Here is a 72089-nt window from a genome sequence, read left to right as displayed (position 1 = left end):
GGGAATGTTCTTCTTTCTTGTGGCTGGTATTAAAATAGGGCAAGTCGTCATAGACATGTACCTGGGTATTTGGTCATTCTTTTGCTTCTTACCATTTGTTCAACAACATTTATTACATTTGTATGTGCTCTGTCCCTGAAATACTATGATGAATAAAATGCAAATATAGACAAAATAATAATTATTTCTGCCCTCACAGAGAAAAGGGTAGCATGACTGGATGTGTAATAAAAAAGTGTAAATATGGCTGCAATAGTGTGAAAGTTTATTTTATGTGTCAACTTGGCTGAGCCATAGGGCCCAGATATTTTGGTCAAAAATTGCTCCAAATGTTTTTCATGAGAGTAACATTTCAGTTGGTGGACCTCAAGTAAAGTAGATTGCCCTCCGTAATATAAGGGGGCCTCATCCACTTAGCTGATGGCTTGAATAGAACAAAAAGCCTTACCTCCACTGAGCAAGAAGAAATTCTACTAACAGGCAGTCTTCAGACTTAAATTGCACATCAGCTCTTTTTTGTATTTATTTTTATTTTTATTTTTATTATTTTTTTGAGACAGAGTTTCGCTCTTGTTACCCAGGCTGGAGTGCAATGGCGCTATCTTGGCTCACTGCAACATGCACCTCCTGAGTTCAGGCAATTCTCCTGCCTCAGCCTCCTGAGTAGCTGGGATTACAGGCACGCACCACCATGCCCAGCTAATTTTTTATATTTTTAGTAGAGACGGGGTTTCACCATGTTGACCAGGATGGTCTCGATCTCTTGACCTCGTGATCCACCTGCCTCAGCCTCCCAAAGTGCTGGGATTACAGGCATAAGCCACTGTCCCGAGCCCACATCAGCTCTTTTTTAAGTCTCCAGCCCACTCTGCAGAGTTTGGACTTGCTTGCCTTCATAACCACAAGAGACAATTCCTTAAAATAAATCGATTTATGTTTACAAATAAAATATTTTTACTAATTTATTATTTTTTATATTATATTCTAACACAAGCATATATGTATCTATATATAACTATATGTGTGTGTATGTATATATATAGATACATATATATACTATATGTGTGTGTGTATATATATATATAGTATATGTATATACCATAGTATATATACTATATATGTATCTATATATATACACACACACACATATATAGTTATATATAGATACATATATGCTTGTGTTAAAATATACATATATATATATATATATATATATATATATATATACACACACATACATACACACACACATATATATAACTATCCTATTGATTTTGTTTTTCTGGGGAAGCCTGACTAATACAAATTTGGATGTTTGTTTGTGGAGCAAGAAGAATGTTGGCTATTACAGTATTTCATTTGTGAGTTCACAAGGTCTTGCTTTGGTAGAGTAGTGTTGGAGGTTGAGGGAAGTGGATTGAAGAGCCAATTAAGAACCAAAATACTTAGAGCTTGGTATTGCACTGAGCATTAGAGGCATGAGAGAAGGACAAAACAGACTCCTGGATTTCTGACTTGCACATCTAGATGCATGGTAGTGCTGATCACCGACTGGTACCACCCTGGAGGAGGACTAGTTTAGAAAGAAGAGGTAAGTTTGAACACATTGAGCAATACATTTTTGATAGATCCAAAAGTGCTACATTAATGTCTTCATGTAAAGATCTAGATAGTAGATGAAGACTCAGACAAGACATAAATTTGACAGTTATCTTCATATAAGTGGTAATTGAAGAAGTGGACATAGATGAAAATACATAATAGAGAGAAGAAGATAGCTATGGCTAAGCCTTGGAAAGCTGCAACATTAAACGATAGGATGCAAGACTAGAAATATATTAAAATTTTAAATAAATCTTAAGGTTTTACAGTTGTACATTATGATACAACATACTGGAATAATGTGTTTGAAAGTCTTTGTCAAGTGTCATAGGAGCAAGGCATGATCTCATTTCCGATTTGATTATTCTTCCTTCATTCTTCAGGGGAAAAAATGGTCATTTGCATTATTTTCTTATTTTTTCATTAATCAAGAAATCAGGACATAATGTTGTGTGTCACATCAGTACTTGGATTCGGGTCCTAATTTCTTATTTAAAAATCAGCTTTGAATAGCATTTCCTGAGCATAATGCATGAGCAAGTTAGAGGCTTTCCCAAATTTATCAAGAACCTACCCAAAGCTAATTTTATAGGATGTTCTGAAAGTTATTTTTGTGGTTTCTTTTTTTTTTTTTTGAGACGGAGTTTCACTCTTGTTACCCAGGCTGGAGTGCAATGGCGCGATCTCGGCTCACCGCAACCTCCGCCTCCTGGGCTCAGGCAATTCTCCTGCCTCAGCCTCCTGAGTAGCTGGGATTACAGGCACGTGCCACCACACCCAGCTAGTTTTTTGTATTTTTAGTAGAGACGGGGTTTCACCATGTTGACCAGGATGGTCTCGATCTGTAAGTGCTTCAGGAACAAAATCACAAAGCATTCACTATGCCACTGAAAGTATTAATTTATAAAGTTGATAGAGTTTTCCAGATATACAAGTTCTGTAAATACATGCATATCTTGAATTTTATCAGACATATTGACTAATATTGGGCTTGAATATTATTGGATTTATGATTTTGTGTTGATACAGAAAATTACACACAAAAAATTTCTATTTGATCTGAACACAATGCTGACTTATTGACTTATTTGTTCAAAAAACTATTTATAATCTAAAATGTTTTGGGTACCCTATGAGACAGTAGTATGCAAATATAATTAAGACACAGTACCTGTGCCATTAATAAGCTCACAATCAGATAGATAGATAGATAGATAGATATGTTTTAACAAATGTGTTGTAATACTCAATAAAGATAGTTTATTCTCAGAATAAAGAAGAGGAGATAATCCATCTTGAAATGAGATAAAGCCAAGAGTGAGAGAATTTTTAAAGGATTAGAAAATATTAACCAAACCAAGGGGGAGTGACGGGAACTGCATTTCAGGCAGAATCGCATTGCCAAAAGCACGAAGGCAGAAAATATTTTGGTTCTCATCAAGATTACAGTTGCATAAAATGAAGGCAAAAAATGGAAAGATATAGATGGTAAAGTTCACATTATGGAGTGAATTAAATGGCAAGCAGGGGAATTGGTGATTATCTGACGGCAGCAAACAGCTACAGAATAGATATCAGTAGAAAAGTTATAATAATTAGATTTCCACAATAGAAAATATTGATATTTAAGAAATGAATCTTAGTTAACACAACTGCTGGCATGTGGTATTCATATTCCAATCCTTTCTATTGCTAGTTTTGTGGGTTTGTTTTGTTTTGTTTTGTTTTGTTTTGTTTCGTTTTGTTTTGAGACATAGTTTCCTTCTGTAGCCCAGGCTGGAGTGCAATGGTGCAATCTCGGCAAACTGCAACCTCCTCCTCCTCCTGGGCTTAAGTGATTTTCATGCCTCAGCCTCCGAAATAGTTGAGATTACAGTCATGCAACACCATGCCTGGCTAATTTTTGCATTTTCAGTAGAACGGGGTTTTGCCATGTTGGCCTGGCTGGTGTCAAACTCCTGGCCTCAAGTGATTCACCTGCCTTGGCCTCCCACAGTGTTGAAATTACAGGTGTGAGCCACTGTGCCGGGCCTGTTGTTTTCAAATTCATGATTCTTAAGGGAACATGATGCATTATTTTACTGTTCACCAAAAATCTTACTCTGTGGCTCATGGGAACAATTATATGGCTTCCTTTGGGTAAAAGAAAAAGAAAAATAAAACAAATAATGTATTTCCAGACACAAAACATAAATTTTAAGAATTAATGTGTGGCATTCCTAATCTCTTTCTCCTTTATCATAAGCACCAATGTGATGGTAAGTTACTGAGGTGTTTGGATTGTTAGTCACTAAACAATCTAGGAGATCCTGACTGATATAGAAGGTTCGTCATTGTAGTGATGCTTCCTCTCAAACTGGGAACTTTTCAGTAGCCTGCTTGATCTTACTAGTGAGATAGCAATACAGTCTATGTAATGTTGCTTCTCCCAAATAAGCTAAATGATACAGAGAGTAGCGATTAAAGACAAATGAGATTCTACCATCAGTTACATTGTTATTTATGATGATGAGAAATTGATTTGTGTTCTGTATTTCTACAGAACATTTGGATACAAAGGAATATACTTATTCATTTACAGTCAGTTCTCTTTTTTCCCTGTAGGTATACTTTATAAAGTCCCCACATACACTGAATTAGTGACTACTGAACTGCTGTTCTAAGGGGCACTACAGAATTAGATGGCTGGAAGACAATGGCCACAACACTTCATCAACGAAAACACCATTTGAGTTGTATGGGTAATTCCCTTGTGTTAAACACATCAGTCTCATCAGCATTGAAAACCCGCTCTTCCACAGAACACTTTTTCTATATAACACTATTTTCTAAATTCCTTTTTAGCCTCCTGACCTGTAGAACCTACATTATCTGTAATTTTAGCATTTTTCATGCCATAGCACCTTTTGAAACATGAGAGCCAGTCCAAACTAGCAGAGAAAGGTTTAGTAATTTCCTGATACTGGGTAACATGATCATAAATTTATTTAGCTTTCAGTGTCATAATGCTATCCACTGTTTTTTTTTTTTAATCAATTGAATTAAAATTTTAAGACTTTTAAAATCTTTATCATAGCTTCATCGCATACTGTAGCAGTTACTTTAGCATTTCTGGAGCATTCTCATGTACAGATTGATAAATTTCTTCTTTCTTTTTAAGGATGTATTATATTGTTCATTCATTAACAATGAACTCACGACCAACCATACTATAACTCATGCCTGAACAAAACTTACCTAAAACAAATTCTCCCCACATGGCACAGTATTGCCTTCTTGCTTTTGGCGACATTACACAGCACTTCAGTACTATGCTTGGGGGCTATTTAAACAGCAAAAATCACCTAAAAATTACAAAAACACAAAAAACGTGGCATTAAGTGGACCTCAGAATGAACCCTTGTTTGCCATATGAGCAAAACTTGAAACAAAAAGGCAGATTCACCTTGTTCAACCTCAGCTGGGAACATGCCCCTCAAGGGACTCAAACTTTTGACTACTCTGCACATGTCTGCAAATGACCCCAAAGCCCACAGTATTAATTCTGGGACTACAAATACATTTTAATGAGTAGACAAAATTACAAATACAGAATCTGTGTATAGTGGGATTTCTGTTTCTTTATTAAATATATTGACTTCTTTTGAACAAGACTAAGTCAATACTATGGACATACTGTGGAAAATAGGGCCACAACCTAATGAAGGTCTGGCCACCTAAATTCTAGAGTTCACATTTAATACAAAGGGTAAAAATGATGATGTCAAATTAGGTTTATTAAATTATGCTAATGTTTTTTAGCTACCGAGTAATTAGAAACAACTACATGTGTATCTGTTAGTATTTAATAAAATAAATGCATTAACTATAGCATACTTTCCAAGCAGAAGCAGTATTACAAACTCTCATTACATATAGAAAAAGCATCCAGTCCACAAACAAATATTCATCAACATTTGGCAACAACCAAATATATATTGGATAAATTACATAACTGATATAATTACATGTATAGTGTGAGAAACTAAGTTTGTAGCTGTACATTTGATCCTAGCATCTGACTGAGAAATGTAGAAAGTTAAGCAAATAAGTATGTTTTTAATATTCCTTACAGAAAGTATTGTGGGGAGTTATTTCAGGTCTAAAAGACAGCAAGGGTAAAATTAAAGCAAAAGTATGGTACTGAAATGGAATTAAGATGAATGGATCACACCAAACAGGTATTTACTTACTTATTTGTCATTACAGGCATGTAATAATCGACAGTAAAATTGTAGCTCCATGCTGTGTGAGTTCTTACACAAAATGTCAAATTTCTTAAGCTTTGAAGAATTTAGTGTCAATCAATCTGAAGAAAAGACACTGTTGATTTTGATCGACGACTAGCTGATTTTAACAGAATATGATATCTAAGTTGTCACATCACAGATCAGATGAATGATTAATTTTACCTTCCCAAATACAAAAAGATAAAAGTCAATGAAATATGTTTTCTGCACCATTATAAAAAACACTGGCATATTAGGATGACATCAGTTTTGAAATGAAGGACTTTCTTCACTTTCTCCTGGTAGCAGGACTGAACCTGCATTTTACAAAATCAACTCTTCAGCATCAGGAGTTTTGACAGCTCTGAAGTGGGGGAAAGCATTTCTATTCTCAATAGAAAGTATAACCACAGGTATTGATGCAGTTATAGCTTGAAAGCATATTCTTATGCATTGAAAATGACTCAGTGGGGAAAGGGTGTGGGTTAAATTTTGATAATGCCACAGCAAAGAACAGAACAAGAAACTTAAATTATATGCACTTCAGGAAAGTAAGATTCTACATTTACTTTGCAACTCTTGACAGGTAGAGCCATATTTGATCCTTGGGTGACATGTACAACCCCCACAACGTTGGCTAGATTATAGTTTACTTGTTGGAAATTGCACCTCTAGCCATGGTGAGCAACATTCAAGAGCCATGGGAGAGGTTGTATGAGACAAAAATAAGACATCCTCCTCTAAGTCATTTTTCAAGAAATTATCCCGACATTTTTATTCTCTTTGCCTCTACACTCTCCTGTGCTATAAGCTCCATGCTGTATATGATTTTCATTACATGCTTGTCAAAGCCAAAGATTCAAAAAAAGGAGAAAACAACAACAAAAAGTACCCTTCCCACAATGTTTCACAGCAGGCAGAAAAAAGGGTGAGACACTGGATTTTTGTCCCAGAGGATTTAGAGATAAATTCTTGTCCTTTGACATGGAATTTGGTAAATACAAACTAACTAGTATAGTGGTTACTACTGGCTGTTTACATGAAAATATCTTTGAATTGTTATCATTCTATTTAAACTCCCTTTCTAAAGTCATATAACCACCAGGGGAACCATATTTGTGAGTTTTGAGAACACACCCGCAGTCACGGTTTCTCCCAGGATGTCCTAGGAGAAGGCAGGTAAGGGACTTCATTCTCCTTCCATCAATGAGAGTCAGCAATGAAGAGCTGGAGAGAGGACTTGCCCTTCTTTAGACCAAGATGAAGTTTAGGATTTAGCAGATCTCTGGGAAAATCCAGATAGCAGAATACAGTGAAATCCCTGGAGAAAAGAACAGCCTGCTTGCTTTTTATGATCCAGCGGGACCCATCTGCAGGAGAACTTCAGGATTAAGCTACACCTCAGTCCTCTGGTTGGGAAGGGCTTCGATTTGCACACAAGAAAATTAGGTCACATCAGGATTCTTTCTCATTCCTCAGTAGAAGGGTAATTCTCTCCAGTTTGTTATCAACTAAATCACAAGCACAGATATTTCTATGCCTTTATTCCAAAATTTACCTGCTATTTTATAGACTCATATGGTTGCTGATAAAAAACTAAAAAGTAAAATAATATATTATTTGAAAAGACTGGGGGAAAATCAAGTTTAATTTGAAGTACCAAAAATGAAATACACATGGAGAAGCAATTAGAGCGCAACATGTATACCACAGCACATATTATATAATTTTTGAGTGTAAAAACTCAAGCAAGGAGTTGGAAATTAGAAGGATCACTGCCAAGATGAGCTCCTGTAATCTTGAAGAGCAAGTAGAAAACAAAATTTTACAACATTAATAAAAAATAATTTTACAGCACTAATAAAAAGGAATGCAGCTGAGCACAGTGGCTCACACCTGTAATCTCAGCACTTTGGGAGGCCCAGAGAGGAGGATTACTTGAGGCCAGGAGTTTGAGACTAGCCTGGGAAAACATAGTAAGATCCTAATCTCTTAAAAAAAAACAAAACAAACAAACAAAAAAAAACAAGCCAGGCATGGTGACAAGCACCTGCAGTCCTCATTCCCTGTAGTCCTCATTTGTCAGCAGGCTGAGGTTAAAGAAACACTTGAGCCCAGTAGTATGAAGTTTTAGAGTGATCTGTGATCATGATTGTGCCACTGCACTCCCACCTGGACAGTAGAGTAAGACCCTGCCTCAGAAAATAAATAAAAAGGAACATAAGTCTTGATGGAAAAGCTAAAAGGTAAGAAAGGCATATCTAGGGACTTATAATAGGAGTGCCAAAAGGAGAAAAAAAAGAAACAAGTGGAAAAATAATAACTGGCAATAAAAGCAAAAAAGAAAAATAAAAAGAAAAGTCCTGAGCTGAAGTTTGAAACTGAGTGTGGAAAAGACTCACAAACTTTCATGCAAAATTAATAAAAATTTCTAAATTCCACATTAAAAGATAAAACCTTTCCCCTAAGATGAGGGGAAAGAGATTATATATTACAATACGTGAATCAGATTAGCACTACAATTTTCATCTGAAGTACTGGGAAGCTATGAAATAACAACTAAGGATTATTGAGCAGAGATACTATAATTCCATGATCTTATATCTGATCAGATCAAAAACTAATAGAATTAATAAAATAATTTGGTATAATGGCTAGATACAAGATCAATAACACATGTTAATAGGCTTTCCTAGAATAGATTTAGCTACTTAAAATGGCAAATGGTCCATTTACAATCACATTAAAACTATAAATAATATTGGAGCAAACTATACAATAGAAGGGTAGAGTCCATTTAGAGAGAACATTAAATGCATAAGGGCATGAAATAGATCCTAAGGAAATGGAAAAACATGTTGTATTCCTGCATGGCAAAACTCAATATCATGAAAATATCATCTCTTGTATGTGTGTGTGTTTTATAATTCATTAATTCAATGAATATTAATTTTTATTACTTTGTACATTAGAATTCAATGATAGAAGTGAGATACAGAAAACAAAATAAACAAACACATTATATGCTAAACAGAGTAAAATGCTATGAAGAAAAATAAAGCAGTGAAAACAAACTGAAATTGTTGTAGAGATAGAAGTTTCTCATAGGGTAGTCAGAAGAGGCTTCAGTGAGAACATGACATTTGAATGCAGACCTAAAGTAGATAAGAGAGCAAGCCATGTGGCATCTGATTAAAGACCCTCCCAGGCAGAGGAGGAAAGTACAGTGTCTCTGAGTTGAGAGCATGTAAGACACTAAGATAGCTGAAGTGGAGTAAGCAAAGGGTAGAGTAGTGAGGGAGAACCAGCATCTATCACTGTATTTTTTTCACTCTGAGTAGGACAGAAAGTCACCAGAGGGCCTTAAGCAGAGAGAAAGATGGTCTGAGTTTTTACAGGAAAACTCCTGTTGCCCAATTGACCATGCAAAGGAGAGCCAAGGCAGAACAGGAAGAACAGCTCTGAGGCTACTGCAATTGTCCAGGTGAGAAATAAAGGTGGTATAGACCAGGTGGTAGCCACGGATTTTGTGAGATGTGATCATATCTTATATATGTATGAAAGCTAAAGCCTTGATACTGGCTGTTTGGTGTGAAGGAAAGAGTGAAATTAAGGATGAGATCAAGTTTCTGGCTCGTGTACACATAGGATATTACCATTAACTGAGGAGCAGAGGGCTGCGGCAGAAACTCAGTGTTGGACCTGTTAAATGTGGGCTGTGTATTTGAAATATCGAAAGGAAAATATAGGTGGTGATACTTGAGTCTGGAGCTTGGGGAGAAGATCCAATGCTATTACTATATAATTCAATTATTGTTAAAATGACAGATATTTTGGAACCTTCATAAAATTGATTTTAATTAATTTAAAAGTTCATTTGAAAGAAAAATGCCTGTGAAAAAAATGTAAGAATATTATTATAAGAAAAACTGTATAATGATATTTGCCTTACCAGATAGCAAAACTTAGTATAAGCTCAATATAATAAAAATTGTAGGTTTTATGAAAGGAATAAAATTGTAACTGTATTAAAGAACTTACAAAAATAAAAACGTATGTATGTAGGAAAATATACAAATATAACAATGTTACAAAAATTGTATGTTATACAAATATAACATTGCCTTTCTAGTAAAAAAATGAGTTATTTAGTAAGTATTGCTAGCATGACAAAGACTGTTCTTCCTACCCATATACAGAAATATGATTATATTGTAATTGTTATATTCAACATAGAAATGTAAACATTAAAATTTGTGTTAATCAAGTTTAGTAAAGTTTTTCATTCCAAATTTGAGAAAAAATGTTTATTTTAAAGTTTAGAAAAATTAAGAACTTTCCCAAATTAACGTAGCAATTCGACCTGTATTAGACCACTATTAAGTGGTCAACTAGAATGTGAATTGGCCATGTTCCAAGGCCTTTTATCCCCACGCTAAATGACGTGTCTGGTCTTTCCTGAAATAACTGTGTTTATAAGGTACCATTTGATGATTTTGCAGCAGATGCAAGATGAGGCTCTATTCAAATTTTTGATTCCCAGTCTTTTTATTAAGACCATGCTGCCTTTACAGTTGGATGCAGTGACATTCTGTGATCTAGACCGCCACAGGAAGCTCCATGTTATAAGAAAGTAATCTTCAAGCTCAGGCTTAAATTGGAGGTTCTCCGCAGACAAAGTGGGAGTCCCAGGTCCCTTGACTTCACTGATATTTCTGTGATTTTTCACAACTGACCATCTCAAGTCCTGAAACTTACCGAAATGTTTGTCTCCACACTAGTCTACCTCTTTCCATATCAACCCCTATAATACTCATTCAATCATTTTCTTTTTCCCTATATGAAGATCACCTACTCAAACTGCTTTACTAGAGCAATTAGGTCTCCTATGGATATCTGGAAGCTCCCTTTCATCATTTTTATGAAGAGTGCTAGGAAAGCTACAAGAGAGTGAGAAGCAACAAGAATCAGTGTGATAATGGGGGATCACTGCACCTAAAAATCTCACTTATGATCTTCATGGCAAACATTCTGTGTAATAAAAAAGTGTAATTTCTATGTCTAGAGACTGATTTTCCTCCTTTAGGCAAAAATATTTTATGCAATTCCCCAGAGATCACTTCCAACATTCTATAGCCTATGCTTGAAAAAAATAAGACATAATGCTTCCCAAAGCAGATATCATCATTAACAAAATAAGCTATTCTGAGGACAGTCTTTGTCAGTTAAAATTTAATAAATTTCCGGCCGGGCGCGGTGGCTCACACCTGTAATCCCAGCACTTTGGGAGGCCGAGGCGGGTGGATCACGAAGTCAAGAGATCGAGACCATCCTGGTCAACATGGTGAAACCCTGTCTCTACTAAAAATACAAAAAATTAGCCAGGCATGGTGGTGCATGCCTGTAATCCCAGCTACTCAGGAGGCTGAGGCAGGAGAATTGCCTGAACCCGGGAGGCGGAGGTTGCGGTGAGCCAAGATCGCACCATTGCACTCCAGCCTGGGTATCAAGGGCGAAACTCCGTCTCTAAATAAATAAATAAATAAATAAATAAATTTCCAAGTAGATGAGTGGCTTATCTTTTTCCTCAGTAGACTAGAAATCTGGATTTTGCCTATGATTGTTTTGTACTTTTTAATGCATGTCATGAAAATGAGTGTGGACATTAAAGAAGCCTGTATGTATGTAGGTATGTATGTAGGTATGTATTTAGACATGGAATCTTGCTCTGTCACCCAGGTTGGAATGATGTAGCACCATCTCAGTGAAATCTCTGCCTCCTAGACTCAAGCGATCCTCCCATCTGAGCCTCCCAAGCAGCTGGGACTGCAGGCATGAACCACCACACTTTTTTTTTTTTTTTTTTTTTTTTTTTTTAATTAGCAACATTACTTACCAGGTTGCTCAGGCTGGTCTCAAACTCCTGGGCTTGAGTGATCTGCCTACCTCAGCCATCTGAAAGTGCTGGGCTTACAGACTGAGCCACCATGCCCATCCTCTAAGAACCCTAAGTTTAATGCAAGCATAGAGTTATAAGACTGGAAATAAAATTGTATTATGGTCTGAAACATTCATACTCTGCAACTGAGCAGAGTATGAACACATTCCATACTCAGGTTGATTCAACTTCCACATCTACTTTAGTGCCTGGTTGTAATTGATAGGTGGATTGTGACTTCTCCAATGCACACATACTTACCTCTCTTAACCATAAGAATTTTATAAACTCCCAACACAATATAAGTCCCTCTACTGTCATTAAGTCACAAAACCACAATGTAAATAGAGGGAAAAAACAGACACTCCTAAATATGATCTTTAAAACACTAGCTCCAGAAATACAAAATAGAAAAATGTATCCCCTCACAACAAACCACACATAAACTCAAAGCTGAATAAAAGTGCAGTAGTAAAAAATGACAGAAACTATAAAGGTGCGGACCATAAAATATCCTTGTTTCATGTTTCACATTTCTTTGAGATAACTTGCAAGATTCACTGGTAATATGCCTGTAAAAACCGGAAGTGAGTTATTTGAATTTATTTTACTGGATACAGCTTAAAAATCACTGCTAAAGGAATTCAGACATTTCCCACAAGGAATTCTGGAGAGTAATGACATAGGAGAACCACAATTGCAAGCTCTAGTTATGTAGAGAAACAGGAGCCACATCTCATAAAGACTTTGACAAATCTCTCCGCTGAAATTAGACTCTTCCACCCATATTATTTTGTATGTTTGCTAAACATAGTGAAGCCACCTCGGTGTATGCCCCACTGGAATCGCCTTTACTGGCTGATACTCCCAACCCCCGTTGAGTGCACACACAATCTTTTCTGAAGCCTTGCTGGACTGACAGGGCCAACTCCTCTCCACAAGTCTGAAGAGCTACATCCCTGGAACTACTACCCCTGACTACAAGGCAGAATTCCTGCACAATGCAGTTCACACTCCAGAATACTCCCAGGATAAGGCTAAGGACAAAATTTACCTAAGGTCAAATTCTGGTCAGCTCTTTCCTCTTCTGCATTTTTCCCCCTCACTCACGCCCAGATTTTTCTTGAAAGAGCATTATTTCAGGCTGGGTGCTGTGGCTCTCATAATCTCAGCATTTTGGGAGGCCAAGGCAGGTGGATCATGAGGTCAGGAGTCCGAGATCGGCCTGACCAAGTTGGTGTAACCCCATCTCAACTTTAAAAAATACAAAAATTAGTGGGACATGGTGGCACGCACCTGTAATCCCAGCTACTCGAGAGGCTGAGGCACGAGAATTGTTGAACCTGGGAGGTGGAGGTTGCAGTGAGCCAAGATTGAGCCATTGTACTCCAGCCTGGACAAAAAGAGTGAAACTCCATCTCAAAAAAAAAAAAAAAAAAAAAAAAAGCATTATTTCAATAAATTTATGAATCTAAATTCCTATTTTAGGCTCAGCTTCTAGAAAACATAACCTAAGATACACAATATGTTTTTTCTTCATAATTAAACTACTAATATACATGTTTATTTTGCCATGGGTTTAAACTCTGAAATAAAGGGATAAAACTCCTATCCATCTTGTGAAAATAAATTTCTTATTTGTTCGTCTAATACCTACTTCTCAACCACCCAATCATCCCATCTTTCCTCTTCTATGTAGTTTTAAATCCAAAGGCAGCCCAGATTAAGAACATTCACTTATGTGGTCTCTGGTTACTTAAAAATAAGCATGCTTATTTTTCACTGCCTATCTTATGTCTTTGTCATTGTTTTCTTTCCTGACCATTTCCACCTCCCCTAATAGCCATCCTATATTAAAAATGAATAAAATAATTTACAATTGGATAAACAGTATGTTGAGTGTGTATGTACATATTCATGTATAAGCATAAATACTTCTATCCACTTAGAAAACAAGTATATCTCAATCTTGACCTTGTTAATTATATGTTGAAAAAGAAAATCAGGAACTGCATCTTCTTTTCAAAATCTATGGTTTTGCAACAACTGGAAAACATTGTACATGAACTTAAACATGAGCTATGATATGGTTTGGATCTGTGTCCCTGTTCAAACCTCAGGTCAAATTGTAATCTTCAGTGTTGGAGGTGGAGCCTGCTGGGAGGTAACTGGATCCTTGGGGTGGATTTCTCCATTGGTGCTGTTTTCGTGACAGTGAGTTCTCACGAGATCTGGTTGTTTAAAAGTGTGTGGCACCTCTCCCTCTCTCTTGCTGCTCCAGCTGTGTGACATGCTAGCTCCCTCTTCATATTCCACCATGATTTTAAGTTTCCAGAGGCTTCCCTGTAAGCCAAGCAGATGCCAGAATTATGCTTTTTGAACAGCCTGTGGAACTTTGAGCCAATTTGTTTATAAATTACCCAGTCTTAGGTATTTCTTTATAACAGTGAGAGAACAGATGAATACAAGTTCCAACCTTCTAGAGATCTGTGTAATAGAACAACTTTATCTAGAAGTAAAATAATAGAAAGGCCATGGTGATACTATTTTTTATTGTCTCAGTAATATTACTTGATTTAATGGACTGACTTTACAAGTTATTTTCGTAATTTGAATTAATCATTACATGCTGTTTTATCTTACAATATGACTAGCTTGTAAAGAGTGGCTGTCTCCTTTATTGATTGTATTTTTGAGTGCTACTCTTACTTCTGGCACTAAAGCAAATTATTGACATTCAGTAAATGTATCTTCAATGTAAATTTATTGCATCGCAGTTCAGTTTGTCTAACTCTAAACCACATTCAGTTGTTATGTAGACAAAGATAGTTCCTCACATTCTATCCACCAAAGTAAAAAAAGAAAAAATCCATATGAAAAAAATTTGTTTCTAACCAAATCTATGAGGAAATTCTTTCTCCATGCAAAATTTCCTTAAAAAGGAGGTCAAAGAAGAGAAAATAAAAGGAAAGTTTTTAACAGCGATAGCATATTCAGTTTAACAGTTCTTAGAACTTAAAAAATAGCTTTTTCTATTGAAGGTAGATATTTTAAAACGTTATCTAAAATAGTGTGTTTACTAGTATTTAGTAAAATGAGTATAGAAAATTGCATATATTTCTTACTAAAATCTCTCTTTAATCTGCTTTTTAAAATTTCCATTCCAACTTTTCACAAGGTTGCTAAATTTCATATTGAACCAAGTCTAGGCACTGTTTTTAGATTTTTGTCTCATTTTTTCTTCGTTATCTAGGGTATAAACATATTATCAGTCAATAAAAAAGTTCTCCTCTGATGGACTTCAACTTCTACTGACCAGCAAAAAAAACAACTTGAGTGTAAATTCAAAACACTAATCTGATTTCTCTACAAAAGTTAATACAGGAACCTATGTTTTCTAGCACAGCACAAATCTACAAATCTGTGTTGTCCCCTTTTAAGCACTATTTAAAATTGTTTTATTTACCTTTCCTGAGCTACGTATTGCATCTGTTCAGGACGCAAATCACTAGCTTTATTAAGTGTGTATACTTCTCACATGTTCTGGTAAATAAATAAGGAAATGAATAAATGCATTAAGAAACAGAAAAACAGTAATTTTAATGAAATTGATATTTCAGGGTTTTTTTTACTAACACTACTAAACTATAATACAATCACAGAGGATTGTATAATTGTTGCAAGCATATGTAATAACAACATAATTCTTAAAATCTATCAGTCTGTTTCCCTTTTCCCTGACTTATGCATTTCATATACTCTAGTCATTGGCCATTATATAAATGCTGACTCTATGAATCAGATGGCATTTTGATATTTTTTAATAGTTATTGAAATATATTTTGCACTCATAATTGGTTTCCTTTTTTAAAATTTATTTCACTCTATTGGAAAATATCATTGAAAACAATCAGCTACTATATTAAGGTTTTTCTTTGCATGTGTGTTTATTGGTACACACACACACACACACACACACACACACACACGTATCTCCTACATATTAGATGCTTCCCTAAAATTTTAATATATACTTCATATGGTTAAATTAGTAATATTTTGAAATACTTCATGATTTGTGATATTAACAAAAAATTACCGATGAATATGCTATGGATTTTTGTTGTTGTGTTGATGCACTTAATTTTGCAGAGAAGTTTTAGGTTCATAGCAAAATTGAGAGGAAATTACAGAGTTCCCATATGCACATGTACAGCCTTCCCTATTCTTAACATTCCCCACCAAAGTGGTACATTTGCTACAACTGATGAGTGCATTGACACGTCATTATCACCAAAGTCCATAGTTTACATTAATGCTTACTCTTGATGTACGTTCTATGGGTTTCAACAAATGTATAGTGACTTTTAGTCAGAATTACAGTGTCACACAAAGTTGCAATGCTCTAAAAATTATCTGTGCTCCACCTATTCATTCCTCTCACCTAAACTTCAGCAACGACAGATATTTTATTGTTTCCATAGTTTTGCCTTTTCCATATTGTCACATAGTTTGAATGATAAAGTATTGAGTCTTTTCAGAGTGGTTCTTGTCACTCAGTAATATGCACTCGATTTTCTTATTTGTATTTAATTTGCTTTATTTTACATTTCTTTGAAAAGCATATGATATGTAACATCTTTTCTATATACTTATTTAACATGTGAATATCTTCTTTGATGACATCTTTTGCCCATTTTTTAATTGGTTGCTCATTTTTGTATTGTTAAGTTTTAAGTGTTCTTTTTATATTTTGGAAAACAGTCCTTTATCAGATACATCTGTTGTAAATATTTCCTGCCACTCTGTGGCTTGTCTTTTCATTTTCTTTACAGTGTCTTTCAGAGAGCAGTTTTAATTCTAATAAAATCCAGTTTATCAATTATTTCTTTCATGGACTGTGCCTTTGGTGTTTTATCTGAAAAGTCATTGCCAAACCCAGAATTTTTTTCTACATTATCTTCTGGAAGTTTTGTAGTATTGTGTTTTATCTTTAGATCTGTGACTCATTTTAAGTTAATTTGTGTGAAATGTATAAGGTCTATGTCTGGGTTCTTTTTTTTTTTTTTTTTTTTTTGGCCTATGAATGTGCAGTTGTTCCAGCACCATTTATTAAAAAGATCCATATTTTTAATAAATGGAGCTGGAACAACTAGGCATTTTGCTCTTTTGCCAAAAATCTGTTAACAAAACTGATGCGGTTCTACTTCTGGGCTCTCTGTTCTGTTACATTAATCTGTGTTTATTCTTTCACCAGTAGCACACTTTCTTGATTACTGTAGCTTTATGGTAAGTCTTAAAGTCAGGTAATATCAGTCATCCAACTTTGCTCTTCATCTGCAATTGGGCTATGTTTTTTTGAATGGTAACTATATGTCCAACTACAACCTCTCCTTAAAACATTTGCTCAAAATTGCTTTATTAATTAATGTGTAGATGGTGACACATGACATCGATGTAAATGGCACCCTCCATGCATTAATCACAGTATTAATCATTAAGCTTTAACAAGTCCATTAAAGCTATAATGGACCATGTCATATAATTCAATTCCAAACACTTTTAATGACTATTTAAAGATATAAAATTAGAGTAGGTTTCTCAAAAATGAATGTGCATACACTAGTAAGGAATTCATGTATACATTAATCTGATTCCTTCTTTAAAATATAGAGATTGATATATTTTAAAGGCTCAAGACTTTAAAGGCTCAAGACAGGATTTGTTCATTGCAATTCAATTTACCAGAGATCAGTTTGATCTAGTATTTTTAATCACAGTCAAAAGTAAACAAATTACTAAATTGACCAAGGAATCATGCCCTCTCCTTAAAACTGTCTTAAAGGCAGAGAACTAGGCCAGGCACGGTGGCTCATGTCTGTAATCCCAGCCCTTTGGGAGGCCAAAATGGGTAGATCACCGAGGTCTCGAGTTTGAGACCAGCCTGACCAAGGCAGTGAAATCCTGTCTCTATTAAACATACAAATATTAACAAGGTGTGGTGGCAGGTGCCTGTAATCACAGCTACTCAGGAGGCTGAGGCACAAGAATCACTTGAACCCAGGAGGCAAAGGCTGCAGTGAGCCGAGATTGCTCTGCGCCTAGGTTGTGCCACTGCACTCCAGCCTGGGTGACAGAGCAAGACTCTGTCTTTAAAGAAAAAAACAAAAAATAGAGAACTACTTTCTTTCGAGGTATGGCTCAGAAAACATTTGCTTTTTACTACAAATTTTTGAACTAATTAGTTTTAAGTTTTATTTATGAATTTCACCATATAATTTTTAAAGAAATTCTTAAAGTCCACTTCAAACTCAGAATTCAGTATAAATATATTTGAGATGCATACACACATATATACGTGTATATGTGTGTAAATGTAGTTTTATACAAATTACATGTACTAGACATATATGTATGTGTGTGTGCATGTATGGTATATGTGTATGACTGTTTTCTATGGATTCTGTGATAGCTGATCTTCAAATAGGCCTTTAAGAACTACTGACATATAAAACAACACATCTGAATTATGAGAGAAACTTGAATACTTGCTCTTCTGTTGTTTCTAATGAGATGTAACTGATTTAGGACGGAATCGCTAAGTCAAAGTTGAGAGACATAATGCCAGTGATTTTTAATTAATACTTGCATGTACCTATGAGGCTACTGAATGGAAGTTATATGTTTGAGAAATACGATTTGCTATTACATAGGATAAATAGTTGGAAAAAGTAGCCACTATAACAGATAAGTCCTAATTGGCTGGTGGCAGGTTGGCATGACCACTGCTTCTCTAACACAATGCATCGTTGATGGTAAGGATTAGTTATTCTCTGTAAAACTAGATCTCAATAAGTCATTACAATGGAGAAGGCAGTGGTACAGTTAACACAAAACATTAAAATTTTCAAACATAATCCATCCCTGTCTTTGAAAGAGTTTTCTTTCTAATTATATTTGTTTGGCAATGCCCAAATTAGCTTGTATTTCCTACATACATAGTCACTGACAAGGAATTCAAGTATATGTTGTTAGACCAATCTCTGCTTGACTGAATAAGGGAATAATTCACTAAGATAAACTATGTAGGAACAAGAACATGTTGCTCATATTTTTCTTCAGAGCCCTTAATTTTGTAGAGATATCATAAAATGTGAGCTGTTCCTGATTGCAACCCTTTCTTCCAAAGAGATCAAGGTTAGTAATATATGTCACAGAAATAATAGGCTGGCAATTAATCTCTAGTAGTGAGGAAAAAGCAGTGGTCTCCCTGTAATATGATCTGGGGACACAAAATGGATGATATAGCTGTTCCCTCCAGCAATTCATGACTGTACTCCTAGTTTAAACAACAAAAACAAACAAACAAAAAAATGTGTAAGAATATGACAGAACAATGTGAATCCATGTTGAATAATTGTTAAGGTCATGGACTTTGGGCAGGTTTTAGCTTAAATAAATTACTACATCTCTCTAAACCTCAGTTTCCACACTGGAGAAAATAATTATGATTTTACTTATTCTATGTAGTTGTTTTGAGGATTAATACAGATGAGCCTGTAAAACATACAGCATTGTACCTGTCACATATTAAGTGCCCGGTAAATGTTTTACATAGTATTATTCATGGTTGTATAAGTGCTCGAAGATGTAAGGGGGTGATTTATGTTGCCTAGGCAAATTGTAACAGAAAATATGATATGAGAGTTAAGCTTTGAATGACAAATAGTATATTTGCAACTGTAGATGAAAGAAAGGGCATTTTTGATGAGAGCGCATGGACACAAAGAAACAACAGACACTGGGGCCTACTGGAGGGTGGAGGATGGGAGGAGGGAGAAAATTAGGAAAATAACTACTCGGTACCAGGCTTAAAATCTGGGTGATTAAATAATCTGTACAACAAACCCCCATGATATGAGTCTACCAATATAGCCCCCCACCAATCTACCTGTATAACAAACCTGCACATGTCCACTGGAACTTAACATAGTAGTTTAAAAAGGGAATTTTATGGTTAAAAAAAAAAAAAGCTTATGGAAAATGGCGACAGCATTTCTTGTTGAGAAAAGTGAGTCATCTATTGTAGTTAGAGTGAGAAAATATTCACTGGGGAAGAGTTAACAGGAAATGAAGCTGCCTTCCAGAGATTAATGCAGGAAAAAAAACATGTATAGTATAAAAAGTGTGTGTGACAGCAAAATATATATGTGTAATTGTGTGGACCTTGAATAGTATTAATAGGTATTGTGGCAGGAAAAAATGTTATATGTTTACAATACTGTGATTATTATCCATAGTGCAATTACATTTTTCAGCCTCTCTTACAGGTGGATTAAGGCTATGTGACAGTTCTGTGGGTGAAACTAATGCAACATCATGACCTGTAAAAACATCTCTCATAATTTTCTAGTTTTCTCTTCCCCTGCCTCTGTAGCCTTTGAGGTCAAAATTGGCAGAGATAAAGGCTGAAAGAGGGTCAATCAACCTCTCCATCCTGTAACATTATAGGCTGAAAAAAAAAAGAAATAAAATAAAACAAGATACTTTTTATTACAGAAAGCCACAGAGTGCTTGAGGATTGTCATTTGTGACAGCTAGCTTACTACACATGCACACACACACACTCACAGTTTTTACTAATGAAAACTTTAAAAAACTTTCCTAGGTTAATAATATGTCCTAAATGTTAAATCCACAGTTTAACAAGACAAGGATACTCACTTTTACCACTGCTCATCAACATTGTACTGGAAGTTCTTGCCAGAGCAGCTGAATAAGAAAAAGCAATAAAAGGCAAATAAACTAGAATAAAACTATTTTTATTCACATGTGATATGGTCTTATATATGTGCTATATATAGAAAATTATAAATAATTCACAGGAAAGCTGCTAGAACTATTAAACACATTTAGCAATGTTTTAGAGTATAAGATCAGCATGAAAAAATGACTAGTCTCTCCCCACCAGCAATGACTATTTCATTAAAAAAAATTAATAAAGCACTTTCATTTACAATAGCACCTAAAAGAATAAAAACCCAGAAATAAATTTATCAAACAAGTGAAAAGCTCATGTACTGAAAACTACCTGATATTGCTGAAATAAATTAAAAGATACCTAAATATTAATAAATACAAACATAGCTTATGCTTATGAATAAGATGGCTTAATATTGTTAAGGTATCAGTAATACCCAAAGCCATATACTGTGTCAATGCAATCTCCATCGAAATTCTAGGAGATTTTTCTGCATAAATGGAAAAATTGATCTTCAGATTCACATAGAATGAGAAGGGGCTCCAAATAGCTAAAACAAAATTGAGAAAGAAAAACTAAGTTGGAAGACTTACACTTCTTGATTTCAAAGCTTACTACAAAAGTATGGTAATTAAAATAGAGAAATACTGCCATAATGATAGACATATGAACCAACAGAAAAGAATTGAGAGTCCAAAATAAACCTAGGTATCTATAGACAATGGATTTTTTTTTTTTTCACTCAATGGGGAAAGAGTAATCTCTTCAACAGCTGGCCTGAGATGACTGAATTTCCACATTTTAAAGAATGAAGTAGAACCTTATCTCAGGCTATATAAAAAATTAATTCAAATATGTCAATAACCTAAACATAAGAATTAAGCCATAAAAGTCTTAGAAGAAATCATTGGAGTAATCTTCATAACCTTGAGTCTGGCAACGGATTCTTCAATATGATGACAAAAGCATGAGCAACAAAAGGAAAAAACAGACTGGACTTCATCAAAATCGAAAACATTCACATATCAAAGAACACTATCAAAAAAAAAAGTGAGAAAATCTGCAGAATAGAAAAAAATTTAGTTATACATCTGATAAGGGTTTATATTTATAATATATAAAAAATGCCTACAGCTCAACAACAAAAAGGCAAATAATTCAACTTAAAAATGGGCAAAAGCTCTGAATAGACATTTCTCCAAAGAAGCATAAAAATGGCCAATAAGAGTATTAAAAATGCTCAATATGATTGTCATTACAGAAATACAAGCCAAAACCACAATGAGATATCACACATCTACTAGAAAGGCTGTAATTTTTAAAATATCCGAAATCAACAAGTATTGGAGTCATGTTATCAGACTAGTGAGCACATTTATCAGACTAAAACACACCAAATTCTTTGTTTTGACTAATCCTTGAGTAATGCAAGCAAACATAATTTTTGTGCTCTTTTGTGTGCTTTTGTTTATGAGCTTCACAAGAGGAGAAATCAAGCCTGCTTTTATTCCTCACGAGTATCCAGCATCTAGCACAGTACCTGGAAAAAATAGGCTCTTAGTAATAAGTTTTTAATGAATGCATTAAAACATATTTGGAAATTGTCTAAATTTCCTACACTGAAAAAAATGCTATATTTAATGTAAATGTTATGTTACCTTTAAAAATCATTTCTTTCCAAAAAATTGTAAAAGGCACTAAAATTTCACACAAAATCTACAAAAGCAAAACTCATTTGCAGGATTGCTATGGCTATATAGCTATGGGTGTTTATATTTTAATGTTCTCATACAGTCATGTTTCCAGGTTTTGAAAATTTTTATTATTTTTTTTACCACCATTTGAAGTAAGATACATAGTATGGTTTATTAAATAATTTTAAATAGTTTATGTCTCTAAATAAGTATGTGTCTAATATGGTATGGATACATGTCCCCACCAAATCGCACGTCAAATTGTAATTCTTAATGTTGGAGGTGGGGCCTGGTGAGAGGTGATTGGATCATGGAGGCAGTTTCTCTAGAATAGTTTAGCACCATCCCCCTGGTGCTGTTGTTGTGATAGTGGCTGAGTTCTCGTGAGATTTGGTTAAAGGTGTGTAGTACCAACTCCCTTGCTGCTCTCGCCATATTAGATGCTTCACTCTCTCTTTGCCTTTTGCCATGACTGAAAACTTCCTGAGGACTCCCCAAAAGCAGAAGCTGCTATGCTTCCTGTATAGCCTGCAGAACCATGAGCCAATTAAACCTCTTTATAAATTATGCCATCTCAGATATTTCTTTACAGCAGTGCAAGAATAGGTTAGCACCGTGCTTCTAGAACAATTGTCCTTACTTACGTATGCCATCAAATATAGAGAAAGCAGTTCATTCATGGGTCTATGATTTCATTGTTTGAGGCAAAAGCTGAAGGTCCTTACCATAGTAACTATTTTTTTTTCCAAATATATTTTCAGCTATTCCTTTTCCAAATCCTCTTTTGAGGGCTTTTAAGAATATAGGTTATAAAAGTAATAAAATTCTATGACTGAATTTTTTATTTTTTTATTTTATTTTATTTTTTTTTTTTTGAGACGGAGTTTCGCTCTTGTTACCCAGGCTGGAGTGCAATGGCGCGATCTCGGCTCACCGCAACCTCCGCCTCCTGGGTTCAGGCAATTCTCCTGCCTCAGCCTCCTGAGTAGCTGGGATTACAGGCACATGCCACCATGCCAAGCTAATTTTTTTTGTATTTTTAGTAGAGACGGGGTTTCACCATGTTGACCAGGATGGTCTCGATCTCTTGACCTCGTGATCCACCCGCCTCAGCCTCCCAAAGTGCTGGGATTACAGGCTTGAGCCACCGCGCCCGGCTTTTTATTCTTTAGAAAGGATACACCATCCAATTCTTGTAGTGTATACATAATTTACCCTGCTCTAATATGAGATTAAAATTTTGCCTGTATTTTTTTTTACTGCTTAAAAAGAAAATGTTATTCCCATTGAATGTGATAACAGGTTTTTCTCTTTCCTTCACCAACACTTCTATCTCTATCTCTATCTCTCTATAAAACTATAAAAAAAAAATCAGTCTCTATAAATTACATCATAGGCCTGTTCTTACTATTGCCTTATAATCTTACATGGCCTCAGTCCTCTGTCATCACTGTCTCTCCCTCACTCCCTAATAACTATTTCACATTTCTTCTTACCTCAAGCTCCTGCACTTCATTCCACATTCTGTTTCTCTGTTGATGATCTGGTTGGCAATTTCACTGATAAAACACCAGCAAACAGAAGAGAATTTCTAAATCTCCTACCACCTCAGTTATCCTCCAGTCTCCATCAAGGTCCATATTTGCTGCCTTTCTTCTTATTTTGCGTGAACTTTTCACACTGCAAATCTAAGGTCATCCTTCCATTAGTGTCTTCTCATCTACTTAAGGACAGAGGACCAACAATTCCGCTTAGCCTGTTCAGATCCTCAATTTTTCTCTCTGCATTGTGTCATTCCTGTTAGCATATAACCATACTCTTATGAGAAAAAACTCATCTTTTGCCTTTCTGATCCCCTCAACCAAATACTTTGCTTTGCCACTGCCTTGTAAATATAAACATTTTTTTGAAAAGCTATCTAGACTGACAACCTCTAGCTTTTCTCATTAAAGTGGCTCATAAAACCATTCCAATAAGCTTTTGTTCTCATGACTTCACTGAAGCTATACTGATGGCTTTCATGCTGGAGTGGCCAATTCTCATCTGACAACTTCTTGCACTATCAGCAACGTTTGCCATAATTGACTTTGGCATCCTGGATAGAGCACTACACTCTCCTGTGTGTTTTTTTGTTTGTTTGTTTTTGTTTTTTGTTTTTTGTTTTTTTGTCCTACTTCTCTGGCCTTTCCTTCTCATCTTCTTGCTTGTTTTTTCTCCTTCCCCAATCCATAAATCTTAAAGTGTCTCTGGGATCCCTCCATTTGGAGTCCTATTCTTTTCTCTGTATTACTGCCTTATTGATTTCATCATGTCTTACGACTGAATGCCATCATATGTCTTATGACACTCAATCTGTGTATCATGTTGTAGTAGCTAACCTTTGAAAATCACCTTTCATGAGCCACATCTGCTGATATTCTCATTGTATAACTCTCTCCCCATGAATCTGGGTCGACCCTGAAAATTACTCTCAACCAGTAGAATACAGCAAACGTGAGGCTGTGTAATTTCCAGTTAGGTTATAAGAAGCCTTACAACTTGCATTTGGACCGATTCCTTGTTCTTTGGATCTCTTTCTTGGAACCTAGCCTCCATGCAAGCCAAAGCCACAAGGAAGGATCACATGTTGATGCTCTATAATAGCCCTAGCTGAATCCTAGCCTACAGCTAGCGTGAACTGCACACCATGTGAATGGCTCCTTCACCTGCCCAGTCAAACCTTCAAATGACTCCAGTCTCTACCTTCATTTAACTGCAGCCATGAGAGACTCAAAACAAGGACCACTAAGCTGAGCACAGACAATCTACAGAATTGTGTTAAATAGTAATAAACTATTATTGTAAGCCACTAAATTTGGGGTAGTTTGTTATGCAGCAACAGACAGCATAGATCACCTGAACTTCTCGCTTAAATATCCAACTACTCATCTGATATCTCTACTTGATGTCTAATAGACATGCCAAAATCAGCATTCTAATATAAACTCCTGATCTTCCACCAACAAACATATATATCTTACAACTCTTCCCATCCAATTGAATGGACGCTCCATAATTATAGGTACTTAGGTCAAAAATTTCAGTTTCATCATGGATTCCTCTTTCATTCACATGGTTAATCCAATCTGATGATAAATCCTGTCTGTCTTCCCTTCAAAAGATAATGAGAATCTAGCTATATTTTATCCCTGCCACTGCAACCGCGTCTAATATAACAATCTCCTTCTTGCCTACTCCATTCCAGATACCTTGGAATACTCCATATGCTCTCATGCCTTAAAGCTTTTGAACTTGTGTTTCCCCACATTTAAGCATACCCACGCTCTCAGCTACATTATGTCTTTGCTCAAATGCCATTTTGTTTTCAGTGAAGTTTTTCCTAAACAATCAATTTGAAATTACAAGACCACTCTTCCAAAAACACTACCATTTCACCATCCTTCTTTTATCATAGTATTTCCTCCAGGCTGACATACTATATATTTGTCTTAACTATTCAGTGCATGACTGTTTATTATCTGGCTTCCCATAAGCTCCACAAAGACAGGGATTTTAAATGCTGCATCTCCACCACTTAGAATAGTGTCAGCAATGTAGTGGGTACTCAATAAATACTAATGCAATTCAGGAATAAATAAGATTCTTTATTCTTAAGTTATTTTAGTGTACATAGTTAAAGAAAATTGTTTTTTGATTGAAATTTTCTTCCATAATTGATAAGCTAACATTATTGACTGAATTAATCACAGTAATGAGAGAAAAGAATGTTTGACAAAGATTGGTAGAGATGAAGGAAATTTTCTGTGACTCCCTTCCTCAGTATTGTGTCATATTTTTCAGACATTTAAGTATTTAAGTGTATGTTAGAAGTAATTAATTATTATTATTGTTTTGAGACAGAGTCTCTCTCTGTCGCCAGGCTGGAGTGCAGTGGTGCGATCTCAGCTTGCTGCAACCTCCACCTCCTAGGTTCAAGAGATTCTCCAGCCTCAGCTTCCTGAGTAGCTGAAACTACAGGCATATACCACCATGCCCTGTAAATGCTTTTGCAGTTTTGTGTGCGTGTGTGTGTGTGTGTGTGTGTGTGTGTTTGTTTGTTTGTTTAGTAGTGATCTCTTGACCTTGTGATCCACCCAACTCAGGCTCCCTAAGTGCTGGGATTACAGGCATGAGCCACCGTGCCCAGCTGCAATTAAATTAATTTTTTACCAGTCGACCTGGCACATGCTTGTTGGCGTTATAAAATTTAAAGCAAATTTGCATTTTAATCCAGCCTGTGGTTTTTACACTTACATGCCTATCTTATTTCTTTTACATTTCTATTCTGAGTCCTAAATCTTCACTTTGATGTAATATTTCATCTTTGATAATCTATTGCTAGGACAGCATACATATACACATACACACATACACACATACACACACATATAAAGATATAAAGGGTTCAATCTCAGTAGCTACGTTCAAGTACATAAAGGGCTGTGCTTTCCAGAAAAGAATGAACAGTTATTCTAAGACCACTCATGTGTAGGAAGACTATTAACATTTTCATATGGTACCATTATGGTAGATAGATTATTTGGAAAACTCTTAGATATTAGTAAATTATAACAAACTTTCTTTAAATGTACTAACATCAAAATAAAAAAGTTAATTTCTTGGGGACTAAAAAAATTAAGCAGAATTCTTGAAGCCAGAGTTTTAAATAAACATATAAGGCATGCTGCCCCTGGGCAAAGTGGATACTAGAGCTACAGCTGTGTAGCAAGTACAACACTCGAGAAAAATTAGGTAAACCTCTGATCCCCAAAAGGTAGGGGAAGGAGATGAAGGGGATTCCTTTTCACTACGTAAGTTTGGATCCCTCAATAGTGTCTCCCTCTCACTGAAGGTGAGGATGCTATATATATTCTGTTTGTAGCAGGGTGAACTAAAGAGAAAGAAAGCATGTCAGTTTGCCAAGGTACAGCTGGGAAATTAATCATAAACAATGGCAGCAATAGCCTACTCTGAGAATTATGATTATAGACCTAATCTTATATGAGTAGGTTTATTATGGTGACCAGGAAAAGACTATATTGTCTAAAAAATTCTAAGATAATAAATCAAATTAAAAACATATTGTTTCAATAGAAACAAACAATTATACTCAAGAGGGAAGCTTGTCAATTTAGGTTCCATGAGATTTCTATAAATTAAGTCCAGGTAAATATGAATTCACAATAGAAAGAAAAATATCAAGTGCACAAGGAAATAAATCACCATGAGTGAGAAAAATATTAAAAGCAGGCACAACAAATATTAGATTTAGAACCCCAAGAGCTTCAGATATTAGAATCATCAAACACAAAATATAAGGCATTTACAAAAATATTCAAAAAAACAAATGATGGACTCCAAAATATGAACAAAGAATCAGAGACTATCAGAAATGCTCAAGTAGATTTGAAAAAAAGATCAAATAAAACTACTGGAAATAAATTACACAATCATTGAGGTTAGAAGCATTGTATAAGATTTAAGAATCAGATTAGACACAGCTGTCTAGAGAATTTGTGACTATCATATGTAGCAGAATAAACCAACAATGCAGTAGAATGAATCAAATAGATGAAAAATATAAAAAAGATTACAGAAGAAACAGGAAGCAAAGAGACAAGAGTCCAAAGACATAATATATTTGTAATCAAAGTCACAGAAGATAGAAAAGAGAAAGAAAATGGAGAAAGGCAGTGTCCAGAAAGTTAATAGATGAGAATTTTTCAGAATCAATTAAAAAGTCAATTTTCAATTTCAAAAATTCCGATGAATTCTAAGTGGAATAAATAAAAAATTCAAATCAATACTCACTTACACTAACCTACAGAATAGCTCTCTGCTCCCATTCTCAAATATTTAAAATCCTTCTGAGAGTCAGGTACGGTGGCTCAAACTTGCCATTCTAACACTCTGGGAGACTGAGGCAGGAGAATCACTTGAGCCTAGGAGTTTAAGACCAGCCTGGGAAACATGGAGAGATCTTGTTTCTACAATTTTTTTAAATAGCCAGGTGTAGTGGCATGCACCTGTTGTCACAGCTACTGGGGAGGCTGAGATGGGAGAATTGCTTGAGCCCAGGAAGTTGAGGCTGCAGTGAGCCATGCTTATGCCACTGCACCCCAGTCTGGGCAACAGAGCAAGACTGTCTCTCAAAAATAAATATATTAATAATTAAATACAATCTCTTTGAGAATAATGAATAAAGAAAAAATAATTAGACAAAAGAATTGCAACAGCTGTAACATAAGCAAAAGGCATCAGAGCAAAGTCTTTAAAGTGGCAAGAAAGAATTTAAAAGTCATCCTAACATTGTATAACCAGAAAAATTATATTTCAGCAATAAGGATAAAGAAAACACACTTTCTATTTTTTATAAGAGTGTTATTGGCAAAATATCTCCCTAAAAATACTTGGGGAAAGAGTTCTTGGAGAATATATAGAATCAATATTGTAAGAATATCCAAAATCTGGTGATACTGAGCCCAGGATCAGTGGATCTAGTTCATGAATGCTGTGAAATTAATGCATGAGGATAGTAGCTATGCACCAAACCAGGAAATCAATTCTTTTGTATGGAAAGCACACAACCAAGGGACTCTGGGAAAAATGTCTTCAGGAACAAGTAGATTTTCAATTAGAGGTGAATATTTTTGAGGCTTTGGGGAAGACTTTTGTTCCTTATACAAACACAGGAAAAAAAAACAGTGAAAGCCATTAGAAATTCCAGTGATTTTTTTTAAAGGATTTACTAAACAATCATGATCTACCTATAAAACTATGGATCATATGAAGCAATTCAGTAGAAGTTTTGTAAGGCTTTAATATTTGAAACGGTCTCAAGTTGCCTAAGATAAGTAATATTCAACTCATAGACTAAAATCTAGTCACACTATTTTACTATTTATTTGCATAGTAAATATTTTTTCATGACTATACTAATTGTGCTAATCATTAGACTTTCGGCTATAGTCCTCTGCAGAAACAGCCCAACAGGGCAATAGGGTGCGTGTGTGTGTGTGTGTGTGTGTGTGTGTGTGTGTGCTCGTGTGTGTGTGTGTGTGTGCTCATGTGTATGTGTGTGTGTGTGTTTAGCAGGGACTTAGCTCACACAATCACAAAGGCTGAGAACCCCCAAGATTTTCATTTGGCAAACTGGAGACATGAAAGAGCTAATACATACTTCTAGTCTGTGACCAAAGATCTCAGAACCAGAAGCGCTAATGGTATACATTTGTTTGGAAGCTGAAAGACTTGAGACCCAAGAAGAAGAATTGTTATAGTTTAAATCAAAAGAGCTGTGTCCCAACTAAAAGTAATCAGGCAGGAGGAGGTCCCTCCTACTCAGGCTTTTTGTTCTATTCAGGTTTTCACTTGCTTGAATGGAGCCCATCCACATCAGTGAGGACAATCTGCATTACTCAGTCCACAGAGTCAACTTTTAATCTGTACCTTCACAGATACATCCAGAATAATATTTGACCAAATGTCTGGGCACTCCATGGCCCAGTCAAGTTGACACATAAAATTAATCACCACAATAACAAAAATGGCTTTATTTTTAAATTACTAAACAAAACCCAGAAGACTTAATTGTGGTTACAGAACATAATATTCATCTATGCACAAAATATTTATGTATCTGCATTATGTTATTCTTATAGAATATTCTTTATAAGTGTCTCTAACCTAAATTGGGAGAAAAAAGATTTGGCTTGAGTGCTATCCTTAAATTCTCCTAATATTTTTCTGTAGCTTTCTTCTGAGGTTGTTTTCTGTGTCTTAGAGTGTTACAGTCACTCCAGGTAGAACAGCTAAGATTGAAAGCCAGATGGTGGTTATCCACCAGTGTTTTTCTACATATCCATATAATGCTCACTTATGTGGCTTCCTATGTTCTGACAAAGAAATATGTAAAAGGATATGAGTCAGTCCTTCAAAGAGTAACATCATACTTTGATGTGTGAATGAATGGTCTGAACACAAGAGACTGCGTGCTCGTGTATGTGGATGTGTAGAAGGAAGATTATATCAACTAATAAATCCTGATGCCAGTATATTTCTGATGAAATTGTCTAAGTCTATATTTCTAACGTATTCCTTTTTCAAATCTATATTTGAATATGATTTGCCTTTAATTTCATTTTAAATAAATTCAAGCTCTATAAACACACACCCAGTGCAAAAATATATCCAAATGAAAAATAATTATTATTCAAAGTTGCATTACCTAAGTTCAATAACACATTATTTGAAAACATTTCTTTCTAGATATCCTTCTTGCCTACAAGAGTATTTGGAGGATCATAAAAATACTTTAATTGTACTATATTTGCAAGTTGACATCATGATTTTTATAGAAAATAATAATCCTCTGTGATTTTTAAAATATACTTAAGCTCAGATCGTAGTCAAGACCAATTAAATCAGAATCCCTGGAGGTGGCGCTAGTCATATTTATTCTTTTAAGTGCACTCTAGGTGACTGTAAAGTTTAGCCCAGGTTAAGAAACACTGAAGGAACATGTAAGCATTGTCGATGTTATCAAACAGTTTTCATAAACATTATTTTAAATGAGTACTCCTACTGCATGGGAATACTAAAATTTATTTTAAAACCCCTTAGTTTGAATATTTAGGTTATTTTCAATTATATTTTTATATGTGGTAGATCTAATTATATGGAAAAACTTAATCTTCCTAGGTACTGATTATCATATGAAAATACATATGTCTTGGCCTTTGGAGGAGGAGTTAAATTATAAAATAAATCAAATGCTCTGAGGTGACACATTGTTCTTTGAGTTCTTTTGGCCCTTGATTAACTGACAGCAGCTGTGGGCTGTAAAATGAAAAAAAAAAAATCAGAAGAACTGAGCATCATTGCTAGAGTTTATATATATATATATATATATATATATATATATATATGCTAAAAATTTGAAGTCAATTCACTATAGCTTTAAGGCTTCACTATCTGTTTAACATTTATTGTTTTGTATATTAGGTATATGAATATATGTGTAAAAAATAATTTTTAATTGAGTAGGGCATGGGTAAGAGGGAGTTAGGGATTTTTATAACTGAGCCCTTCAGAATTTTGAAGACTATTAACTACATACAATTCATGGAAGAATAATTTAAGAAATAGAAAAAAAAATCACATTGTATTTGATTGGAGGGGTTGTGATGAAGAGAAGTATTTTGTCAAAATCCAATTCAGACTTCCCTATGGAAAATTAAGACAGCTGGGATTAGATAGTATCCACTTATCCAATTTCTGCCTCACTGTGTCTTTTTTATTTGAATTAATCTGGGTAATGAACACCCAAACCAAATTATTGTGGGTTGATTACCCATGAAAAGTGGGTTAATTGTTTAATAGCCATGGGTGCAAGTGGGTATATAGGTATTTTAATATACATAAACTTCTAGTTGGCATATTTTAGAGTCGCATAAAATACATATACAATGAAATCAACATTTCAGTTTCGTATTAAAAGTTGATTAATCTTCTTGTTATAGTAATTTAACTGTCTGTAAAATTGGTTGCTAAATACTGGAAATAATAGTCATGTATTATAATTGTTTCTGTTTTTTAAAAAAAGAAAGATAAATAAATGTTTTATGAGTGCTAAACAAATGAATCTTAATTTTGAGAAAATCTTGGAAGAAAAGAGATATTTAGTGCTATTTACTATCAAAGGCAAATGTAACAAATGGTTGTTTCCATCATCAGCTCAGCTTATTATCAGACTTGCTTACAGTTAGATGCAGTCATCCACATTCCTGTGCAGTTTAAAGTGAAAGCTACATAAAAAGTTTCAATTTCCGAGAAAGAAGATGGCATCTAATGGAGGCAATGCTGTCTAGCCTCTACATTTTTTGGGCAAGAAAAAATGGATGGGATCAAGAAATACCAACTGCAGCCATGTTTTCTAATTTACTTTCTAAGGCCATTAAGGGGAGAATTTATTAGAAAATAGCTGCCAGAGCCATTATCTTCCTTTCGCTTTCAATAAAGATGCACAGCATTTGGATGAAAAATGTCAGCATTCAGCTCTCCTCCCATGGCAGAAGCAATGGACCCAATTAAAAAAACTGGTGAATGGATCCATTACAATATGCCCCTTTTGGAGGAAAAAAAAACAACACAATGGACTAACAAAATAACAACCACCACCAAAAAGAATAAAGCCCCGTAAGAGTAAGCATGTTGTACCAGCAGGGAAGCTGCAAATGTGGGCAAAGTGTTATTACAAAAGTTCAAGAAGTTAACAATAAGGCCAACCAAAAAACTCTGCTTGATTGTGAAATCATTACAATTTTCTATTTCTTTCCTTGTCTTATTATCCTCCTTTATTCGACTAATACTTTCGCTGATACCTTTTGCTTCTTATGGAATCTGGGCTACAGTTTAGGGTTGCTTTTTGCATTCTTAAAAAATGAAGAAGGAATGATATATTTTCCTTTAAAAATCTATTTCAGAGGGCAAAGCCTGGTAATTGCTAATTGAGAGGCATCATTTTGGCATGCATCAATTTTACACAGCCCAGCACAATCCTTTAGCTGAAAGGTATTGAAAAACAACAATATCTCAGAAATCTTGGTAAGCCCAATTTTTGGTGAAAACCAGGAAGAACTTACTTGCCATGCATAAGGTGCCTGTTTCTTCTGTAAGAGTCAAGTGTTTTAGCTCACTCTCGCAACGCAGCAACCTTCAGATGATACTTGGCCCTGCAGCACACAAAGACTTAATTACAGCTTATTTGCCATTACATCCTCCCCAGTGCATTAAAGTATAGGGTGCACAACAAAGTCACACTTCTATAATATGCCTGGGAAAGAGCCAGACCTGAGAACCCTTCACAACTGGCCATGAAACTAAAATAGAAACAATAAAAACAAAAAAATACCTACAAATGTTCACACTTAATATTAAGACAGAGACTTCTAAGAAGATGAAAGAGGTAGTCAATGGGGAGTTTCAGTTAAATTTCACCTAGAAAAACAGAAAACAAAGCATCAGAAAGAGAAGGACCAGGCAGATGGTGCATGGGATTTCATCAACCTTACCCAACCAAGACAGTGGTCTGGTCAGAGGAGGACCCGGGCTGCTCAGCTCAGCTTCTCTCTGCATACTAGACAGATGACACTCCTTCGTGACAAGATGTATTCCCAATTGTATATATTAATTTTGATGCTTGCCTGGGGCCACAATTTCTCATTCTCTGTCAACCAGTGTGGTTAATTATGTACTATAATATTTAAATTACAATTCTGATTATTTTTGAAAGATAATTAGAGTAAGAAAAAGGAGACTGAGTTGCAAGGTTGCTTCAAAGGTTCTTGCTATGTAGGAAGACATTGTATTTTCCCAGAAGTGAGAATCATTTGTGGTACAACTGGGCCGTGGGGAGACTGCAATGGAAGCTTTGGAACCATACACTCATTTTAATTAAGGAGGGGCCATCTGGTTCAGGAAAAAAAAAAAAAAATTCTATTAGATGATTTGTCAACCCATGAGTTACATAAGCACTTCCCAAATAAATTTTCTTCTGTGTCTTTGTCTTTGTGCTCAGAACTTCCATTTTGCCCAAAACCTAAAAAGGACTTCTTACCTTGTTCGTATTTATTCACTCAGATTCTGAAATGCATTTGATACAAAATCTTATTGTTAATATTCAGATATTTCATTGTTTCAGTGTCTATACTGATTCTCCTTCAGAATTACTGTAAAGTATCAGATAAGGCAACATTGTGGACATTTGGTTAATTTTTTCCCCAACAATAGAGCTATTCATGCAAATTTAACACATGCATTCACATAATTATTGAACCTATTAGTAGATGGATTTGTGCCAACAAGGGAATAAACATTCAATTAAAAGAAATTAGCTCTTAATATGTTTTTTTTTGTCAATACCAAATACATATTTGGCATGAGTCAATAACTTATTTATATTTTAAAATCTGTTTTCATTCATTTTTGCAAACATACAATAATAGAGGCAAATAGCCATAAACAGTCAAGTCATATATTCAAAGAATGAACTTAAGAATTAAAACACACACCAGGGTGCAACAATATCTCCAAAATTCATCTTCTTTCTCTTCTCATTCTCTTTCTCTTTCAATCTCCTTCCTTCCTTCTCTCCTTCCTTCCTTTCTTCCTTTGTTTCTTCCTTCCTTTTTGCTGCAAACACATCACACATTTTGTATTATTTCAGCACAAGTTTAACTATTGAAGAAACAAACAAAAAACATGACAAGAAAAGCAAGTAACTGTGGTTTCACTCATTATGATAAATGTTATTTCATATGGATATTTTTCTATTGAGCTGGAAATTGTCACTGGAAAATATAATTAAGTAGTTTATTCTAGCTGTTCAGTGTTTCAAGGAAGCTGGATAAAGGCTAGATTCCCATAAGACACTGAGTACCAAACCAGGAAAGCAGCTTTCAACAACTTTTATTGTCACATGAAATCAAATAAATTTTCAGGACCCCAGATGTATTTTAAAGTTTTGGAAATCGTATAGCATAGTGGTTAAAGTATTGGTTTTGTCTTCAGAGAGATTCCAGTTCTAATATTAGGGTCAACACTTAATAGTGGTGTGACTTTGCATAAATTACTTAGTTGTATCCATTTTTTAATCAGCAAAGTGGTATAAAATTGCTTTGAACTGAGGACTAAACACATAATGTATGCAAAGTGCTCACTATAAGGCCTGGCTCAGATAATCAATAACTATATTATGATTTCTTTTATCATTATTATTATCTCAAAATTGAACCAACCATTCCGCTTATTCAAAAATCATAGGCAATTCCTCCATGTGCATAAATATATACCCAATGGTGATTTTTTTTCAACATAAATCCAATCCAATATAACTTAAGGGAGATAGACTCATCTGTTTTCTTAATTCCCAATAAGACACTCTGGATTTCTTTAAATGCAGGATTTGGGACTACAGTAATGCCTTTTAATGGTTAAATAGACTCATGACTAAATCAATACTAATGCAAAAGAAATGGGGTGTGTGACTAGAGGCAGAAATGTAATCTTTACATTCCATTGATTATAACTGATTTCACAAAGAGCAAGAAACTGTTGGCTCTTTTGAAGTGGATGGGTTAGCTTCTATAACCAATAGGGGATAATCTTTTGCTCTGTTGACCTTTGTAAAATGGTTTGCCAGGAAATGCTCAAGTCCCCAGACAATGCTTACAACATGCCTGACTATTGTCTAGAGAAGAAGATAATCAACAGAGTCGGAGGATTAAAAAAAAAAAAAAGAAAATTTTAATAATATTTATAAAAGATGATTCCAATCAAATCTTTTGATAATAAAATAAATTGCATTGGAAGCATTTAAAGCAACATATATAATAATATATTTATTATTGATGACTTCAGGAAAATATCCTAATGCCCTTTGGAAAGTAGTTACCCTCAGTGGGATTATGATGAAGGTCAGAAAGAACTCTAAATTAACTTGATTATTCTTACCTTAAATATCTGGTTTTCTGTTAGTTATTCAATTTTAATTTTCATTTTCAAATACTGATCTTGTATAGAAGTTTGATTTTTGACATATTAAAACACTCCCACATAGACAACATGGTTTCTGACAGCTAGAATCTATATATCCTACATTTATAAATTTTGCTGCTTGTTCTTACAACTCTTTTGCTTAAAAGGAATCCAGCAAGATGGATTAAAGAAAAGAAAACCTCTTTTAGCATTTTTAAAAATCAGAAAATGAAAAAAAATCACTAGAAAACAATTCAAATTGCATATACTCAACTGATAGTCTTTTTAACAGGAAATGCCAGCTCTTAGGTAGCCCTGTCTTACGATGAAAGGCTTAGAAATGTCAGCTGACAAGTGAAAGCCTCAGCAGCCTCAGTGAAGAGAGACTATACTCATCTCATAACCAATAGTACAAAATAATAATAATAAAACACCAGCGTTTGTATTTTGCAAATGGCCCGATTCAATTATTCAGTATACTAGAGGCATGTAAAACTACCATCAGCTTCTTGAATGAGAAAACATGTCACATTTGAAAAAGGTGAACTTTCTCATTCATTGTTGCTTGGGTAAGAATCCTAGCTACCAATTTGTCAACTGAATCACCAACCAGATAGTTTAGCCCTGTTACAGGGCTTTGTCATGGAACAAATTAAGTAATCCTTTTCCTAATAGCAGAGTTTCCACTCTTCCCAAGAGAGCTAGTAGGATATTATGAGGAATTTGGGGTAACACATTACAATAAATATTATAAATATCTCACACATTTAATAAGATAATTTCTGTTGATTATAAGTCAAATTAGTATTAAAAACACATTTATTGAAATTCTTAACCACTACAAGTAATATAAAGTAAGGAACTATCACATTGTTTCTAACATTATGTAAATAAGCCTGCGAGAATAAAAATTAAAAATATTTATTTAATAGTAGCTATTTTTGCTTCAAAGGTTAGAATAAATACAATCATCTTGGTACAGTATGCTCTTTAACTTCTAATGTTAAAGAACATACTGTACCAAGACCAACAGAATATTCAAAGCATATTAAGTTAGATTTAATAGCTATAAATTTGATATGTTTCTATGATATAGATGCTCATCTTCAATAAGCAGGTTTCTAAAAAGCAGTTAGTATTTATTCAACAAAAGCAACTGTTGTAATGAATAAATTAAATGCCTGTTTAAGACACTTCATTTAGCGTAAAAAGGTTTCCCCATGGTAGCAGAAATAATTGTGTTAATGCTGGAGAGAAGCCAGTGGTCTAACACCCCGTTGCCAGTGGGAAGCACGCCATGCTCTGCACTACAACATGACCAATACTGCCCAGCATGAGGACCCACAGCCATGAAGAATCGATTCAGGAATTCTGACAAGATTCTGTTGGCTGGAATCCTTGCGATCCTTAAACATCAACCCAGAATACATGAAAAAAAGAGCAAGTCTTCATTTCTTTTCAACAAGGCTGGAAGAAAAAGACTTCAATGTTTGCCTTGATTTTATGGCTGTATAATTTCCAATGATCAGATATACCACTCAACCTAGAAGGTGATTTGCCAACTCAACACTGGGCATGTATATGTGATTCAGCAATCTTGGGATCTGCTTTACAAGCCCTGAAGCAGGACATTTCTGAAATTACTATGAGCCCTTCTGGTATTACAAGTCTACCTCAGAAATATTGCAAGTTCAGTTCCAGACCATCACAATAAAGTGAATATTGCAAAAAAGTGAGTTATACAAATTTTTTTGTTTTCTCAGCACATATCAGACTCATGTGTACACCATACTGTGTATTATTAAGTCTATTAAGTGTGCAATATGATTACACCTAACAAAACAATGTGTATAACTTAATTAAAATATTTCACTGCTGAAAATGCTAAAAATCATTTGATTCTTCAGCAAGTCACAATCTTTTTGCTGGTGGGGGGGGTCTCACCTTGATTTTCATGGCTGCTTACTGATCACAGTGGCGTTTGCTGAAGGCTGAGGTAGCTGTGGCAATTTCTTAAAATAAGACAATGAAGTTTGTCTCATTGATTGACTCTCCTTTCATAAAATATTTCTACGTAGCATGTAATATTGTTTGTTAGTATTTTACCTCCAGTGAAACTTCCTCCAAAATTGGAGTCAATGCTCTCAAACCCTGCTGCTACTTTATCAACTAAGTTTATGTAGTATTCTAAATTCCTTGTTATTTTAACAGTGTTCAAAGCATCTTTACCAGGAGGAGATTCTATCTCAAGAAAGCACTTACTTTGCTCATGTGTAACAAGGAGCTCCTCATCTATTCAAGTTTTATCATGAGGTTGCAGCTATTCAGTTACTTCTTTAGGTTCCACTTCTAATTGTAGTTCTCTTGCAAGTTCCACCCCATCTGCAATTAATTCCTTCACTGAAGTCTTGAATTTCTCATTTAGGAGGGTTGGAATCAACTTCTTCCATACTCCCATTAATGTTAATATTTTGACCTCCTCCCATGAATGATGAATGTTCTTAATGGTATCTAGAATGGAGAACATTTTCCAGACTGCTTTCAATTTACTTTTCCTAGATACATCAGGGGAATCATTATTTATAGCAACAATAGCCTTATGAAATATATTTCTCAAATACTAAAACTTGAAAGTCAAAATTACTCCTTGATTCATAGGCTGCAGAATAGATGTTGTGTTACCAGGCATGAAAACAACATTTATCTTTTTGTACATTATCATTAGAGCTCCTGGGTGACTGGGAGCATTGTTAATGGGCAGTAATATTTTAAAAGAAATACTTTTTGCTGAGAAGTAGCCTTCAACAATGGGCTTAAAATATTCAGTAAACCATGCTCTGAACAGATGTGCTGTCACCCAGGATTTGCTGTCCCATTTATAGAAGACAGGTAGAGTAGGTTTAGCATAATTCTTAAGGGCACTAGAAGCATTGGCTTCAACTTCAAATCCCCAGCTGCATCAGCCCCTAACAACAGAGTCAGCCTTCACACAACTATAGATGCTGAGAAGAAGGAAGGAAAAAGAAGGGAAGAGAAGGGAAGGGGAGGGGAGGAAGGAAGGAAGGAAGGAAGGAAGGAAGGAAGGAAGGAAGGAAGGAAAGAAGGAAGGAAGGAAGGGAGGGAGGGAAAGAAATAAAAGGGGGAGGAGAGGAGAGAGGAGAAGAGAAGAGAAGAGAAGAGAAGAGAAGAGAAGAGAAGAGAAAGAGAAGCGAAGACAAAAGAAGAGAAAGGAGTCAGCCTGTCCTTTGAAGCTTTAGAGCCAATCATTGACTTCTCTCTAGCTATGAATGTCCTAGAAAGCATATTCTTCCATTAGAAAACTGTCTACACTGAAAATCTGTCACTTAGTGTAGCCATGTTCATCAGAATCTTAGATCTCTGAATAACTTGCTGCAGCTTCTACATCAGCGTTTGTTGTTTTATCTCCCACTTTCATCATATGGAGGTGGCTTCTTTTCTTAAACCTCATGTACCGACCTCTGCTAGCTTCCAACTTTCCTTCTGTAGTTTCCTCACCTCTCACCTCTCTGAGCTTTCATAAAACTAAAGAGATTTACTGTCTTGCTCTGGATTAGGCTTTGGCTTACATAAATGCTATGGTTGATTTGACCTTCTATCTAGATCCCTAAAATTGTCTTCATATTAGCAATGAGAGTATGTCACTTTCTTATCATTCATATGTTCAATTGAGTAATACTTTTCATTTCAAGAACTTTGCTTTTGTATTGATAATTTAGCTAACTGTTTGTGGCGAGAGGCTTAGCTTCAGCCTGTCTTGCTTCCTACATGCTTTCCTCACCAAACTTAATCATTTCTAGCTTTCGATCTAAAGTGAGACACAGGTAACTCCTCCTTTCACTTGAACACTTATAGGCCATTATTTACTTACTAATTAGTGTAATTATAATACAATATTGTTGTGTCTTGGAAAATAGGGAGGCCTGAGGGGAGGGACAGATAAGAAAGAATGGCTTGTTAGTGGAGCAGGCAGACACACACATTTATTAAATTTTCTATTTTTAGCATTCACAATTTGTAGTGCTACAAAAATTTACAAAGGTAACATCGAAGATCAATATTTTGAAAAAGTTTGAAATGTTATGAGAATTACCAAAATGTTACAAAGAGACAGGAAGTGAATGTGTGCTATTGAAAAAAACGGTAGCAACAGACCTGCCGGATGCAGGATGGCCGCAAATTTTGCTTTGTAAAAAAGCAACAGGCCGGGCGCGGTGGCTCAAGCCTGTAATCCCAGCACTTTGGGAGGCTGAGGCGGGTGGATCAAGAGGTCAAGAGATCGAGACCATCCTGGTCAACATGGTGAAACCCCGTCTCTACTAAAAATACTAAAAATTAGCTGGGCATGGTGGCATGTGCCTGTAATCCCAGCTACTCAGGAGGCTGAGGCAGGAGAATTGCCTGAACCCAGGAGGCAGAGGTTGCAGTGAGCCGAGATCGCGCCATTGCACTCCAGCCTGGGTAACAAGAGCGAAACTCCGTCTCAAAAAAAAAAAAAAAGCAACATTGGCCAGGTGAAGGGTAATAAAAGAAGGTATGTCTTATTTTCAGTTGACATGCCAGAATCATTTTATTTTTTTATTTTAGTGTTTTTACAAAAAAAGTATACATTTTGACTACTTAATATTATCATCTGTTAAGTCGTGGGCTTAAATAATGGAGTAAGATTAATTTAGTTATCAAATCTCTCTCCCAGCAGCAATACCCATCTTTTATAGAATGAATATTTTTAGATAGTTTTCGTAGGTTGTATGAGTTTAAGTGAACTCACAGTTTGCATTTTATAAATGAGGATGATTCTGTTCTTATTTAAACCCTTCATAATAAGTGTCTTACAAAACAACTTAGTGTTCACATTTAATTCAGTAATTAACATGCTGTTTTCTTCCAGTGAACAGAAAAGTCATTATAAAACAATATGTATTTCCATTCGTCATTTTCTTTTCTCACTTCTGACTAGCCACAAGGTCTTACCAACTTTTCTCTCTGCAAAATGAGACTATGCTATGAACACCACAGAGGTTTTGAGAGTATTGTACGTAAGGGGCTCTAGCTACCTATATCAGTGGTGTCAGCGTAATAAATCATGGCCTTTCCTTAACTAATCTGTCAGGCCTAAAATTGTAAATTTGTACATATCCTAGTAGGTATATATATATATATATATATATATATATATATATATGTATATATATATATATATATATATATATAATTTTGGGATCTTGCAATATAACAAATATAGAGATAATATGAAGGGGCCTTTAAAACTCTATCTCTGCATATAGAGATATTCAGAGTTACAGTAATTGAACTCATTTCACTGGAAGGGATATTAAGAATGGGGAAGGAGTTGAGCATGGTGGCATGCATCTGTTGTCCCAGTTACTCAGGAGACTAAGGTGGAGCATGAGCCCAAGAGTTTGAGTATAGCCTAGGCAACATAATGAGCAGTTCAAAAAAGGGGGGAAACATTTGATTCTGAGAAAACTCTGAATAATATCTTGTAGGCAGATTGCATGTAAAGAAAGAGTCATAGTAAACTTTGTAATAAGAAACCTATTCAGAAGCTGTAAAATGAAACTTTGGATTTAAAGAAGAAGCCAATAAAAGGAGGTATGCCTGTATTTAGGCATGCCTAAAGGGGATTTGTGCCAGGGTTAGGGTTAGGGTTAGTGCTCCTTAGACAACCATTTGATTCTAATTCCAAGCAGAGAGAAAGAATAAGGCTGACACCATGGAGAAAACTGTTACTCCATGAGTCCCCTCCAACTCCTCTCCATTCTTAGTCACCTAGCTCCAGGAATTGCTACTTCAATATGTGCATTAATCTTGGCAATTTTTTCATCTTCCAACTAGAATGCAAAATATAAACTGTGTGCGAATATGCTATTTATGTATATTCAATTTTTCTTTTGTTTTCTACCATCAAAAAGAGGATACACAAACACACACACACACACACACACACACACACACACACACAAAATAGAGAAAGGAGAAAAGGAGAAAAGAATAAATTATCAAAGACATTAAGGGAACCCCAATAAACAAAATCTACTCCCCTTCCATCACTTCTAGACAATTTGAGAAATATAATAAAAAATAAGATCGAAGCTAAAATCAGCAGAATTCCAAGGTGACCCTCAAGTTCCTCCTAGCCCCAACACATACACCCAGTATATATGTACTGAATAATCTCTGGGACTGTGACTATGATTAATTTTACCCTTGCATTTAGATTTTGTTATATGGCACAGTTGGCCTTAAGATAGTGAGATTACCTAAGTGGGCTGATATGATCACATGAGTCCTTTAAAAGCAAAGAGTGTTCTCTGGCTGGTCACCAAAGCCAGATGTGCAAAGCAGGAGAAGGGTTTGATTTGCTATGACTGGCATAAAGATGAAGAAGATTGTGGAGTAAGAAATGTGGGCAGCCTTTAGATGTTGACCAGAGCGCCCAGATGGAAGCCAGCAAGAAAATGAGCTCTTCCAACAGCTAGTGAGCATGACGAAGAACTTCATGTTTCCTTCCACTATTAAGTAGACTCATCACCTCTTATCAAAGTCCACTGGCCATCACTAGTCACATGGCCCTGCACAAAAGTTCATCTTCCCTTCGTCCAGGAAACGGATGAAAATCTGAAGCATTAGCTCACACTAACAATGTTGTCCACACCACACCAAGTTTCCTGTTTTTTATTCAGTCCTCCTGCTATACCCCCACCCAAGAAGAAAACATTCAAATTGTCCCTTCCTGGACAAATTCTCTCCTTCTTAACAACTGTGTCCTCTCAATGTTTTATTTCCTCAAAGAAAATTCACCCTCTACTGTGAATACCAAAATCTCACCTTCCCAATTACTGCAGTGGAGAAAGCATGCCTTTGCTTTTGGAAAATAATTTCAAAAAATATACAATAGTTTGATGTGGTGAGCAGAACAACTACTGGATTTTTAGTTTTGTTACTGGGAACATAGTACGCCACAACAGTGGTCTTGGTCATGTCTTTCTTGACATTAGTCAAACCATAGTTGTATTATGTTGTTGTGTTCTGGGCAATTCACATAGACATGGACAAAGAAAAATTATAATGCTTTCAGAAAAGAGCAATCAGAAAGGTGAAGAAATTGTATGGCCAGTTATACAAAGAACAATTGAACTGAAGGATGGGAATTCAAAGTCAGAAAATGAGCAAACTCAGGCAGGAAGTGACTGCTCTCTTCAAATACTCGAAGGTTTGTCATGCAAGAAAAGAGGAAGACTTGTTCTGTATAACCCTAGGATATGATGAAACCAAGAGGTAGAAACAAAAACCAGACCCACTTACCTTATTTTAAGAAAGATCTAACAAAACAAAACCACAATATATTAGACTTCCTCAGGAGGTAGTAAGTTCTCTGTCGGAAAAATGGTTCAAGCCAAATGACGGTTGGATAATGGCACAGAGGATGGGAGAAAGACAAACTCTCAACTGCAATATTATGAAGTTGTCTCCAGGGTGGTTAGTGACGGATACAGTGGGGGCTGGATTGAGAACAAAAGGAGAAAACATAGGGAGACTTTGAAACTGCTGATGTGTAAATTGCTCTAAACTACCTATGGTGTCAGGAGCTGGGCAGAGATGTATAGGGAGACATATGATTTGATCCTCATAACCAACATGGAATTAAAGCATGAACCATCATTATTTACCCCATGTAACAGATTAGAATGCCCAAGTTACCAAAAGCCATACAAATTCCAAGGTTTGCCTTCATCCCTTTCTGAAACACCATGCCAGGAATGGTTGTCATTAGAAATGACAAAAAAATCTAGACAATGAAATGTGATAGAGTAAAGTCCTTTTTGATATTGTTTGTCTTGACTATTTGAGCAATTTGACTTAGAACAATAACGTTTTAAGCTCTTCTCTTTTTCCCTCCCTGCTCTCTCACATCCTTATTTTCTTTTAAATTACAAATAAAGTAATGAGCAACAGAGAAAGTTTAGCTTAGTGAAGTTGAAACAAAAAGACTGAAGACAAGAAAATAGGCCTGTAACATGTTCCAGAGAATTTCCAAACAAGAATGAAATATTTCCTGGTGTAAATGCCCTCAGTGGACTGAAAAATGTCTTTGGAACCCAAGACAACAGATAAAGTCTGTTCCTCATTAGTGTGTGCGATAATGACCCACTCTTAACATTTTCTATTTCTTTGGAATTCATTTGTTTTCATTACATCAGGTGGTTGTTATTATGATGTGTTAATGGGCTTCAAGCAGGGCTGTCCTCTGTGACTCGAGTCTGATTACTAAAATGAAAGTTTTGATATTTCTTATTATACCAACTCCAATTTGCATTCCAATTGTTAATATTCCTGTCCACCAGAGCAATGCTCTGAATTTCAAAGGCATGTAAAGGAAAGAAAAAGTAAGAATCTTGTTTTTATTTTCAGCTCTAGATTCTTTTTATCCCAAAGTTTGTCTTTCATGACTTAGCACTGTACTTCAATTCTTGTATGTCCCCAGTCTCATTACTAAAATCCTTTAGAACATATTTAAACAAGAACAACCATTCACAAATTTTCCCTCCTTCTTCACTTTTGCTTTTAGGTTCATTTATCATTTTTTGGCATAAGCAGCCTTTCCCTGTCTTTGCCTTCTTCTTATCCTTTAGCCATAGGAAATATACCTAATCATCTAGGTCATGATGGCTTTTTGGATCAAGATGTTTGCAATGAATTTCTGTAGCTCATTATTTTTAAATATAAATAAGTTAGATGAATTGCTCCCAAACATTATAATTCATCAAGTGTGAACCCCACTCTTAGTGCCATATCAATGCTTTTCTTTTCTTCATGTATGAGAAATGAAAATCCTGAAGCCAGAGATCAAATTCAGTTTCTTTATAAGACCAGAGAGAACCATGACACTTGTAGTTTGATTCAGACTATGGCTCTTTTTCAGAAGCTCATCCTAAGCAGAGCCTACAAATTGAACATCTCCATACTGCCCATTCTAGTTATCCAGTACCTTTGCAAAATCAAATGCATTCTTCTCTTCACTCTGTTCTAACAGATACAGCAAGTTCCCTGTTTAACTGGATAATGAATGAACTTTTTAAAATGCCTTAATCTATGTTTACACACATAAGATGAGATTGTTGTTTACCTAAGGGGACTGTCTTCACTCACTAATGTGCACTTTACAATAACTTAAGAAAACAAAAACAACCTTCTCACTCCCAGGAAAATGGTAATTGTGATAATTACAGCAATACTAAACAACCTTGCTTTTCCAGACACTACAGAAATACATTTGGTTGAACACATTTCTGTCTTGTGTTTATGGAAAGATTTCTTTATGTTTTCTTTGTTTGGGTAACTGTTAACATTATTGCTGTTTATACTATAGGACTTGTGGTTAAGGCTTATGTTTCTGACTGCCTCATCTTTTGCTGATGTCTACCACATGTTGTTTCACCTTACATAATTTTTCTCCACCACCCTTGCACCCACTCCCAAAATATTAAGCATCACATATGGCACTTTATAGACAGTTATTTTTGTGTACGTGTGGGTGTTTAACTTTGTGTTCAGCTTGAGGAGAGATGTCATGAAGGCTTTGTCCTTCAAAGTGCACTGTTATGTTGCTGTTTCCCTTCAAAGTTAATTATATGTTTCATTGTCACTGATTAAATAGATGTTCTGAATATGCCTATAAGCAGTCCTTTCTAATGTCTCCTGTTCGTTAGGGTCGAATTGCATTTATCAAGACTCAATACAACAGCTGTTTTCACATCTTTATAATAAGAAAATTTAGAAAGGAGCTGTTGAGGAGCCAAAGTATTAAAACACACTGGGACAAAAACAGATAGGGAGAAAGAACGATAGGCAACCTGTAAACTATTTCATTAAAACATGAATTTCCATATGTAGAATGGCTATTCCTATAACCATTTCATTGGATAGAACATAAAATGTGAGATTACCTAATGATATAATGTTTTTTAAATTGAAGAACTCAAACAAATTAACCAAACTAAAAAGGATTTTGTTTTTTCACCATATGCAACCTGATAACTAATCTAATCAAAATGTTGTAAAAAATGATGATTATAGAAATGAAAGGGGTTATAGCAAAGATGCTATCATTAGTTGGTCTACCAGGAAAAGAAGTATTCTTACTGGCTAATGACTTTTTTGAAAATTTGGCTCTTTCAAAAGAGATACTAGAAAGTTGAAAGAAAGAAGATACAAAAAGGAGAAGTAGTTTTAAAAAGTGAAGAAAGAAGATAGCAAAGCTTATAAATAATTTGTGGCAGGATTGTTGGCGGAAGAAGTAGCAAGTAAGCCACAGATATATAATCACAAACCCAAATGCCTATGGGGCAGATAAATAACCTGTGAGGGTGGAAGGTGAGATGATTTAAGTCATAGTCTTGAAAAACTTGTTTGTCATTTAAATTCATAAGAATATTATTTTCTCCTACAAATAAACATGCTTTCTCATTTTTCTTGTGGTCTATCTTTTATTTTCCCTTTTTTGACAGAGGTATGGGAAGGAGGAGTATTTCACTTTCTTCAAAGCTGTGTAATAATGGTGCAAGTAAGCTTATAAATAGCAATTGCCAGTAGGTTTCAGTGTTAGGGAAACAAAAATGCATAGCTGGTAATTCAGTATCTTTAAAACTGTGAAGGTCACAGCTCTCTAAAGCAGCAGCCATATATTTGTAAACTATAGTAGATTGTAAATTCATCAAGAGCAGAAACATGCATTATCCATCCTCAACACTTACTCTAGTTCTTGACATATGGAAGGTGTTCATCAAAAGTTTATTGAATTAAATTAATTTTTATAAATATGAAGGAAGACCAAGTGACAGAATGAAACTAGAATAGCTCAACAGAGAGTGAGAGGTAAGGAAGGACAATGTAATCATGTCCCTCTCCATACTGTAGCACTTGAAAACCATCTCCATCAATAAAGCATATGTGTTTGGTTATCTGTATGTTTATTGTATACGTGTGTAACCACTTATGTACACATCAAAAAGTCTCACTTTTCCAGAGGCCACGTGGCCACAACAGGCTTATCAGAATAATTTAGCAGAGTAGTAAGGGGGGGTGGTCTAAAAAGAAGACTAAATGATGGATGATGACATGCTCATGCCATCTGCCTCTATCCCCATATCAGTGTTTACATACATTATGTATTTCCAAATGTGTCACCAAGAAAGGCTGAATTATGTTCATTGGCTTAAGATTAAATGAGCAAAATAATACATTTTTCAAAGGCTAGAGTTAGAATAAAGGTTTAAAAAAGAAGGAAAATAATCCCACTACTCCTAAAAAATTTTATGTAAACTCATTCATGTCTTTTTGACCCAGGTTAGCAGAAGTTTGCAATAAAGTGCCCTGATAGATAATACCTCTCAGCATGTCTTGAGGGATGCTGGCATTTTGTTTGAGAGCAGCATTATGCTCAAGTCCCTAGCCCAATTAAACATAACATTTTACCTTTGAAAATTTCCATTAGATGTGAAACTAATAGCTTATCCTAGATTGTCTTGAAAAGACAGAAAGCATTGTACAACATAATTATTAAACCATCTTTACAGGATCAAGACAAACATGTCTTTTAAAAGACATATTTGTTTATATTACAAAGACTTAGGAAGCATTTTTCTTAGCTAATGGTAAACCAACCTTTAAATTCTTCTCTGGATTTGTTGATTTATTTGAATTACCAGGGATATCACATGAAATTGCTTAACTGTCCCTATTTCAAACATTATATTTGATACATATGGATTATTAAGAAAAGAAAATAATGATTTAATATTGGATAACTAGCTAGTCAATTAATCAATTTAATAATAGTTTATTAAATAGCAAATATAAAGAAGTCTTTGGGTTCATGTTGACAATGCAGAGACAATGGTCTCTGCTTCCTAGAGATCCACAAACAGCCTTAGGGTACATTGATCAACTTATTGTTTATAGCATCCTGATTTATTTATTCTATGTCTTTTCTTTGCACCCTCTTGTTTACATCATGCCAGTGAAAGATGAACTCTTAAGTGATTCTTTTCAGTTTCGTGTTGAGAAAACCATACAGTCCCATGAGAGGGGATCGTTATTTGCTTATTATATTTATTTTTTTAGAGAATTATCTGGATAACATAGCAACACTTCTGTGCTGAGAAATTCTATCTATGTATCATTAATACTTTCAGCAGGATCATTACCTCCAAAACCAATAAGAAATAAACTATATTTTTCTATATGGTCCAAAGTGAAATATGCATAGGAAATTCATAGCATCAGTCGGATCAATTAATAATTGATCAAATGTATAAATTTAGGAAGCTTAACACAACACAAAACAAAATTATGGTGCTGTGATCATCTTCCAATTCTTTCATCCATTATCTTCCAATGGCTAGTTGAGAAGAGAAACCTGCTTTTTCTGCTCTAAGGTTAATTATCTTCAGCATCGATTTCAGGATCTAAATGGAAATTGTGAGGCAGAAAAAGAAAAGTAGAAGACAATAACAGAATAAAAAGTCTGAAGCCTTTTTACCTATGAATACTGTTCTTGGACACAAAGTGATTTTGCCTACTAATGTAAACAACTTGGGGAGAATGGCTCTCTCTAAAGTAATAAGGTGCATGAGAAGATCGTGGAGAAAAGTGGAGGCTCCTCAATAGTAACCCAAAAACAAGGATAGTCATTGCAGATTAACTTCTACCCCTATTGGCCATTTTTCAAGCTTATTTCCTAGATTCACTATGCTGCAGGGACTTTAGGGGAGCTAGATTTCAGTCCTGCATCTGCCTCAAACTACGTTACATCATCAGATGAAATTTTAAAATGTATTTAGAGCACAATTTAATGAAGGGTGAAACAACATGATCTCTAAAATACCTTTCTGATCCCTGAATCTAAATCTTATTGGCAATTTATTTATCAATATATGGTAACAACATATATTATCTTAGCATCTTCCTGTGCCAACCAGTTCACTTTATCTGACCCTAAAGAAACTGCCTGAGAAAGGAGTTAGAAAACATTAAAATACCTACAGAAAACAAAAATCCAAAAACTTCAGATTAGGGCAGGCATGGTGGCTCATTCCTGTATTCTCAGCACTTTGGGAGGTGGAGGTGGGTGGATCACTTGAGGTCAGAAGTTTGAGACCAACCTGGACAACATGGTGAAACCCTGTCTCCACTAAAAATACAAAAATTAGCCAGGCATGGTGGCATGCACCTGTAGTCCCAGCTAGTCGGGAGGCTGAGGGAGCAGAATCACTTGAACCTGGGAGGTGGAAGTTTCAGTGAGCCAAGGTGGTGTCACTGCACTCCGTCTTAAAAAAAGCAAGCAAGCAAGCAAGGAAAAAACACCTCAGACAAGTTTCCTGGCCATATAATGCATTGATACTAAACTTGAACCTGTGGCTAATTGTTTCCAGGCACTAACACTTTCTGAACAGGAGAATATACCAGTAAGATATTGTTCTAATTCCACAATTATCACTCTTTCTATTTTCCAAAGTGTTAGCCAAAGCATTAGACATCTTGTTGAGTAAAAACATTAATTGCTTTATTAGCTTTACAACTAGAAATAAGTCTAAGATTCGTTTGTGGACTTTTCTCTCTAAGGTGGAAACATTTTTCTGTAATGCATTTGACATATGCCAATTTTAAAATGTATGACATCAATTCCTATTCATGAGTACTTTGCACAGTGCTGAAATTCTTACAAGTAATATTTTCCTTCAGAATTGAATCCCAATTAATCACCATTTTAGTACTCAGTCCCCAAAACTTCTCCCATGATGCAATCTGCTTCAAGGACTCACACTGTATACTGTCTTGAAATACCAAACTCATCATAAGAATTTCAACCCAAAATGAACTCTCCATAAATATTAAAAATTATCCAGCCCTCACAGATGTTCATTCTGCTTATTACATGCAAACTTTCTGGATCAAATGTTCAATAGGAATATGTTAGTATCCACCAAAGATTGGTTTTGGCAGGGTGTATGTTGATATCAGCAGGAAATAAATAGGAAAACATGAAAAGGTATGAAACTTTAAAACAATAGCTTAAAGGTGTTTTATAAACTACAGATGGCTTACACCATTTAAGCGAATATTTGCTCTGGGATGAGAAATAATCAGGACTGAAAAAAAAGGAGAGCATTTGAAAATAATGTCTCCCATGCAATATGTTGTAATTAAAGCAGAGATAAGTAATGTAGAAATTGCCTTTATTATCTCTCCTCATAGGAAAGATGAAGTATGCTAGAATATATATGAGCACAAATCAGGACAAAAAATTTAATAACATTCAAAGTAGTAATCTTAAATCTTAGAATTATTCACATGGTATCTCTTTATTAATGCAATGCCAGACTATATACCACAGCACCCAAATACACATAATTGCCACATGTATATGCATACTTGTTTTGAATATTCTAAGAGTTACCACCACTGGCCATGAAAACAATAACAAAAAAGGAAAAAGAATAAAAACAAAGCTTAATTTCAAGGCAGATAGAACCTGAAGGTCAAACAATTTATGTCTTCCGGCTTCAACATTCTTCTCCAGAAATGCTTCCAGAGTTGGGCAAATTACTCCACACCCTTTCTTCCACTATTGCTGAATGAACAGATCAAATTCAAATGTGGCTTTCCCTCCTTAGGCTGTGATCACTTTTGTGCTTAGAGTTTAGCAGCACAGAGCAAAGAGATCATTAACAATGTACAGATGGGAGATGGCTGTAGAATAGAGGCAAAGGAGAAGCTGGGGGCCGTTGTTTGATGTTCTCCACGTATTCATAATTGAACCTGTGTGCTAACGTGATGCTGGAAGGAACCCTCGCTTTGTGTATTGTCTGGAATGTGGCATTAAACATTAAATGTTCCCTAGCATCCCCATGCAATTTTTTTTTTTTGAGTAGGTAAGGAAGTCCAGACTCCCTATAGTAAAATTCCTTTGAGTTCTATTGTTGTATTCACACATCTTCACTTAAAAAAATGTGGGGTTTTTTTCCCCTACAATGAGCTTGGCATTATGCACAGGCCCAGAGTTTCTCAGAATGAAGGGCTGTTTGTATTAATACATAAAGGAACCTATTGTAAAATTTTACACTAAACATATGCTTTTGATGGTGGTGTCAGACAAGGTATTATGGAGAAGGTAACTAATAATTCAAAAGCAGCTATAGCATGAAAAATCAACATTTTACAAATTATTGCACATTTGGGTAATGCAATATATGCAAGTATAATATATATAGCATCAAAACTAATAACCACTGTTGATTCTCTGCAATTTTCAGAAAATTATGTCAAGTGTGTTATAACGGAAAGATGGACCCAATATTATCAGATCTGGCTTCTAATTCCATTTCTGACACTGAAATCCTTCAAGTTTTAATTTCTCATTTGTTAAAAAGTAAATTTAAAAAGTGCTATACTACTTTACCTGGTGACCTTTTACGCTAAAATTAAATAACACTTACACCTTCATATGAATTTTAAAATATTGCATGAATATACAATATTTTTATTATTGGAGATGGTGAAATAGACAGATGTCCCGGTCTCAAAACATTTAATGAAGGAAGATTTACTTAAACATCAACTTTCCTATGGTACTGTTGTATTTTGAGCACAGGAGATGCTTGTTTAAACACCACACAGAATTCTGAAACTCCTCTGATTCAAATTTAATTGATTAAGAAATTATTCTTCACAAAATCTTTATAAAACCCTGGGAACCATAAGGGAAATCATAAAACTTGGGGGAAGAAGGACACACACAAATAAAGAATGAACAAAAAAGTGCCTCATAAATAGGAGGCAAGCAGTAAGGACTGTTTTCCTTTCCTCTCTAGTTAGTGGCAAAGCCACACTCACCACAGTGAAGATGGATTATACCCGGGCCAGGGAGCAATTAGTAAGATTTCAGAAATAGAAGCCTAAAAGAAGACAAAGAATGAAGAGGAGGCCGAGAAAAGCAAAGACAGGTGCAGACAATGTTCCAGGAGAGATAGTCAACTCATTTTATTGCTTGGGGATCAAAAAGAAGATACCTCAAATCAAATCAAGTCATGCAATAGATGTGGGATTTCAATTTTTACAGGTTGATTAGATTCTATTTTCACTGAACCCTGTGGACTTTCCAAGAGGACTTGAAACTCCTTTCAGTGCTTTGAAAATTTCCCTACATGTAAATTTTTTGCAAAGTGGTTGCTCTGTATATTAGCCACCAACAATAGCATGGAGAGAGGACAGATGCCACAATAGATACAGTCAAGGGTTTGAACCACATTTGTGATTCTCCAGCCCCCAGACCATCTGAGTGAAAGGAAACCTGCCATTAGCAATCATCAGCTGTTCAGCAGCAGTGCACGCTTGCAGCACTTAACTTCCTAAAGGGTAAATATTCCTTCCCATTTTTTAATCCCTTAACACCATGTGCACAAACACAAAGAAATAGTGGTTCTGGCCCAGTGAGTACTTGGCAGAGCTGAAGTATCAAGAGTGATAGAATCTCAACAAAGAGAAATGCATACCATTGCTGCAATTGAATTCTCAGGTAAAGGGCACACCACTACTGAGGACCTCAGCATTTGTAGCAGGTGCAAGATACCAAGTGTCCTATGTCTCTCTTGCCAAAGGGACTAATAAGCAGTTACACTAACCAACTCTACCTTTCCTGACTGCATACCTCCTACTCAGAACTGTGTGGTGTTTATTAAAACCGTCATATTGCTAGGCACTCAGCGTAGCTATGAGCTCAGACAAACATGTACGTATAATGCAACCAAGAGAAATCAATTCCTCCTGGGCTTCACTCCATTTAAACAACATGAAGGCAAGTGGGACAAAAACAGGCTTTGACAGACTAAGGATTCCAAGTTAGTGAGTCTGTTGAGGGAGGAAGTTTTACATGCCACGTTGTAAATTATTATACCAAGACTCGGGTGGATATGTGAAAAGCGAGAGGTCTATGCTCTTGGGTTTCCATTTCTAAAATGTCTTTGTTGAGGTCTTTTCAATTTAGTCCTAGAAATAAACAACTGCTGAGAATTGGTGGTGATTGAAAGTAGGAAGGAAAGAAGGCTTCATTAGGCTATTTCTGAAGAGGCTGGGTCCCTAAGCCCGTCAGGATTCAATGAGGAGGCTAAGGGTTTTAATTGGATTTGAAATTGTATTAGTAGTCAGGAAAGGTTTGGGGTGCACTGTGTCTGTGCTCTCTGCCCAGCAGCCAGCTGTGTTTCAAAGCTGACCTTTTTCAGATGGTGGTATGTTTATTTCAGCCTGTCACAGAGAAGGAATAAGAAAACACTGCTACTAAGCCATGCAATTTAATAATAATTTTTTTAAAAAAAGATATTCTGTTTAATTGGCTAAACTCCTAGATGGAGGAATTGGGGGATATTCCATAAAGGGAATTGGATGGATGCCCATCAGTTGTGAAGAAACTAAAGCCAAAGACACCTTGCTCAGTAACTGATGAGAAGAAAATTGAGCTGAGATGAAACAAAAGTAGAAAAACTTGAAATTGATGGCAAGCAGGGCTTAATTATTCTAAAAAAAATTCAGGGCAGAACTCCAACAGTGGTCTATTTAACTCCCCCCCCCTTTACCCCTTCCCTCATCAAGGCACTTTCTAGGTATCAAAAACTTCAGCACGTTCAGAGACTTGGCTCAAGGTTAAGAAGGAAATGTTACACTGTACTTTTATATAATAAAGTTCGGCTATATCTCAAACTCTATTTCCTTTTTAATTACAATTTTCTTACCTGAGCCTCAAGTGATTCTAATGTTACGATTAACCCCGGAGGCCCGAGTTATTTTATGTTCAGCTACAAGTATTGGAACTGCAGTTTCCACATGGGCAATTTCTCCCCTTTGTGAACTTTAACCAAGTGGATAGCATCAGACCAAAGTTCCTAGTTACTCGTGTCCTATAGAGGGACAAGTGCCCTAGGGAAAGCTTAGAAATTTGAAATAAACTGAAGATTATATTGCTTCTGAAATATTTGTGCACTATGGAATTAGAGAAGACAGTAAAATTTTAAAGAGAAGGATGTTCTAAAACTAGACTTTTTATAAAAGATACTCTAGTGCCTGTTTTAAATTTTAAACTCTAATTTTAGCCAAAATTTGTTTGAAAAGGATTATTAAAAAGGATTGTTAAGAAAAGATAGAGATTATTGGGAAACATTTGAAATAAAATCGGATCATCTATAAACTTTTGAGTTTTGGATAAACACTGTTTCTATTTGCATTGTTTATGGCCAGGATAGCAAATATGTGACCCAAGTACTTCCATACCAACCCTTTTTCCATGGCAGGCATTGTCGATCTATCACAACACTGATTTCATTTACACCAGATGTTGCTAGCTGGATCATTAAAATCAACTTTCCCTTCTTCCTGGGCACACAACTAGATTTCACTTCCCAATCTCTCTCTAGTTATGAATGACCATGTGACAGTCTTAACCATCAGAATGCAGCAGAAAGGATGTCTGCTTTATTCAGACATGGTCCCTAAGGTACTACTTACATGTGATTCTTCCTGCTAGTTGTAAAAGGAGATGATTGACAGAGTGGCCAGATGTATTACAGAAAATATCACTGGAAGGCAGTACTGCTATGAAAAACAGTCAAGCAGCAGGTGGCGCTAAAACCGATGTCTGAGGCTGGAAGACGGCAATCCGTGCGCAGTGTAAGTATCCGGAAAATTGAGATAACTTGAAAGCGTGCCTTACACGTTGGGCTAGAGCTCTGGGGGAGATGGCTGGGAAAAGCCACAATATTGTCCACTTTTGGCTGGTCTAAGCAAGCTACTTAAGAATAAGACAAGAATGGAAACAAAGCTTCAGGAATCAAGGGCCATATAGATTTGGAAATCCAATTACTGCACCCCATACAAAGACTGAAAAAGTCTCCAGTGACCAAAAATTTCTAGTTTCATTTCTAAGGTAAACAAAGTGACTCCGCCTTCCCTGAAAGATCATATTAACGCTATTCCCTTACCAGGTCTATTGTTTCAAGTAGCCTCATGGTAGAGAAATTTCAGGGAAATTGAGAGGGAAAAGGGAAAGGGAAAAAGAAAGGGAGACTTGGGAGAAGCGAGGTCCAGTCAGAACTGCTATGAAATCTTAGTCTCTAACCCACTATGCCCTCAAAAGTCTTCTCTCATTCTAGCAAAGGCAGCAATGGTTTTTCTTCTGAAATCCCAAACCATTTATTTTCTACAACATATTTGGCAATTGCATTTGATTTCTTTTTTTTCTTTTTTTTTTAAATATAAATTCTTTTTTTTTTAATTGCATTTTAGGTTTTGGGGTACATGTGAAGAACATGCAAGATTGTTGTATAGTACCCACATGGCAGTGTGATTTGCTGCCTTCCTCCCCTTCACCTATATCTGGCATTTCTCCCCATGCTATCTCTCCCCATCTCCCCACCCCCTGTCCCTCTCCCAATTTCCCCCAACAGACCCCAGTGTGTAGTGCTCCCCTCCCTGTGTCCATGTGTTCTCATTGTTCAACACCTGCCTATGAGTGAGAACGTGCAGTGTTTGATTTTCTGCTCTTGTGTCAGTTTGCTGAGAATGATGGTTTCCAGGTTCATCCATGTTCCTACAAAAGACGTGAACTCATCATTTTTGATGGCTGCGTAATACTCCATGGTGTATATGTGGTAACATTTTCCCTCTCCAGTCTATCATTGGTGGGCATTTGGGTTGATTCCAGGTCTTTGCTATTGTAAACAGTGCTGCAATGAACATTTGTGTGCATGTGTCCTTATAGTAGAACGATTTATAATCCTTTGGATATATACCCAGTAATGGGATTGCTGGATCAAATGGAACTTCTATTTCTATGTACTTGAGGAATTGCCACACTATCTTCCACAATGGTTGAACTAATTTACACTCCCACCAACAGTGTAAAAGTGTTCCTTGATTTCTTGTATGTTGAAATCTGCAGACACTGTGCGTTGTCTTCCTGTCTAGGCATACCCCTCTTTAAATCAGAGCCTGTGTCTATTGAACCTCTAAAGCTCCCAAAAAAGTACTTTGAATATAGCTTAATGTAGTTTTGATACATCAATTAACTGCCAGTGCCTCCAAGCATCCTCTGCTTTGTTTCGTCTTTCTGTAATTAGGAACTTATTTGATCCCATCACCTACTTGTTAAGACTTCAGGGATCCCATTCCCTGAAACTCCATGACTAAAATATACACCTCTGCCTCAAAGCTTTCTAAAATTTCTAGCTCCAAAACTACACATCTATCATTTCGGTTCAAGTAAACCATCTTTCTCACTCAGAAGAATATTTAACTTTAGAGCCCATCTGAAGTCAAATGCCCCCCTCCCTCTTGACTGCTTGCCTATCTGCCTGCCTTTTTTCCTTCCTCCTTCCTTTTCTCCTTTCTCCCTTTTTCTTCCCATCTCTCTACCTCTTATTTTTCTACCTTCTTTCTTCTCTTCCTCTCTTACTTTTTCATGTGGATGAGAAAATTGAAGTACGAAAATGATAGAGTGCTTGGGCGCCATCACATTGTAGTCAAGATCCATATAGTCCAATTACCTGCTAACTATATTTTTTGCCCTGTATTCATCCCATGTTAATATACACTCAAAACTCGAAGGGGTAAATGCTTACAAGTCTAAACTTTCAGTCTTTTCTTTATATATGGAAATTTTTTGGAAGATAAACCTTGCCTTTCATTCTCCCACTTATGAATCTAAAATATGGTTATTCAGATATTATAGAAAACATACTGACTGAAATCATTTGTCCCATGCTCATTGGTAATCTTAGGAATTAAGCTATGGAATCCAGGAGCCCACTCCACAAAGGTTATATTGCTGAAAACATACTTCCTGATTTCTTTTTTCTAGCTTTGTTGCAGAATAATTGATAAATAAATATTGTATGTATTCAAGATATACAATATGATTAGTTGATACGAGTGTATATTGTAAATTGATTATGATGGTCAAGTTGGTTAACACATTTCTCACCTTACATAGCTGCCATTGTTTTGTGTGTGGATGTGTGTGTGCATGTGTATGGTTACAGCTTTTAACATCTACTCTTTTAGCCAATTTCAAGTATATGATGCTGTACTAACAACTATAGTCATTATGCTGTAAATTCAATCCCCAGAGCTTATTTATCTTATAAGTGAATATTTGTTCTACCCTTTGACCTACATCTTCCCCTTTTTCCTCTCCAGCCCCTAACCACTATTCTGTTCTCTGTTTCTTTATGTTTGACTTTTTAAGATTCCACATATAAGTGAGATAATGGAATGTTTTCTTTCTGCATCTGACTTATTTTACACAGGATAACCTCCTCTAGCTTCATCCATTTTGTTGCAAATGGCAGGTTTGCCTTCTTTTTTATGGCTGAATAATATTTTTGTTCTTTTTTTAAAAATTTTTTTTGAGACAGAGTTTTGCTCTGGTTGCACAGGCTGGAGTGCAATGGCACAATCTCGGCTCACTGCAACTTCTGCCTCACGGGTTCAAGTGATCCTCCTGCCTCAGCTTCCTGAGTAGCTGGGATTACAAGCATTTAACACCATGCCCGGCTAATTTTGTATTTTTAGTAGAGAAAGGGTTTCTCCATGTTGGTCAGGCTGGTCTCGAACTTCTGACCTCAGGTGATCCCCTCGCCTCGGCCTCCCAAAGTGCTGGAATTACAGGTGTGTCTTCTTTTTATTTTTAACCTTGATAAGAGATCAACCCATTTAAAAGTCTTCAGATTTTGAAAGTTAGAAAATTATTATTAGCATATTTCAAAACTACTATATTTTTAAATTTTACTTTTATTAAAATAATACATGCACTGGGTAACAATCAAAGAGTAAAGGGAATGTATGATGAAATTACTGGCCCCAGTGCCATCTTTACCACCCTTGGTCCACCCTCTGTACTCTTTCACTTACTCTTTCGAGCTCTTCCAATACCTACTTCTGTAAGCACATATTGGAAGCCATCAATTTACTTGTTTTTATGATACATGAAGATTTAGTTCACTTGTAATCTCATCTTTCTCTCCTTCTTTTGATGAGTACTTATCAGTTGTATTTATTTTTTCTTGGTACAATAATAATTGTACCTATTTATGGGATGCATGTGGTATCTTGATACACACATACAATGTGTAATGATCAAATCAGGGTATTTAAGATATCTGCCTCCTCAAACATTTATCATTTCTTTGTGTTGGAACATTTCAAATCCTTTTTTTCTGGCTATTTTGAAAGAAACAATAAATTATTGTTAACTGTAGTCACTCACTGTGCTATCGGACACTAGAATTCATTTCTTTTATAAAACCGTATGTTTGTACTCATTAACCAGCGTCTCTTAATCCCCCCTGATACATTTTGAATCTGCATCCCCACCCCAATCTCATGTTGAATTATAATCTCCACCACTAGAGGTGAAGTGGGGCCTTGTGGAAGGTGATTGACTCATGGAGGTGGTTTCTCATGGGTGATTTAGCACCATCCTCCTATTGCTGTCCACATGATAGAGTTCTCTTGAGATCTGGTTGTTTAAAAGTGTGTAGAATCTCCTCCCTCTCTCTCTCCTGCTGCTCCTGCTATGTAAGAAGGCCCATTCCCCCTTTGCCTTCCACCATGATTTAAAGCTCCCTGAGGCCTCCCCAGAAGTAGACGTTGTATGCTTCCTGTACAGCCTATAGAACAATGAGCCAGTTAAACCTCTTCTCTTTACAAATTACCGAGTTTCAGGTATTTCTTTATGGTAATGTGAACGGTCTAATACAGCGCTACCTCCCAACACCCTAGCCAGCTTTGGTAATTACCAGCTAATTCTGTACCTCTATGAGATCTACTTTTTAGCACCCATATATGAATGAGAATATGCAATATATTTGTCTTTCTGCGTTTGGTTTATTTCACTTAACGTAATGACCTCCAGTTTCATCTCTTGCGTTTTAAGCCCAATTTTTAGTTTTAATAACATTCAAAACTATCTCTTGATTCTTCATTTTGTCAGATAAATATAATTGAGCTTCCACATTTTCCTCAACTTTTCCTAATCCTGTCTCTTATATTACCTCTCAGCTACATTCTATAATTTATGCTATCTACGCAGGTCGTATTTACAATTTAAACTGCAACCACTAATAAATTCTCTATGAATACTGATTGACTCTAAAATTTAAGGATCTGTATTAACCTGACTATGACTGTGCCTATATTGTTCAGTGCTGGTCCAAGCAGTAGCACTAGGACTAGCAGGCCCAATTCAGTGATTTCTGGGCTATTCTAAAGAGAATGTTTCTACCAGCAATGTCAGGTGGATTCTCTTTTCTTGTACTCCTTCGATTACTCAGAATTATGCCACAATTGAGTTTAGTTTATATTTCTAACTCATTGTTATTCTGAGAGCCACTAACATGTTTTCTACTTTGTAATGTATACCTTCAGCATGTTTCCACTTTTGCCAGAACAGCTTCTACTTTCTGCTCTATTTGTCATTTTTCCTGGAGATCACTATCCAGACCCTTGTGCTTCCTACTCCCATCGGAACTCCACCACAGGTACAGTCATTTGCCACGTAACATATGAGTCACTGACAAACTACATAGATAATGGCGGTCCTGTAGATTACGATGGAGCTGAAAACTTTGATTAGTGACATCCTAGCCACCTTAATGTTGCAGTGCAATGCCCTACACACACATTTGTGGTGATGCTGGTGTAACAAGTCCATTGCACTGACAATTGTTAAAGGTATAGCACATACAATTATGTACAGTACATAATAACAGTGATAATAAATGTTTATGTTACTGGTTTATATACTTACTACACAGTACATTTTTTTAATTATAGTTGAGTGTGCTTCTTTGACTTCACAAGAAAATCAACTGCAGAACAGCCCCAGGCAGGTCCTGGAATACCCAGGAGGTATTCCAGAAGAAGGCACTGTTACCATAGGAAACGGCAGTTCCATGAGCATTATTGCTCCTGAAGACCTTCCAGTGGGACAAGATGTGGTAATGGAAGACAGTAATATCAATGATCCTGACCCCGTATAGTTTTAGGCTAATGATTATGTTTGTGTTTCAATATTGAACAAAAAAGTTTAAAATAGAAAAGAGGCTTATAAAATACAGATATAAAGAGGGAAAATATTTTGTATAGCTGTACAATGTGTGTGTGCTATAAGCTGTGATATGAATGAATCAAGAAAATTTAAAATTTATAAAGTAAAAATGTTACAGTAAGCTAAGTTTAATTTATTATTGAAGAAAGAAAAAAACATATATTTAGTGAACCTAAGTGTACAGTGTTAAACGGTAATGTCTACCTTTCCTTCTTTCCTCGCTTCCTCTCTTTCTTCCTCATTCTCTCTTTCTTATTTTCCTGTGCTTGGCCAGATTTATTTTTTGTCTTATGCATCCTTCTTTTTGGTTTTACTTCTTCATTTTGATGGCAGACATCTTCCGTATACTTCCTAAGAGGTATTAAAGAGGTCAAGAGTTTCAGTCCTTGAATGCGATAAAAGGCCTTCATTTTGTCCTCACATGTAGTCCACTGCTTGATTTGATATTAAATATGATTTGAAAATAATTTGATGTCAGAATTTAAGAAGTTTATTACTTTCTGGCATAAAGTATGGCTGACAAAATGTCTGATGCCTCTCTGATTTTTACTAAGCTATTGGTAAGTTTTTGTCTTTCTCCCTCTGGAACCTTTTAAAATTATTTTTTCTTTCTCTGTCATGTATTTTGGGAGGAACTATAGTTAAATGAAGTTTTTTGGAGGCAGAATACTAAGGCTTGTATCTCATTATTGCCACATATTCACTGAGTGGCATATTCACTGGGCACTTATTAGTGCCCTCTTAAACAACTTAACAATTGTGTGCTTTAGGCTTGTCATTTATAAAAAAGGATAATAGCATATCTATATCAGCATTGTGGTGAGAATTAAATAATACACATAAAGTCATAAAACATGATCTGGCATATTGTAAGTATATATACAGTTTTGCTATTATTCTGGTTTTATTGGTTTAATTTCAGTTTCCATATTTTTATATCTTAAGAGATTTTTATGTTTTTTGATTGATCCTTTGATAGTGTACTTTTGATGTTTTTTGAACCTGATAACTTTTTTTTTTTAAAAAGATGGAGGCTCATTCTGTCACCAGGCTGGAGTGCAGTGGCTCAATCTCGGCTCACTGCAACCTCTGCCTCCTGGTTTCAAGCCATTTTCCTAGCTCAACCTCCTGAGTAGCTGGGACTGAAGGTGTGTGCCACCATGCCCGGCTAATTTTTTATATTCTTAGTAGACAGAGTTTCACCATGTTAGCCAGGATGGTGTTGATCTCCGGACCTCGTGATCTACCCACCTCAGCTTCTCAAAGTGCTGGAATTACAGGCCTAAGACACCATGCCCAGTGATAACTTCTTAAATATCTTAGAAAATAAATAAAAAATTTCTAAAACCTGCCTGGTGCTGTGAATGATGCTTCCTTTGGGGTGATGTTTTTTTAATATAGTGTCTCTCTTCCATGCAGCTATGTTAATAATCTTTGGTTTCTGGTTCATCTTCACAATAGGACACATAGCTAGTATGATTTCCTCTGCTTTTATTTCTGGTAGGTTTCTTCCCTGAGTGTGGAATTCTGTCTGGACACTCTGGGTGGAAGGAGGCAGTGGGGTCTGTGGGTGTATTGGTCAGCTTCATTTTGAGGAGAGAGGTAAAGCAGGGTCAAACATACCCCAGATCCTCACCACCATGCCAATATTAGAAGGCAGTCATTGCTAGTCATGATGGGTCAGCCTATAAGCTTAACCCTTCCCCAGATGGTATAGTTGGGTAAATGCCATCTTCACTGTGTAGGCAGGAGTGAGAGACTAGTCCAGTGGACTGTAGCTCTACCAAACAGGCTTGCCCTCTTTCGTATATGTTGCCTCTGAGTCACAGAAATTTTCTGGGGCTCTTTCAGAAGGAATGATCCCAATATTTCCTACAGCAATCAATATTGTACTTTAGGCTAAGGCTTTTCCCCATCCAATTATGGTCTTCTAGAAATGTATTAAAGTATTTTTGTAACAGTGACACCTCTCATATTCTATTTATTATTGTGACTATTTCATTTTCTAATTCTAGACTTTAATTCCAACTATTCCCAAGAGAGACAGGAGGTAGATCTATTTGCTTAGTTCACACCAAGTATTATTTTCTTTGACAGCTATACAAGAACAAATATAGTTGAGAAAATAAATGTTAGTATAAATATATATTAGCTATAGGATTTATGCTAACAATACTAGGAAGCAGAGTTAAGGCCGGCCGCGGTGGCGCAAGCCTGTAATCCCAGCACTTTGGGAGGCCGAGGTGGGTGGATCACAAGGTCGAGAGATCGAGACCAACCTGGTCAACATGGTGAAACCCCATCTCTACTAAAAATACAAAAAATTAGCTGGGCATTGTGGTGCGTGCCTGTAATCCCAGTTACTCAGGAGGCTGAGGCAGGAGAATTGCCTGAACCCAGAAGGCGGAGGTTGCGGTGAGCCGAGATCGCACCATTGCACTCCAGCCTGGGTAACAAGAGCGAAACTCCGTCTCAAAAAAAAAAAAAAAAAAAAAAAAAAAGGAAGCAGAGTTAAAATATTTTTTCTCCACCATGAATGACTATACTGTCACTGATACTTACTGATATAAAATTTCTATAATGTATATTCTAGAAATTCAAATTTGGTAAAATTCCTAGATATTTTCAATAAAAATAGAAAATGTATGTATGAAGAGCTAAAATTTTTTAGAAGAAAAAGATACTTAGTGTTTAGTACTAATCAATGGCTATGTTATTTTTAAAGTAGGAGGTTAAAGGATATTAAACTTTTGATGTATACTTTTAAAGCACACTGTAGTCTCCTTATTGTACTAATTGAAAATTAGTAAAAATTGTATCTTGAAATACTTGTCTGCCGTAGATAGAAAAATCTGTGACTTTGGTGCCAATGCCTCTTTTGCTCCTAGCCTAGATTCATTAATAGCATAGTAATTTTAAAGAGTATGCCACTTAGTATCTATCTTTTGAATAAATGGATGAATACATGAGTGAATGATTTATGATCCTAAAATTAAATTATTATAAATTAACATAAACATGATATGACATAAGGGTCTAAAATGGATTTTAATTTTTAACTTGGTTATGATTTTTTAATGAAAATTTAATCCAATAATTCTAATAACAATGGTTTGGCATTAAACCTTATACATTCCACTAATACAGAATTACTTGATAATTGCTATTGAATATAATCAAATACATAATGTATGTGAAGCATATCTTTTTATTGTTGTTTTATTTTGTTTTGTTTTTTGAGATAGAGTCTTGCTCTGTCACCCAGACTGGAATGCAGTGGGGCAATCTTGGCTCACTGCAACATCTGCCTCCTGAGTTCAAGCGATTCTCCTGCCTCAGCGTCTCAAGTAGCTGAGGTTACAGGCACTTGCCACCACACCTAGCTATTTTTGTATTTTTAGTAGAGATGGGTTTTTGCCATGTTGGCCAGACTTGTCTCTAACTCCTGACTTCAAGTGTCCACTTGCCTCCCAAAGTTGTGAAGCATATCTTTGAACACAATGCAAAATTACAAGACAGTACTTCTGATCTTACATGTATTTATCATAAACTCTATATTTGGAAAGCACAATGTTTTACCAAACAATGTATCACAGATTTTATTATAGACTTAACTTCTAAAAAAGATTAATGTGAAAATGGATACTAACTAGAATACCAGACTGATTAGATCAAAGGGACTCACTTGAGCACTTTGGCCCTATATATTCCACAGGGGAAGAGGCAGAGATCTCATTATGTGAAGCTGTGTACTCAAGGTCACAGATCTTATTACTGATGCAGTCTCTCAGTGGTAGAGTCAAAACAACTCCAAATTTCTTTCTTTTAATTTGCTTTCCCCCCACTACCAGAAACCCTAAGATCTTAAATTCTTTACAGTATTCCACATTTATAAAAATTTCTAGGAAAAGGTACAAAAGAGTGCAAGGATGAGGAATACAATGAGTATGTGATGAATGTCCCACACCCCAGGGGAGAAAACACCTGGGATATCCTAATCAGCAATGCAACAAAGGCAGTTGTTCCTCCAGCCTTTCAGGGTTGCAGTTTTCCACGGCTGCCATGATTACAGCCAGGCTGTGGTACTGTGCTCTGTTGCTTGCAGCACTTTTCACTGGAGTGTAATAGAATACTGGAGTGCTATTGTATTTTTAAAGGCAATTAATATTTTATTATGCACAGACTTTTATTTGCACCATTTGGATTCCTCTTCTCTAATTAAATCTTGTGATTTACACAAACAGAACTGCTGTTCTTTAAACTCTGCAAATTATCAAAATTAACAAATACTTGTTAAAAGGAAGCAAAAGCAGCCAAGGGTCCTATTTTTGTGACAGAAACAACTGGAGGCAACAGAGTGAATTGATAGTGTCTCTTATTTGAGTGGGGCAATGAGGCAATTACATATAAAATACCTTAGTTAGGGAGAACTGATAGAAATTCCAGCTGCCTGTGAGAGAAAGGTTAATTCTTTAAATAAATAAAGCCAGAGTATTTTATGTGACCATGTAGGATTTATGCTTCATGACCTGTGTGCAGCATTTTGTGTTATGGGATTTATAAATCAAGAGTATGGTTTCAGGCATGCATTCTCCCAACCCTTTGTTTGTGGAATGTTTCCTACGGACAAATGAATGGTCTTCAGAGGGAACAGAGGAAATATGCATAGATGCCCACTAGGGGAATATGCCTGGATCCCATTTTATCCATAAATGAGAAGACTCTAGATAAATCCCAGCTAAATGAGTATTATTAGCTCCTCACCACTGGCAATATATGGAGTAAGTACTTTTTAGGGACCCTGTCTTCATCTCTGTAAAGACAACAGACAGGGACTTGATTGAAAGTCAGGAACAAAAAGATAAGATCAGGACAAGAAATAATTTCCATCCTAATTAGTCTGGAGACTTATAGACATTTTCCTGGGAACAGTCTGCAGTCTCCTTGAAGAGCATTACCCACAGGGTCTCCATTTGGGAAACAAGAGGAGGGGAATCCAGTAGATCTAGGTGGGACCAAGAAATTAAGTTATCTTAATGGCTCTTTTTCCACCCCTGGCAAAATGCCTATTCAGTCCAGTAAACAGAATGAAAAGTAATAGGCTCAGTAATGCAGAAATTCACTTTCCGGACATTTCAGGAAAGCATTTAGCCCATATAAAAGGGGTACAATGCAGCTTTGCTATTTCTATTCTCATTTTGCATGGGATTCTTGTCTACATTCAATTTCTAAGTCAGGTGCTTTTGCGCTCTGTGTGCCAGCAGATTAATTGAGGAAAAACTCCTACATGAAATTTTTATAAGGATAATGGAATACCTAACTGAGTATACAGTCTCCATTTAAGCAAATTCTACATAGCTTTATTATAACCTATATGGGTGAAAATGACTCGAGTCTACCATTCTTACGAGAGCCTTGGTATACTTTCAAAATAAAAGAACAGGTACAAATACATACTACGCATCAATCTAGATAGCCTCCAGTTTTGAAATATACCAAATAAAAGCAACACTCAAGTTAGAAATAAGTACAAGCAAACAGCAAACAAACACTATTTTGGTTTCACCATTTTATTACTCCCTAATGTTGCCACTGTTGTTATGGAATCACTCTGAAAATCTTTATTCTTTTAGAGAATCTCAGTGCTGCAGACCTGCAGACTTACCCTGTGAGGCTTCATGGAAAGGGAAGGTATTAGAATTGAAAACAAAGTTTCACCTATTTCAAACTACTCTCCAAAATTAACAATGTGCCCAAGAAATATTAATAAGAAAACTTTTTCACCCTCCTTCTCCTATTCCTATTCTTCATCTTCTTCCTTTTTTCCCACAAATTGGACAGCTTTTCCCCCAAATGAGGCAGCAAATCAAGAACTAGGGCATATGGGGCCAATAGGACCATTTAGTAGATTTTTAGTGCACTTGGAGTTTAAGGTCTATCTCAAAAAATTAGCTACCACTGAAACTCTGTTTCTTTGAGTGTGTACATCCTAAAACACAGCTGAAAACAGCCATTCTGGATATTGTGTGTGTGTGTGTGTGTTTGTGTGTGTGTGTTGTTGTTGTTGTTGTTGTTTTCTTTTTTGGAGACAGAGTGTCACTCTGTTGTCCAGGGTGGACTGCAGTGGTGCAATCTCAGCTCACTGCAACCTCCATTTCTCAGGTTCAAGCAATTCTCATGCCTCAGCTTCTTGAGTATCTGGGACTACCGGAATGCACCACCATGCCCAGCTAATTTTTTGTATTTTAGTAGAGATGACCATGTTGGTCAGGCTCATCTCAAACACCTGAGATCAGGCAATCCATGTGTCTCAGCCTCCCAAAGTACTAGGATTACAGGCATGGGCCACTGCGCCTGGCTTTGGATATCATTTACTCACTAGGACACTAGGAGTAGACATCATTTACTCACTACAAATAAAATAACATTTAATATTTAGTGGACACTCACTATGGGTCAAGCTCGGTACTAGATTATTTAATGCACTGTCTCATTTCATCCTCACAGCAACCCAATTTAGAAAGGGATTATTAAGATCCTTTTCCAAATGAGGAGAGTGAGGCTTAGAGAATTTTGCCTACATTCAAAGTCAGGCACAGACCAAACGGGAAAACCAAGAGTATAAGAATGTGAAAATCTGATTTCAAAGCTGGTGCTGTTTAACATTGTGCTATACTAAAATAGAAGTTGAGACCATTTATACATTTATAAAGTGAAAAAAAAGATTAATTAATTTTTAAGAATAATTCTATTATTGAGAAGATAATTGCAGAAATTGATTTCTTTATTGTTTTAACAAAGCACATAATTTATTTTGCCACCCAAAAGAAGGCCAAACTGACAAATGTATAGGAAAAGTTGAGTCTTCCATATTATTTATTCTAGTGGATTATTTCATAAATATTGTAGTCAGTCTTTTAAAAAGTAGAGTTTAATGCTGTAATAAAACTAAAAACTCCCATTTTTCTCCATTAATATTAGTAGATGCTTATTAGAGAACTACACTTTCTGCGCACTATAGTATAATAAGAGGCCCCTTGAGAAGTCATAAGTCTCTGCTTATGCTTGGCCCACCATAGGTGCTTCATAAATGTGTTGATTACATAAATGATGGCAGGATCTTTGACTATGGCAAACGTAGAGGACTTGGCAATACAATAATAATTCAAGTTCAATAAATGGGTTGTGATGTTTACATTAATATTTAAATGCATTAAGATAATGGGGTAAGCATGATAAAAATTAGTAAGTATGCAGAACAAAACAATTTCAACCATACAGTTGAAAACAAATTAAAAAGAAAATATGATCTCACCCTTCCTCTTCTAATCCAGACAGAGTTTACAGAAGAAACCGTGTTTTATCTGGTCCAGTGTTATTTCTTTTGGTTATTGCCTTCATAATTCCAAAGAATATGCCTATTTCTTAATCAATGGAGATAATCCTTCACATTTACCAAATGCTGACATTTTTTGCTAAGGGACTGGGCTAAGCAATCTGCCTGTGTTGTCTCATTTAGTGTTTCTTGGGAGTAAATACTGATTATGATAGTCAATCACGATAATTCCATTCTCCTTCCCTTTGATTGACTTATATGACACAATCATGGCAAAAATTATTAAAAGAAGTTTGCTTAGGGTCTTTAGGGACAAATTTCTTTATTCTTGAAAAGAGATACACAGTAAAGAACAGTCTTTCTAGGTGGTCACTTTTGCGACATTAACGTAGTACACAGTTATGCTGCAACAATGCTGTGCCTGTAGCAGGGTGAGGAGAGTCCTTCTAGGATGGCAGGGTGGAGAGCAATAAAAACAGTGTGATTCCTTGAAGATGTGAAGTGTTGAAATAACTCATTCCACCACAGTTAACAAAGCCATGCGTGGATACTTTCTAAAAAAAACTGAATTTCCTTTTTACTTATTATCACCAAAACACAGGCTCCTATTATTCAGAAGGTAATATAATATGATCCAAAAGATCCAAACTCGGTGTGCTAAAAACCTATACTTAAATATTTACATGTATAACCTGGTACTCCAATATTTGTTTTCTGTTATTTAATCTGTGATAAAGGAACACTGGGCCATTACCAGTTAACATTGGTAAATCTATGACATAGGAAGCAACTTTTAGTTTAGAGAGAATTAGGAAGTTAGCAGGTAATAGACTAATGTTACAAATGAGAGAGTAAGTACAGGTTAGAAAGGCCATGGACTGGAATCCAGAAGTCTTATGTTCATGTTTGAGACCTAATTTCACTTAATGAAATTTTGTGCAACAATAAACAAACCTTTCTTTCTAAACTCTCTAGCCTATGTGTCCATATATACCAAGCAAAGTTTCTAATACATGTTCTGCAAGATCAAATGGGCTAAGGTGCATAAAATTGATCTTTGAAATTTCATGCATTTATTGAAAAATATTTATAGTATGACCATTATATGTGTCAGGAACTATCCCAGGCTCTGGGCAAACAATAGCCAACAAAGCACAATATGCATAAATGAGTTCATTTATTAATACATGATCAGTTCTAATTTGCTTTATACATTTTAAAAGCAAAATAGGTTTTTAATTATGAGACTATTATATTGCATCATAAACTTCTAGTATACAGAACTGAAATACTACAAGGGAACATATATTCTGGGTTATTTAAAGTACATTGCCATGGAGATCAGGAATTAGAATTTACATTTTTTTTTGACTATGATAGCCTCAACTTCTTTAATTGAATTATGTTATAGTTATACCAGTCTTTTAATGAATCAGCTGTTTTCTCACTTCTTTTAGCTGCCAACAACATGCATTTCGGAAAAGACTGGCATGTTTATACCAATGTATTATAATACAAAGAATTTGGAGGAGATCTGCATTCCCATTAATATGGTGGCTCATGACCACCACACACTGTTTGCCAGTCCCCATTGCATATCTTCCTCATATTGCATAACATCTTTTTAAATTTAATCCCACCCACCACCATCTGAGACCTGCTGTGGAACTTGATAATTGCCCATAGTGCTCTTGTTCTTGGGTAAACGGACACAAAGATTATTCAGTAGAACCACATGGGGAAGCATCTAGTTAGCCTTTAATATTTTCCCAATTTTATTAGTCATGTTAATTCTGCTCTTCTCTCATAATTTCAGTTCTCATCCCCAATAATTCTTTCCTATTGTCAGGGCTTCCATGTACACTTCTGTAAGTTAAGCTGTGCTCAGCAGTTGTTCACCAGTGAGGGTGGTGGGACTGAAAGGCAGCCTGTGCTGTGCTCAGCCAATCCTCAACCCAGAGCCTGAGTTCAGTTCCCCACTGAATCCCAATGGGAATTTGGTTCCCTGCTGAATCCCACTGGATCCCATGGAATGGCTTTTACTGTCTTCTCTCTATCTTTAAATGAAAGAAAGAGAAACAAATGAAGGAAGCAAAAGTGGGAAGGGTGCAAATGTGTGTGTATAGTTATTTTTATAGATTTGATCAGAAAAATGTTAGCTACTCCTTATTTTAAAATCTTTATTTTTTTTTCCTTCTAATATTATCTCTTAGAATATTTCCCCGTGTGTAATGTGCCAACATGAGGGCCAGGTTACTCAACCTCAACCATAGCTGGCGATGTAAGGATCAGATAAGGATTGAGATATGCTTCCTGGTGTTGGAAATTGTTGCAACTAATTACAGAGCTCTGTAAATTCAATAACTGACCTTTTACCAGCAGTGATTCAACTCATCAGGATTCAGAGACAGCGCACTGTGTGGTCTCATGCCAATCGCAGCATTTCCTCTACCACTCCCTTGGCTGGACTGGCCTCAAACAGCAGGAAATGTGCTGTCCAGGGCACAGCAAGGACTAAAGGATCACTCCTTTGTATATCATGCTGTTTTGCAGACAGCTTTCCTCTCTGCCTTCACTTGATGGCTTGGGGGTGGTAGAGATAATAATAAAATAAATATAAATAGATATCTTTTCGGTCTTTGCACATGTCCAGAATTTTTTAGTTGACTTAAGAAAGAAAGGATCAAAGCACAAGTCACTGGCCCTTCTCATGGAACCCATTGTACCAGTGAATTTAAAAAGTAAAGAACTCTTGTTGATCTCTTGGGAATTTGTTTCACAGTTAGCGTCCTCTGGGACTTGAGGTAGAATTATGGGGTTATGTGTCAACACACAGTCATGGCTAGCCAATGGCAATTGTCCTTAGCTGCAATCCGAGTCAAGACTTGACTTTAGGCTGTATGCCGGATCTCCAAAATGTTACAGGATAACAATGAAATTGGTATTAGTAAGATAAATGATAATAATAACATCTTAAGTAATGTAAAGTGGTAAGTACTTTACATGAATTGTCTCATGGAATACTCACCACAGCCCTGTGAGCCCTATGGCAAAAACTAGATACGCTTTTGCCATTTCAGAGATGAATAAACTGAAATTGAGGGAAGTTAAGCAAGTATCTCAAAATTTACAACCAGAAAGGAGAGATGTTAAGACTTGAATGTAGATCAGAAATACATGCTATATGGCCTCATGTATATTTTCACAAGTTCTGTTAACAAACAAATGATATAAAGATGGATAAAGGAAGGCCTCTGAGATTCCATAGTAATTCCCCTAAGGATCTTATACATTTTTACCTAGGGGAGATTCTCAATCTGCCGACAAAGAAAGAGCAGTAACAACCACTTTGTTCATTTTACAGAAGCATATCTCTTTCTGTATAAAAGCTTTCTAAGAACACTGACTCTGACCAGAGCCAATGTCACTACTTTCTATGGAGAATTTTAAAGTTTGCTTTAAAGGCCTTTTAATTAAGCTGCGATGTTATTATATCCAGTACGCTTTGACTATTTGCGCTGAACACTGTTGAAGTCAGAGTATTTCTTCTGGGTTTATTTTTTCCCCCTCATTAGTTTCTCAGTGAAAGTGAGCACACAGAGGAAAACAGAAGAGAAAGAAGTAAAGAGATGATTCTGCCCACTTAAAATCGCAGACCCTATTGCCCCCAAAATGGGGATGGATTGGATTGTCCAGAGGAACCTCTGTTTCCTCGCATTTTCCAAGGTCCTGCTCCTTGCTCTGTGGTACCCTTAGATACCTTCTAGAGCACGGATCTGGAATAGTTATTTCCCTCTGCTCCCATGTGGGATTGCTGATATCTGGCCACATTTTTATACTGACAGAAAATAATTTAAAAAATTTTTAAGACTCTTTGGTGATGAATTTAAACATTGAATGTAAACAACATAATCTACACAGTAAGTTGTGCTTATGTATAGAAAAGTAATATAATAAACATATTATTTTAGTGTGCATCTTTTAGCTATTGATCTAGGTCTCATCTTAAGTTTAATGAGACAGACAGAGAGACAGAGAGAGAATGTTCTTCAACATTAAAATATCAAAGACAAAGAAATCTCCAGTGGGAAATTTTTCTCTAGTACTGGCATTTTGGCCTTCTGTGTCTATGACATATATTTTGGATAAAGTAAGTCAGGAGTCTAGTCTGATTTCCTTCATTTGTTTGCCATGTGAACTTAAATCATTAATACTATTTCCTTTTCTGTAAATGTGTTCCAATAATACTTTTCAGATCATCTTTTGGAGCCATTGAAGGTATCAAATGAGAAAAATATGTGAAATCTTTATGAACCATGATGATACATAAGAAATATGCATTGATGTTTGTCATCAAAAATATGTGTGAAAATTGTGATGGAGTAAGCTGTGTACTCAGATGACCTGTAAGCAAAACAATCACCTGGGTAAGACTATTCTCAAAGCAGAGGTGTCATCCCATTAATATTGAGTAAAACTGAGGAATTATAAATATAAGAACAGAATGCATGTAACTGCAATGCTAGTGCATGCTGCTCTTTCAGCATTCTATTTGAATCAAAAAGTTCCAATAGAGTCGAAAGTAGGAATCAATTAGATTGATGAGTTGTTAATATTTTTATAAAATTGGATGGGTATTCTAAAGAGTTTTGGGCTTGGCTAGAGGTAAGAAAATGTGAGGAAACAGACTTTATTTAAGAGACTAACAGCCAGTACCTG

The sequence above is a fragment of the Saimiri boliviensis genome, chromosome 11, assembly GCF_048565385.1.
Source record: "Saimiri boliviensis isolate mSaiBol1 chromosome 11, mSaiBol1.pri, whole genome shotgun sequence".
In the NCBI taxonomy this organism is placed as follows: domain Eukaryota; kingdom Metazoa; phylum Chordata; class Mammalia; order Primates; family Cebidae; genus Saimiri; species Saimiri boliviensis.
This window is presented reverse-complemented; position numbering follows the sequence as displayed.